The 72,089-nt window shown below is 43.9% G+C and overlaps 1 pseudogene; it reads right to left on the reverse strand.

Moving 5' to 3' along the window:
• Positions 1-2,503: 2,503 nt before the first annotated feature.
• Positions 2,504-40,529, reverse strand: LOC125118015 (tripartite motif-containing protein 60-like; annotated as a pseudogene).
• Positions 40,530-72,089: the final 31,560 nt, after the last annotated feature.

Below are 72,089 nucleotides of genomic sequence, written 5' to 3' on the forward strand. Positions count from 1 at the left end.
TGTTTAAAGAACATCAGCATCTATTTCAAAAGTTAGCTGCAGAAGGTGAATTATATAGCTTTCTGTGAAGCATGGCTTTTCAATTAGATCCAAGAATGATTTCTCTAAATTAATTTCATTCATTTTCAATTCCGTGTTTTCCCGTCCATGGACAAAGAGCAAAGTGATAGCTGTTAATGGGTTGGCTTCATTAGCAGAAAAAGATCTTTGCAAACAGTTAAATGACGCCAGTTTTATATCAGGGACATTAGATGTGTCAGATAGAAAATTGGTTAATTTCCGTAAGGACTTAATTTTTTTCATCAAATTTATGCACTCAAAGTATAACTTGTGGAAGGTCATTTTGTTAAAGGTAACACATCTGCTTTTATCATGCTCATTTATAAATTCAGCTTAAAACTCCAATATTGAAGAAAAAATTATTTTGTTATGATGATAATACAAATACAGATTTAGATGGAATATAATTATCTTGGCAAAAACAATGTTCTTGTTAAATTAAGAAGCCTATGGAGCAGAAATGCACTTGGAATTGGTCGCAGAGCATATGTAATTCATCATTACATCTACACTGTGATGCTCTACCAACTGAAATAGAAAATATAGTTGTCAACATTTATAAATGTACTTATCTATACATATACACATTGGGAATAATTCGTTTGTAACCTTTTGTGACCAATCCATTGCAGAATATGAAAAAAAAGTGTAGGAGTTCCTGTTGTGGCGCAGTGGTTAACGAATCCGACTAGGAACCATGAGGTTGCGGGTTCGGTCCCTGCCCTTGCTAGGTGGGTTAAGGATCCGGCATTGCCGTCAGCTGTGGTGTAGGTTGCAGACGCGGCTCGGATCCCGCGTTGCTGTGGCTCTGGTGTAGGCCAGTGGCTACAGCTCCGATTGGACCCCTAGCCTGGGAACCTCCATATGCCGTGGGAGCGGCCCAAGAAATAGCAAAAAAAGACAAAAAAAAAAAAGAAAAAAAAGTGTAGAGTCATGACTCAGATTTTTTTTAAATGTTTGAGCCTGCATAGAAGTACTTTGTTAATTAACTCAAGTGTCCTACAGAGCACTGACTATTCTTGTAAACAAGTCCTTTAAATTTAGCTTGCATTTTGTTCAAAATCATTTGGAAATCTTTAATCAAAGTACTCAAGAAACGGAGTACCAAAAATTCAGCTTTTGAAGCTCTTAGCAAATTGCAATTATGAAAACAAAGCTTGTGTATAGAAAGAAATTGAAAATTGTCATTTAACAGATTATAGGATGAGAGGCCAAACTGCTGTGTACAAGGTTTAATTTTGACATTCTACAACAACACTCTGTAACACCTTGATCTGACGCTTCTCTTATTTATTTATTTATTTACTTACTTATTTTGTCTTTTTGCTTTTTCTGGGGCCGAACCCTCGGCATATGGAGGTTCCCAGGCTAGGGGTCCAATCGGAGCTAAAGCCACCAGCCTACGCCAGAGCCACAGCCACGTGGGATCCGAGCCGTGTCTACAACCTACACCACAGCTCAGTGCAACGCCAGATCCTTCACCCACTGAGCGAGGCCAGGGACCGAACCCGCAACCCCATGGTTCCTAGTCGGATTCGTTAACCACTGAGCCGCGATGGGAACTCCCGACGCATCTCTTATTTTCAACTAGAGCTTATAATCTGTACAGCAATAGAATAAACTTGAGAAGGCCCTGACTTTGCAGTGTTTAAATTTGGTGAACCTTTTAAAAGAATCATAAATACAGAGACCTTATTTAATGAGTTTTATCTCGCGAAAATATTTGGTGAAGGATCCTAAATGGAAGCAAAAAGATGTTGCCCTTCAAAATGTTTATACATTTTCTAATAAAAGAATTAGAACTGAAAATCCTCTCTAATTAACAGAATTGGTTCTGCACTTGCAGATACCTTAACACTGTATGAAGAATATTTTCTCAAATAAAAATACAGTCTTCAGAAAAGAATAAATTGAAGTTATTCCAAGATTTCAAATGTATTGGCTCTAAACTACAACTTTGAAGAATATCATAGGCAATTTTAGTAAGTTCTGCTGACAAAATGCATTTTCAGAAAAACATTTCAGTAACATAGAGACATCACTAATAAACTGACTAAAGTGCACGAGTATGTTCCAAGAATAATTATAGATTTTTTAATTGTGGAAAATTATTTTGAAAAGTCTTTTTTTTTTAGGGCTGTACCCACGGCATATGGAGGTTCCCAGGCTAGGGGTCAAATTGGAGCTATAGCCGCTGGGGTATACTAAGGGGTTGCACTAAGTAATATAATTCTCAGATATTTTCTCTAAGAAATTCAAAGCCCTTGACAACTGATGCTGGTACCATCTTTGCAATTGGCATTATGACCATTTTGACATCGTTTCTGAAAATGAGGAAGAAAGCTCTACTCTTGCTTTCCGCCGTAGAAAATGTTCAGAATCCAGAATTACCGAGACAAGATTTACTGACTAAAAGCTAAAGTAGAATCATTCCCCAGGTACTTCATCTTTCATAATCTGTTACTGAAGAGATTTTAAGAGATTCAGAGTCTGTTCCAGTATAGAAATAGGGCCAAATGGCTTCTATAAAAGAGTCATTAAAAGTACAAAGAAGAAATCTATCATTCATATCATAAAGAGAAATCGCACTCAACTCAGTCCAGAGCGATGCTAATTTTCCTGGGTCTTACTACTGGCAGAAGCTGGCTCTCTTAGGAGGCAAGTGACGTAATTACTCTCACTATATCGCCCAGGTGCCCAGAATCCACCCTGAACGACTGGCTGATTCCACCAGTTCCTGGAAGGCTATCTTGACATGCCCCCCATTTCCATTTAGGTTTTTTTTTTTGTCTTTTCTAGGGCCACTTCCCGTGGCATATGGAGGTTCCCAGGATAGGGGTCCAATCGGAGCCGTAGCCACTGGCCTACACCAGAGCCACAGCAATGCCAGATCCGAGCCACATCTGTGACCTACACCACAGTTCATGGCAACCCCGGATCCTTAACCCACTGAGCAAGGCCAGGGATCGAACCTGCAACCTCATGGTTCCTAGTCGGATTCGTTAACCACTGTGCTGCGACAGGAACTCCCATTTCCATTTAGTTTTGTTTCCCACTTCTTCCCAGTCATGTCTACCAGAATTAAATCTCATAGAACCCAGGATAGCAGGGCATAGATAAAATCTCCTTGCATTAAAACAAAGGATTTGTATTTTTCTTTCCATATTGGACATTTTCTCTATCCTCAGAGACTACAAGCTGAGGAAGTGCTGTTTCAAGATCTAGAATCAGGAGTTCCCGTCATGGCGCAGCGGAAAAGAATTTGACTAGGAACCATGAGGTTGCAGTTTCCATCCCCGGCTTTGCTCAGTGGGTTAAGGATCCAGCGTTGCTGTGAGCTGTGGTGTAGGTCACAGATGTGGCTTGGATCCCACGTTGCTGTGGCTGTGGTGTAGGCCGGCAGCTGTAGCTCCAATTAGCCCCCTAGCCTGGGAACCTCCATATGCTGTGGGAACAGCCTTAGAAAAGGCAAAAAGACAAAAAAAAAAATTAGAATCACATCTACTTATAATGGCTTGATAATTGTGCCCAAGCCAGAATATTGGGGAGAAAACTGAATTTGTAATCCTTTAATTAAAATGAAGAGTTCAGGGTATTTTAGGTTTTGATACCTGTAGCGGGATACTCTTTAAAAATAAACACATGCGGTGTTTTATTGTTGTTGTTGTTCTGTTTTGTTATTTATTTATTTTTTTGGCAGCACCCACAGCATGCAGAAGTTCCCGGGCCAGGGATGGAACCCTTGCCACAGCTGTAACCAGAGCCACAGCAGTGACAATGCAGGTCCTTAACTTACTGAGCCACCAGGGAACTCCAGGATACTCTTAATACATGTTAGTAATTCCAGTTCTGACTTGCAAAGACTTGCCCTCTATCTTCCTTAGTAGATGTTTTAATGTGGAAACATGATCTAAAAATGGTCTGGGGTTTTCAGTTAGAGTGGTTAAAATGTCCTTCCCTTCATTTGGATCTGCCTAGCCTCTTGCTCATTCTGTAGAAATAATTTAAATTACTCAAATTCAGAATTTATTTCTTCTCTCCTACACTCCACATCCTTTCTCAGTTCCCCTGATTTGCTGGTTTGCAGAGTTACCACTTCGTAAATTCATTCTACATTACTCTTCGAGGGCTCGATGCCACAAGGGAATGAAGTTCTGTATACAGTACAACAAAGGTGAACCTTGAAACATTATGCTAAGAGAAGCAAGCCAGATCCCAAATGATAAATATTGCATGGTTCCAATTATATGAAATACTTAGAAGAGGCAAATTCATGGAGACAGAAAGTAGATAAAAGTTACCTGGGGTGGGAATTCCCACCGTGGCTCAGTGGTTAACAAGGAACCATGAGGTTGTGGGTTCGATCCCTGGCCTCACTCATTGGGTTAAGGATCCAGCATTGCAGTGAGCTGTGGTATAGGTCGCAGATGTGGCTCTGATATGGTGTTGCTGTGGCTGTGGCGTGGGCCACGGCTACAGCTCTGATTGGACCCCTAGCCTGGGAGCCTCCATAGGCCATGGGTATGGCCCTAAAAAGACAAAAAAATTAAAAAATAAAAGTTACCAAGAGGTGGTTCTCATCATGGCACATCGGAAGTGAATCTGACTAGGAACCATGAGGTTTCGGGTTTGATCCCCGGCCTTGCTCCGTGGGTCAAGGATCCAGTGTTGCTGTGGCTGTGGTGTAAGCAGGCAGCTGTAGCTCCGATTCCACCCCTAGCCTGGGAACCTCTATATGCTGCAGGTGCAGCCCCAAAAAGACAAAAAAAAAAACAAATAAAATAAAATAAAATATGGAGTTCCCATCGTGGCGCAGTGGTTAACGAATCCGACTAGGAACCATGAGGTTGCGGGTTCGGTCCCTGCCCTTGCTCAGTGGGTTAACGATCCGGCGTTGCCGTGAGCTGTGGTGTAGGTCGCAGACGTGGCTCGGATCCTGCATTGCTGTGCCTCTGGCATAGGCTGGTGGCTACAGCTCCAATTCGACCCCTAGCCTGGGAACCTCCATATGCCGAGGGAGCAGCCCAAAGAAATAGCAAAAAATAAAAATAAAAAAAATAAAATTACCGGGAGTAGAAGAAACAGACTCACAGACATAGAGAACAGACTTGTTGCCACGTGGGAGGTGGGGAGGGAGTGGGATGGACTGGGAGTTTAGGGCTAATAGATGCAAACTATTCCATGTAGAATGGATAAACAATGGGGTCCTACTGTACAGCACAGGGAACTCATCCAGTCTCTTGGGATAGACCAGGGCGGAAGATAATATAAGAAAGAGAATGTATATATATGTATGCTTGGGTCACTTTACTGGCACAGCAGAAATTGGCACAACATTGTAAATCAACTATTCTTTAATTAAAAAAAAAAAAAAAAAAAAGGGAACAAGGTTACCAGGAGCTGAGGGGAAGATGGAGTGAGGAACTATTGTTAAATGGCTGTAAAGTTTCTGTTTGGAGTAATGAAAAAGTCATGGAAACAGGTAGTGTTGATGGTCGCATGACACTGTGTGAGGCGAATGTGATAACACTACACTACGGAAACTTGATGGTGGCATGACATTGTGAATGTAATTAATGCCACTAAATTGTATATTTAAAGATGGTTATGAGTTCCCGTCGTGGTGCAGTGGAAACGATTCCGACTAGGAACCATGGGGTTGCAGGTTCAATCCCTGGCCTCACTCAGTGGGTTAAGGATCCGGCATTGCCGTGAGTTGTGTAGGTTGCCAGTGGCTACAGCTCCGATTGGATCCCTAGCCTGGAAATCTCCATATGCCGAGGGAGCGGCCCTAGAAAAGGCAAAAAGACAAAAAGACAAAAAAAAAAAAGAATGCTCTTCAAAGCAAGGAACAAGTAGCAACATGAACTGTACTTATATTTAAGGTTTTCTTCCCAGGCGTTTTATTTTTCTAGAGTCATTTGCCTTTGGCATCCCTTAATGATATCTTGGGTGGATTCCAAGGCTTTCTTCTTCCTTAGGGTTACAGTTCAATCTAGTTCATGCTATGCAGGCTGAAGTGTTCAGGAATAGTGCATACTGATGTGTGCTGCTTACTTTGAAATATATCCAAAAAATAAGATAAATTGATAAATGACAGAGAGATAAATAGAAGGATAGATAAGATAAAGCAAACATAGCAACAAGGTGGTGAGTACATAGCTGTTTAATGGATTATTCTTTCAATTTTTCTATTTAAAAATATTCATAATAAAAAGTCGGAGGAGTTCCTGCTGTGGCTCAGTGGCTAAAGAACCCAACAAGTATCCATGAGGATATGGGTTCGATCTCTGGCCTCATTCAGTGGGTTAAGGATCAGGCATTGCCACAAGCTGTGGCATAGGTCGTACATGCAGCTTGGATCCTGCCTTGCTGTGGCTGTGGTGTAGGCTGGTAACTGCAGCTCTGATTCAACCCCTAGCCCGGGGAACTTACATATGCCACAGGTGCTGCCCTAAAAAGGAAAATAAAAAGCTGGAAAAAGGTAAAAGGCCCCTTCCCTTCCCTTCCCTTTTTTTTTAAAGCATGAACTTCAAACTCAGTTTAAGTCCCATCTCTTTCCTTCTCCCCGTGGGCAGATGACCCAGGGAATTGTGACTACATGAGCTTCTGAGATGTGGGGAGCAAATGATCCCAGAACTTCCTGCCTGGAAGATTTCAAAATAGGCCTGGTAACCTCCCTTTTCTTGAAATCAAGCTATGGTTAAGTATCCAAATATGGAATTCATAGTGAAAGGGGACAGTGTTGGCTCAAAGTGAAGCAAATGGAGCTGTAGACCTGACCATGCTGAGCCTTCTGGAATGCTGTGCTTCTTATTTAAAATGGGGTATTTAGAGAGCTCCCTGGTGGCTCGGTCCGTTAAGGATCTGGCATTGTCACTGCTGTGGCTGGACTGCTAATGTGCTGTGTGTTCGACCCCTGGCCTGGAATTTCTGCATGCCATGGTTACAGCCAAAAAAAGAAAGAAAAAAAATGGGGTATTTAGTGCTGAAGGGGGTAAACCTACCTACATCCATACCAACACCAGAAACACTCCATCAAAAACCCAACCTCAAATAAAAACACAATCCAGTAAAAAAAAAAAGATAGCCTTAAATTTCCAGGGACAAAGAAAATGTGGCACATATATACAATGGAATATTACTCAGCCATAAAAAGAATGGAATAATGCCATTTGAAGCAACATGGGTGGACCTAGAGATTACTTTACTAAGTGAAGTTTGTGATAGACAACCCTCATATGATATCACGTATATGTGGAACCTAAGAAAAGGATACAAATGAACTTATTTGCAGAGCAGAAACAGACTCACAGACTTTGAAAACAAACTTATGGTTACCAAAGGGGACAGGTGGTCCAGAGGGATGGATTGGGGTTTTGGGACTGGCATCTGCACACTGAGGCATATGGAATGATTGGCCAATGGGGACCTGCTGTAGAGCACAGGGAAATCTACGCAATATTCTGTGATCCTCTATATGGGAAAAGAATCTGAAAGAGAACGAATGTGTGTATATGTGTAACCGAATCATTTTGTTGTACAGCAGAAATTATCGCAAACCTATAAATCAGCTATACTTCAGTAAAACTTTAAAAAATGAAAAAAATTTTTCCAGGAACATAACCCTTGGGCTAGTTTCTCTTCTGACAAACATGATTTTCTTCTTTTTTATTACATATGAAAAACAGGGAGTTCCTGTCATGGCGCAGTGGTTAACAAACCCGACTAGGGACCATGAGGTTGTGGGTTTGATCCCTGGCCTCGCTCAGTGGGTGAAGGATCCAGCGTTGCCGTGAGCTGTGGTGTAGGTCACAGCCGTGGCTTGGATCCCGCATTCCTGTGACTGTGGTGTAGGCCAGCGGCTACAGCTCCGATTAGACCCCTAGCTTGGGGACCTCCATACGCCACGGGAAGTGGCCCTAGAAAAGCCAAAAAAAAAAAAAAAAAGAACGAAAGAAAGAAAGACAGAGTTCTACAAATCAAAATGTGTACTGATTGACTAACCCATTTCAGCTTACTTTCTAAGACTGGGCTTTTCAATGTGAAGGACCAGCTCACAGCAACACCGGATCCCCAACCCACTGAGGGAGGCCAAGGATCAAACCTGCATCCTCATGGATACTAGTTGGGCAAGTCTTCCCTGTCTGGAGTTTCTTGACTTTTGTCTAGAGTCAATCCGCCCCTCTGCCCCTTTGTACAAACCTACCTTATAGCCTCTGCCTATAAACTGGGGTGTACTGTGCCCCCTCTCCTCGGGTTGACCTTCCCCAAACTCTGGCACTCTGTGGCCCCTCCTCCCCCCATACCCAGCATCCTCAACCTTGCCTTTCCTTTCTGGCACTGTCCCTTAAAGGACCAACCAGCTGGTCAAAGTCTTCATGGTGTGGCGCTAGTGACGGGGCTTTTGCTCTGCTGCATTGTCACTTCACAGGGGCCTTCTGTGCAGGGCGGTGCTGACAGCGATGGCCACGGTTGTTCCTGCAGACCCTAGCCGTCTGTAAAACAGTCGATAAAATGTAGCGAATATGTCCCCATGAAGGTTCACTTTGTGTCAAGTGGGCTAGACTATGGTGCCTCCTTGTTTGGTCAAACGCTGGTCTGGATGCTGCTGCAAAGATGTTTTGTAGATGAGATTCACATTTCCAATCAGTTTGACCTTAAGTAAAAAGAAGTTCCAGGAGTTCCTGTCATGGCTCAGTGGTTAACGAATCTAACTAGGAACCATGAGGTTGCGGGTTCGGTCCCTGGCCTTGCTCAGTGGGTTAACGATCCGGCATTGCCGTGAGCTGTGGTGTAGGTCACAGACACAGCTCGGATCCCACGTGGCTGTGGCTGTGGTGTAGGCCGGCGGCTACAGCTCTGATTCAACCCCTAGCCTGGGACCCTCCATATGCCATGGGAGTGGCCCAAGAAATGGCCAAAAAAAAAAAAAATTAAAAAAAAAAAAGAAGTTCCACTTGAGAACGTAGGTGGGCCTCATATAATCAGTTGACGGTCCTAAGAGGCACACCGAGGTTTCTTAGAGAAGAAGGGACTCTGCCTTGGGACTGTAGCAAGGACATCCTGCTAACGTTTCCAGCTGGCTGCCCTGCCCTACAAATTTCCGACCTGCCAGCTTCCACGAATACGTGAGCCAATTCCTTAAAATAAACACTTCCTTCTCTTTCTATCCTTTTCCCTGTCTCTCCCCGCTCTTGTCTATCATTGCTTCATATGTTTGGCTGGTTGGCATCTGTATCCTTTCCTACATCTGAGGAGCCCAGCTTTGAGAGGCTCCTGAGAGTGGCAGAGGTCGACTCCAGCACAGACACACAGACATAGAAGACAGCAGGTTTTTGAACTCCATGCTGGCAGCCACCATGCGAGCCCAAGACTCAGGTGCTGGAACATCACCTCTGAAGTCAGTAGCCAATGACAGCCGAGACCGTTTATTTTTTATTTATTTTGTCTTTTCTTGCCTTTTCTAGGGCCGCTCCCGCAGCATGTGGAGGTTCCCAGGCTTGGGGTCTAATTGGACCTACAGCTGCTGGCCTACACACACACACACACACACACACAAAAGAATCAGCTGTGTAGGGTTTGTTATACTAGCAGGTTTTCCAAAACACCATCCAGTAAGTCCACAGTGGAGGCCAGAGCTATGCACTTCTAACTTCAGGATTTTGGGTTTTTGGGTTTTTTTTTGTCTTTTTGCCATTTCTCGGGCCGCTCCCACCGCATATGGAGGTTCCCAGGCTAGGGGTCGAATTGGAACTGTAGCTGCCAGCCTACACCAGAGTCACAGCAACGCCGGATCCTTCACCCATGGAGTGAGGCCAGGGATCGAACCCGCAACCTCATGGTTCCTAGTCGGATTCGTTAACCACTGCGCCACGATGGGAACTCCCAGGATATTTTTAATATCAGTGGTTCATGGAAACAATTTGAGAAACATTGGCTTGGAGCAGTGGTTCGCACCCTAGGCTGCACATTATAATGCCCCAAAGAACATTAAAATGTACTGATACCTTGGTTCCATTCTCTAAGATTCTGACTTGTTGGGTGAGCCACATCCACCAGAACTCCCAAGATAGAAAGTTACTCGCCTAGAAGAATCTGTTGACTAAGATGGGTTACCTGAAGTTGGCAGATTAGACTTGGTTCTTGGTTCTCCAACTAGTCATGCTTGAGGTAACTTGAGAGGCTTAGACAGTCTGAAGTAATTTGCCTGCATGGATGTCACTGCACAAAGAAGCATCAGGGGGAGTTCCCGTTGTGGCGCAGTGGAAACGAATCCAACTAGGAACCATGGGGTTTCGGGTTCGAGCCCTGGGCTCAATCGGTGGGTTAAGGATCTGGGGTTGCTTGAGCTGTGGTATAGATTGCAGACGCGGCTCCGATTCCGTGTTGCTGTGGCTGTGGTGTAGGCCGGCAGCTGTAGCTCTGATTAGATCCCTAGCCTGTGAATCTCCATATGCCACAGGTGAGGCCCTAAAAAGACAAAAGACAAAAAAAAAAAGAAAGAAAAAAAAAGAAACATTGGGGAGAGAGAGAGGCATTCTTTGCCTTGACAAATTTTTAGTAATGGAAATATTTTTGGTTTCTTGGAAAACCATCTGAATCACAGAGTCTTTAGACGTCTGTTAGTTTCATTTAATCATTTAAAATCTTTCAATGTGTGTTTGCTAAGCACAGAAAACTTCCTTCAAGGAGCCTATAACTTGAAATAAATCAGCATGTAATTAAAAGAACTTGTGAGTCTATATTATAAATCATGAATGAAAAGATAAAAGGCAAATCGAGGGAGGGGGCAAGGATATATCTATCTCCATGTAAATCTTGAATTCGTTTTCGACTCACAATTAGAGCTGTGTATCTGTGGTCTTCTAGAAAGACTGCATGAAAAATTGGTCCTCCCTTAAATTGATCTTTTCTTGCTTGTATTCCAACCATAAATGCTTCTAGAGTAGGGGCTGAATTTACCTTTTCCTTTGTATCTCTCTATTACTCAATAGGAAGCTGAATGTCTAAGTGGAAGAAAAGGAGGGGCCAACCTTTATCTCCTTATGAAAAGACGAAAGAAATGCTGGTATTGAATTGGGCCAGATATGCTATTGCCGCTCAGGGGTATAAAGGGTGAGAATTTTCTACTTCAATTATAGCTTCTTGATTCACTCTCTCTCTCTCTCTCTTTTTTTTTTTTTTTTGCTTTTTAGGGCCGCACCCGCAGCATATGGAGGTTCCCAGGCTAGGGGTCTAATTGGAGCCATAGCTGCAGGCCTACACCACAGCCACAGCAACACAGGATCCGAGCCGCATCTGCGACCTATACCACAGCTCATGGCAACGCCAGATCCTTAACCCACTGAGCAAGGCCAGGGATCGAACCCGCAACCTCATGGTTCCCATCTGGATTCATTTCTGCTGCGCCACAATGGGAACTTCTTGATTCTCACTTTCTGTCTGGTTTCTTTAACACCAGCTCTTCTCCAAACAAACTAACACATGAATAATCACCTAGCTGCATGACTAAATTATACTGCAAATTTTGGCTGCCCCCTCGGGGAAAGGAAGTTGAGAGAAAGGCAGAATGTGAGACAGATAGATGATTCATTCATCATTTTGGGTGGAGAAGGCAGATAATTAAAGGTTTAACTTTGTTTTTGTTTTTTTTTTTTTTTTTTTTTTTTTTTTGGCCAGGCCCAAAACATGTGGAAGTTCCTGGTCCAGGGATCAAACCCACGCCATAGCAGCGACCTGAGCCACTGTTAGACCATGCTAGATTTTAACCCACTGCACCACAAGGGAACACCAAGGTTTAACTTTTTAATGCATGGACTTGGGTATTTGAATCATTTGAGAAATGGAAATCTTTCTAGAATGTGCCATGACTGTCTCTGCTTTCTTGGGCCAATGATCCTTGTTTTGTAACTTCTTACCTGTGAAACACCATTCATGCATTCATTTTTTTTCACTCATCCAACAAATATTAATTCAACATCTACTCTGTGCTCAGCCCTGGGGCTGTACATGTGCAGAAAGCGGGGACCCTGATTCCTAGGAACCTGCACGTACAGAGCAGTAGATGCAGCTGTAGATGAACACGATGTTGGTTGAGGCGAAGTGGGAGCTGACTCCAGTATAGCTCACAATGGCTCTTGTGTGAGTAAGTCAATGAAGTCAGTTTTCATTTTGGCCGTTTGCCTCGTCGCATAAAGACTGAGTGAACTACATAGAACTACCATTTGATCCAGCAATCCCACTCCTGGGCATCTATCCAGAGAAAACCACGACTCGCAAAGACACATGTACTCCAGTGTTCATTGTAGCACTATTTACAGTAGCCAAGACATGGAAACAACCTAAATGTCCATCGACAGAGGAGTGGATCCAGAAGAGGTGGTACACAATGGAATATTACTCAGCCATTAAAAAGAACGAAATACCAGCATTTTTTGCAACATGGATGGACCTAGAAACTATCATGCTAAGTGAAGTCAGCCATACAATGAGACACCAACATCCAATGCTTTCACTGACATGTGGAATCTGAAAAAAGGACAGACGGAACTTCTTTGCAGAACAGACACTGACTCACAGACATTGAAAAACTTATGGTCTCTGGAGGAGACAGTTTGGGGGGTGGGAGGATGTGCCTGGGCTGTGGGGTGGAAATCCTGTGAAATCAGATTGTTATGATCATTATACAACTACAGAGGTGATAAATTCATTTGAGTAATAAAAAAACTAAAAAAAAAAAAATAAAGACTGAGTGAACTATGTCCGGTTGTAACACCACCTAGGCAGTATGATGTGATAGTTTGCCTGCAAATGAACTACTCCACAAATGGAAGCCAGTTTCCCTAAGGCGTTCTTTACTTTTCTTATTGTGGTAAAGTGTAGAAGGGACTGGATGGGAGCAGGGTCTCAGCCGAGTCACCTTTCTCAGAGTCTGCAAATCCTTGTGTCTGTAAATCCAGGGATGTACAAATTAGCTCCTATTTCCAAATGTCACTATTTAACATGCCTCTAACCTGTACCATAACATCCGGAAAGCAGAGGAGTGATGGCTGGATATAGACTTGAACAAACCCTGCAAGACTGACTGCCCTTAACGCAATCCACAGGAGACTGAGACACACATGAGAATGCCAATATGTACATTTTTTTTTTTGTCTTTTTAGGGCTGCCCCTGCAGCATATGGAAGTTCCCAGGCTAGGGATCAAATTGGAGCTGCAGCTGCCAGCCTATGCCACAGCCACAGCAACGCCAGACACCAGTGAAATCTGCGACTTATACCATAGCTCGTGGCAACACCAGAACCTTTAACCCACTGAGCAAGGCCAGGGATCGAACCTGCATCCTCATGGTTCCTAGTCGGATTCTTAACCTACTGAGCCCCAACAGGAACTCCCCCAATATATGATTTTTTTTTTCCCGATCTTTTTAGGGCTGCACCCACGGCATATGGAGGTTCCCAGGCTAGGGGTGGGGGTCAAATCAGAGCTGTAGCCACCAGCCTACACCACAGCTGCAGCAACGTCAGATCCCAGCCATGTCTGTGACCCACACCACAGCTCCCGGCAACGCCAGTTCCTTAACCCACTGAGCAAGGCTACGGTTCGAACCTGCATCTTCATGGATGCTAGTCAGGTTTGTTTCCACTGAGCCATGACGGGAACGTCCAATATATGATTTATAACAAGAATCTTGGGGATTGTTTTTTTCACTGGCAAAGCAGTTCTGTCTGGGTGGGAAGCTCCAGCTGAAGACCTTGCGTGAAAAGAAGGCTGTTCATGGGCAAAGAAACAGAGAGGCAGAGAGATGAGATGGCTAGATGATCTTAGTAACGGCTAGCATTGGATGTGATAGCTAGCAAACTAGACCTGCTGCAGGGTCTAGTTGGCTGTGTTCATGGGCCAGGGCACCCTTTTCCCTTCCACAGTGCTGAATGGACATGGCTAGCTTTGACCCTGGCTCTCCTTTTTGGTTCTGTTTCCATGATGCCTACCTCTTTCTGTGGCTAGCACGTTTCCTTTAGCTATTGTGTTGGTGGAACCCATTACAACCAAGATTCTTTTTCTGCTTTTCTGTTCTATTTTTTTTTTTAAGTATGATGTGTTAATTTTGTTAGTCAAAAATCTCAGTGTTCTGGTAGCATCTTCCTGTAGAGTTGCCCTGAGTGTCCCATGTTTTGTCAGCTCAGCCAGACGGGTTGTCATCTGATAACAAGACAGCTTGGCTACTTCACTTAAGCCTACTATTCTGAAAGGATCCACTCCTGGCAAATATTGTTCCAGAGCTTCTCAGAGCAACAGGGCTGAAACTAGTTTCCTGCTGAGACCACCTCCTACTCCCCCACTTCCCACTCTTATTCTGCTTCTCTTAACAGCATTCTGCCAACAGATCACTTACAAGAGAACTCCGGTTTCAAGCTCTGCTTCTCTAAATGGGAACTTTAAGATATTTAAGTAAATTCATTTACATACAGATGGGGACTAGTTAACATATCTTCAAATTGCATGCTTATTCCTTTAGAATTCTTTGAGTTATGACCGGCTGTTAATAGTTCTCTTCCCCATGACTTCAGAGTGGAGGGCTCCAGTGTCTCTGATTTTTTTCTGTATTGATTTTTGTTTTGTCTTTTCGTCTTTTTAGGGCCATACCTGCGGCATATGGAGGTTCCCAGGCTAGGGGCCCAATCGGAGCTGTAGCCGCCAGCCTACACCACAGACACAGCAACTCAGGATCCGAGCCCCGTCTGCGACCTGCACCACAGCTCACGGCAGTGCGGGATCCTCAACCCAGTGAGCAAGGCCAGGGATCGAACCCACATCCTCATGGATACTAGTCGGTTCGTTAACCGCTGAGCCACGATGGGAACTCCTACATTGATTTTTTTTTAAATTATAGTTGATTTACAGTGTTCTGTCAAATTTTGCTGTACAGCCCAATAGCTCTAATTTTAAGGCTGGAAGTTTGAGGCGGCCGATTTTTCCCAACCCGGGAAGTCATAGTGTTGCGGAAACTGCAAAAACCGTGGCAGTGGAAGGAGACAAACAGCACTAGGAGATATGGAAAAGCAAGGTTTATTCAGCACCGGTGCGGGCTCAGAGGAGTCACCTCCAGAGTCTGAGCACCAGGTCTTTGTTCTCAGTAACTTTTATACACTACAAAGTCTGGATTTTCCCATGTAAGCATCCCGGACCTCCCCCCCCATCCCCAAGCAGACAGTGTTCCTCCCTAAGAAACTGAGCAAGCAAGGTTACAGAAGCGGAACTGATAAGCAATGCTGGGTACCTGATTAGCAGGGCTGCTGGCTTGGAGAGAGGGCACACCGTTGTTACATTATTACAAGAAGGGTGGTGTAGTGACGAGCATAGCTGGAAAGGCTTGCAGCTGCCTTCTTACCCTGGGGGGGGGGGGTTGGTTTGTTCTTTAGTTAAAACTCCATTTCAATAGACCTTCTTTTTTTCCTCTTTGGGTTGTCTGCCTCTATCTACCCCCTGCTATGTCTCCTCTTTGTGGCTATTGTCACATGCTTTCTCGGAGCTTCTCCCACCTTAACGTAACATCATTTTCTCCTTTTCCCGTTGCTCAGCCTCTAAAGCCAGTCATTGCTGAGGACGAGTGGAGGGACGTGGTCGGAATTATTGCGGGGAAAGATTTCAGTTCCAGCGCACCAGAATTCTTACTCAGATGTAATGTGACCTACTAGCCCTGTGTCCAAGTGGTTGCCAAGGAATAGTGGCTCATCTATGCCAGAGCCTTATAAAACACTCTGCGTATCTCTTAGGGCATGAGCAGATGGAGCGGTTACGCTGACATAGCGGCAACCCTAGCTTGTGTTATGAAGAGTTTCCAATTCTTATTATTTTTTGCTGTGGGACCTCGAGGCCACATCCTCAGGAGACTATGTCAGGTCCTTAACCCACTGAGCCACAATGGCAACTCCTGGCACAAGAAATCTTTTAAATGGTCGGCCCTTGGCCTACGGAGATGTGTTTGGTGAATTAGTCACTGCTCTATGAGACTGGCTTAGGCTCTAGGTGTCGTGTATCCACAGCTGGAGTAGAAATAGGAGGCCAGATTTTCCAGGTTCAGCCCCGCCCCCATCCCAGCTCTGGGACTCTTGGTTTGTCCCAGTCCCATTGTCATAAGCTTCAAGTCCCTTTAAAGGAGATTAAATCCCAAAGCCTCTGGCCATGTCTCATTGTAATGTCCCTTCCCCCACCTGACCAGCCTGCTAGAGAAGGAATGTCACCCTTTCCTCACCAGACCACCATATAACCTATTCCCCATGCAAATAAGGTATCCTGCCCAAGATCGACCAGAGCATCAAACTGGGTCTACACTCAGGTCGCATCGTGGGCTATAAAGGCTATTGCAGAGTGCGTCAGGCCCTCCTTTTTTTTTTTTTTTCTTTTGTCTTTTTAGGGCTGCACCCTCGGCATATGGAAGCTCCTAGGTTAGGGGTTGAATCAGAGCTGTAGCCACCAGCCTGTGCCACAGCCACGGCAACGCCAGATCTGAGCCGTGTCTGCGACCTACACCACAGCTCGTGGCAACACCAGATCCTTAACCCACTGAGCGAGGCCAAGGATGGAACCTGCGTCCTCATGGATACTAGTCAGGTTCGCTAACCCTGAGCCATGAGGGAAACACCGCCCCTCTTTAGTTTAGGTGTCAAAGACCTCAGGTGCATTTCTGAAAAGCATTGCCTGGTCAGATGCCCTTGGGATAATTGGCACTGGCTGGTAAGAAAACACACAAGGGTGCCCCCTAGGTAGGCAGTGAGCTTTTGGGGGACCCTATATGAAAGTCCTGGCTCTGAGTGTCCTAGTGTTTCAATGGTGTTTAGATAAACAGAAATGGTGCGTTTTCCCTCGCTGTCAGAATTCATTTAAGAAAACTTCTGGGTGGAAAGGGTTGGTTGAGGACAGAGTTTTCTACCTCCCCCGCCCCTCGTTTTTTAAAAGATTTTGAAAATATACTTTGCTTTTTTTAAAATTTTATTTTATTTTTTGTCCACTCCATAGCATATGGAGTTCCGGGGGCCAGGGATCAGATCCAAGCTGGGAATCGAACGTGCGTCCTGGCACCGCAGAGCTGCCGCCGATCCTGTTGCACCACAGCCGGAACTCCTCTAAACCCCTTCCTTGTGTTTGCTGAGCAAAATCTCAGGGACCGCAACAGTTCTTGTCAGCTGCACTCAGGCTTGCAAGGGGTACTTGTCAGTAACCACTGGATTTCCATTCTTCCCCCCCACACCCCCAAATCCCCAAATCTTGATGATAGCCCTTCTTTCTAACAGGCGTGAGAGGCTATCTCGGTGTGTTTTAACTTGCATTTCCCTGATGATGAGTAATGCCTATGAGAAATAAAATATTGCCTGCCATATTGTAGGAGAAAATGTCCCAATAAAATGTAGAAAGGAGAGACCCCAGCCATGATGACTAAGCAAAGTCTAGCCAACTGCCCCAACCAGTCCTCCCCCATGCATCTGCTTCCGCATCTACTACCTTGCCTGACGTCACTCCAGTCCAACTAGTCAAGCTTGGACCCGGAAGACGTAGCCCATAAAAGCCTCGTGAAACCCTTCTTCTGGGCTCAGACTCTGGAGAGCGATCTCCTCTGAGCCCGCAGGCGTAATAAAACTGAGTTCTCCAACTCTCCGAGTGCTCGCTTGGTTTCTCGCCGGGTAAAAGAGCTGATCCGCTGCAGCCGCAAAGCTGCCGGAGCTGGTATGCTATAGCCACGGGGCTGTCGCCAGAGCTGATACGCTGCATACGCTGCAGCGCAGGGCTGCTGGTTATCTGCCATAACAATATCAGCAAACAAAGGATGCCAGTGCCATACTGAGAATGGCTGCCACCTCAAAGCAGGGGAGACCCAAGGGAACTCAGGAAGGAAACAAAGAATTCCTGCGGTCTAGTAGCGATCAGACTGCAGCCACTCCCTACAGGGAGCCCTCAGGACGTGGAAAAACACTGGATACTGGCCCCAGGTAACCCAGGTGCATATCAAAAGCATGATTTCAGTGAGCCTAGACCCTTGCCTCTTCCCATACTCAGAAAAGCGCTACATTCCTTAACTGGAAATGCCTAGTTTTCTGTTATGAATGAACAGTCATCTTTTGTTGCTACGACCTGCCTTTTGTAGCAAAACTCCTCTATATCCTAGTTCCCCTCTCCCACCCCTGCCTCCCCAGAGTGGATTCTCAGAGCCTCCCATACCCCCAAAGAAAACTTCACTCCCAACCCTCGCTTTGTGCATTTTTTTTTTTTTAAGTCAAACTTGAGCTTCTTTTCATGAACCCGTTGGCCATTTGGAAGCCTTCTTTGGGAAGATGTCTGTTTAGTCCCTCTGCCCATTTTTTTTTAACTGTTTTTATTTTTTATTTTTTTGTCTTTTTGCTATTTCTTTGGGCCGCACACGCGGCATATGGAGGTTCCCAGGCTAGGGGTTGAATCGGAGCTGTAGCCACCGGCCTACGCCAGAGCCACAGCAACGTGGGATCCGAGCCGCGTCTGTGACCTACACCACAGCTCACGGCAACGCCGGATCGCTAACCCACTGAGCAAGGGCAGGGACTGAACCCGCAACCTCATGGTTCCTAGTCGGATTCGTTAACCACTGCGCCACGACGGGAACTCCCCTCTGCCCATTTTAAAAATGGATTGTTTCGGGTTTTTGTTGTTGTTACTGAGTTGTAGGAATTCTTTTTTTTTTTTTTTGTCTTTTTAGGGCCACACCCGTGGCATATGGAGGCTCCCAGGCTAGGGGTCGAATTGGAGCTGTAGCCACCAGTCTACACCACAGCTGCAATGACGCCAGATCCGAGCCACGTCTTCAAACTACACCACAGCTCAGGGCAACGCCAGATCCTTAACCCACTGAGCAAGGCCAGGGATCAAACCTGCATCCTCAGGGATACTAGTCAGGTTCGTTTCCACTGAGCCACGACGGGAGCTCCAAGAATTCTTTATATACTTGGACTATTAACCCATTATCCCGTATAGCGTTTTGCAAATATTTTCTCTCATTCTGTAGTTTTCCTTTTCATTTTGTTGATTATTTCTTTGCTTGTACAGAAGCCTTTTAGGTTGATTTTTTGCTTTTTTCACTGTTTTTGGTGACATACCCACCCCCCAAAAAAAAATTTTTGCTAAGACCAATGTCAGGGAGCTTCTTTCTTAAGTTTCCTTCTAGGAGTTTTATGGTATCAGGTGTTTAAGTCTTTATAATCTGTTTCAAGATAATTTTGGTGAGTGGTGTGAAAAGAGGGCCCAATTTCATTTTTCACCTGTGGTTATAGTTTTCTGATACCATTTACTGGGGAGAATATTCTTTCCCCATTCTTGGCTCTCTTGTCAAATATTAGTTGACCTGATATGTGGGGGGTTATTTCTGGGCTCTCTATTTTGTTCCATTGATAGCTATGTCTGTTTTCATACCTATAACATATTGTTTTGATTATTACAGCAATGTAATGTACTTTGAAATCAGAAGTATGATACCTCCAGCTTTGCTCCTCTTTCTTTTGGCTATTTAGGGTCTTTTGTGGTTCCATACACATTTTTGTGTTGTTTTTCTGTTTTTGTGGAAAATGGCATTGGATTTTTTTTTTTGTCTTTTTAGGGCCACACCTGTGGCATATGGAGGTTCCCAGGCTAGGGGTTGAATCGGAGCTGGAGCTGCCAGCCTACACCACAGCCACAGCAATGCTGGATCTGAGCTGCATCTGTCATCTACACCACAACTCATGGCAACACCGGATCTTTAACACACTGAGTGAGGCCAGGGATCGAACTCATGTCCTCATGGATACTAGTCAGGTTCGTTAACCACTAAGCCATGATGGGAACTCCAGAATTTTTTTTAAAAAAATGATTTTTTTGGCCACTCCCACACCATGTGGAAGTTCTGGAGCCAGGAATCAAATCCGTACCATAGCAGCAAACTAAGCAGAGACAATGCTAGGTCCTTAGCCAGCTGAGCCACCAGGGAACTCAGCCACTGGAATTTTTATAGAGATTGCATTAATTCTATAGATGGCTTCGAGCAATATGGGCATTTTAACAGTATTAATTCTTCTGATCTATGAACATGGAATAACTTTCATCAATGTCATTGTTTTCATGGTACCAATCTTTTACTTGCTTGGTTAAATTTATTCCTAAGTATTTCATTGTTTCTGAGGTTGTTGTGACTGGGATAGTTCTCTATTTCTTTTGCAAATGCTTCATTGTTGGTGTATAGAAAAGCAACACATTTCTGTATGTTGACTTTAAGTCCTGCAAATTTATTGAATCTGTTGATTAGTTCCATCAGTTTTTTTGGTTGAGTTTTTAGGATCTTTCTATACATAAGATCATATCATCTGCATGTTATGATAAATTTACTTCTATTCTAATTCGGGTGCCTTTTCATCTTGCCTAATTACTTTAGCGAGGACTTCCAGTATTATTTGAATAAGAGCGGTGGGAATGGGCACCTACCATTGTCTGTTTCCTTCCTGACCTCAGAGGAGAAGCTTTTACTCATTCATCATTGAGTGTAATGTTAGCTGTGGGTTTGTCATAGACGACTTTTATCATGTTGAGGTATGTTCCTTCTCTACCCAATGTGCTGAGGTTATTTTTCCTATTGTTGAAACTTTCCATTCCGGGTTTGTTCTCCCATTAAGCAAACTAAAGTTGCATCGATTTGACAGAGGCAGAATTGGAGGCATTTGAAAGTTGTTGGAACTCCATTCGCCAAAGCTATTAGAGGCTCCCTGGGTGGGAAGGGGTCATCTTTTGAGGTCTTGGGCTGGGTGAGACATTTCAATCTTCAGGTTGCCTGCAGTTGCTTCACATTCACATAGGAAAGCTTAAGTCAGGGTAATTTCCCTGATTGCCTTTTTTCCTATGGAGTCATACACATTTGATAGGGATGGAGTAGGCACAGGTAGTTGTCCATGTGCCAATAAGGGACCATAGATAGAGAGGGAGACCTCGGGGCCTTTGGGAGCGCACTGTAAGTTACGAACTGCTGGAGAGGGCTGTCAGAACGAGGCGGGCTTCCTTGACTGGTGGAGGTTCGAGAACTGCCTCCGGTCATTGGGTGGGGAATGGGGTGAGGTCTGCCCTGAGATTCAGACCAAGGGCAAGAGTTTGAAGACCACCCTTCTGCTGATTTGAATAAGCACCTTGGCAGTCCTAGTTTGACCTTATAGGGTCAAATACTCTCTTACCAGCTACCAAAGAAGAGCTACTACTTGAAGAAAGAAGATGAGGTGGTCTTTCCCACCCCCACTCCCCTTGGGTGATCAAACTGTAGCCCACCGGATCCTGGGGGCAGAGCCTCCTTGCTGCCCGCTTGCACCTCTGACAAGGGTCCTATCTTAATAAATCTATTTCTCACACATCACTTGGTTTCTCCCTGAATGCGTGGAGGCATAAAGAACCTGAACCTCAGTAAGTTCAGACACCAGGTGAGGGATTCTAAGTGAAAACTGAGGGTTTAAATCCCAATCTGGGTTTTGGCTGGGTTCGAGTCCAGGCCCGTGGGTTCGAGTCCCAATCTGGGTTCTGGCTGGGTTCAGGCCATTACTGCCGTCAGTTTCACATTCATCCATGGGTAGGACTACCGACCCATCCTGCCAACTGAGCACCCACATCAGGGTGCTGGGTGTGGAGCTGAGCTCCAGTCCGAATGCCAAAAGCAGCAGCCAGCACCCTTTGCATTAAATTCAAAGCTGGAGCCTCATTTCCAGAAACAGAGTAGCAGTCTGGCCTTCCCATCTACCAACCGTAGCACACAATTTGTAGTTAACATTTTCATTTCTCAGCAACGCTGCCTGAGGGCTTCTGGGACTCTCCTAAAATCTCTGAGAGCAGCTTGCTCAGGTCCGGCAACTTTATTTAATGTTAGCACATAGCTGAACTGCAAGAAGTTAGCATATTGGAGCAAGAGAGTGTTTCTTTGGAGGGTTTATTCATATGTTTTCATTTCAGACAGGGGGGCTCCTTAGGTGCCACTATGCATGCACACATGCACACACACACACACACACACACACACACACACACACACACACACACACACACACACACACACACACACACACACACAGAAAGAGAGAGAGAGATTTTTAAGGAATTCACTTATTGATTATGGAGATTTGGTGAGTTCGAAATTAGTTGAGTAGGCCAGCAGGCTGGAGAACTGGGAAGAGTCAGCGTTCAAGTTCAAAAGGTGTCATTCCTTCTTGCTCAGAGAGGGTCAGTGTTTGCTCTCTTCAGGCCTTCCGCCGTTTGAATAAGGTCCACCCACATTACTGAAGGCAGTCTGCCTTCCTCAAAGTTCACCAACTTAAATATTCACGTCATCCCCAAATCACCTTCACAGGTGATATTGGTCCAATGTTTGACCAAATATCTGGGCACTATTGTCCAGTCACAGTGACATGAAACCAGCCATCACATGGGGATAATTCCACTTCGTGTTGGGACTGCATGAAGACTGAATTAGATAAGGTATGTAACGTCAAAAGAAGTTGACTTTTCCACACATGGGGGGCTGCAATGACTGCTCTTATTATGTTCCTGATTGAGCGGCTAGTAGCCGAAACAACAGGATAAAAATTGGTGTACTTTCTGGAGGGAAAGTTGGCCATATGTACTAAAACCTTTCAAAGATTTGTTCTTCAAAGCGTGCTCCCATAATTAGAGCTCTATCCAAAGGATATAATTGCAAAAGATCTAAATTTCCAATAATGTGAGATGTAATAAATAAATCAGGATGTAGGTCACATGACGGAGTGTTAAGTGACCGTTTACCCTGATGTTGGAGAAGACTTTTTAATGGAAAATTGTGATATAATGAGAAGTTTAAAAAAAGGACTAAAACAAATGTATAGACTTTGAGCCTATGATTGATTGTATTACAAACATATGCATAAAGACTAAAAGGTCGCCTTCTTCAAAATGGAAGGCATATTTATTTCTGGATGGTGAGGCTAAGGATGATATTTTATGTTATTAGTCTTTGTAGCTCTCAATTTTCTAATTTTTCAAAAAAATGTATATGTCTCAAAGGTTATTTTTAAGCAGTTTGTAATGGGTTTGCTATGGTAGACGTGAGACTCTGAATACTAACGTATTAGCAAAACTGTCAAAGAATATTTGGGATGGAGGAGCTCCCATGGTGGCTCAGCGGAAAGGAAACTGACTAGTATCCATGAGGACGCAGGTTCGATCCCTGGCCTCACTCAGTGGGTTAAGGATCCCGTGTTGCTTTGAAAGGCCAGCAACTGCAGGTCCAACTTGGCTTCTAGCCTGGGAATGTCTATCTGCCACGGGTGCGTGCCTAAAAAGAAAAAATAATAATGCAAGAGGAGGCAGGCCATACCAGGTCAAAAGAAGTTGAATCCTTCATGTGTGGTCTCACCTGGAAAGAAAGCCAGCTTCAGCAGGAGCTCTCACTGGAAGATAGACTCATCTTTTCTTGATCTTTTGAAAAGCCTTTGTAAGCAGGGTCACCCTGGAGGGCTGTAGAGGTGACCAATAGAGCCAGGACTAGGGTGAGGCAAGCAAGGCACCCAGGGTGCAAGACAGAAGGTGGCACACACCCTTAGGTGCTGACCCTGTGCTTGCCCTCTGAAGATGCTCCAGCACATGCCTGAGTAAGTCTTGCCTTACATTCTGTCCCCCCGCTGCCTCGTTTGGTTCACTTTAGTCTCTGTCCTGGTATCGACAAGTCATTCCTAACTGATGGCTCCCACAGAAATGTTCTTAGCCGAGTTGCAGCTGGGAGTGAAGCAAATGTGTCAAGCTTAACAGGTGCATAAGCCCTATGGGAGGTGGGTTTTTCTTTCCCTATTGCCTGCCCATCTAAGCTGTGCTCCTACTAGTATAAAATTAACCATCCTTTGTTTTTATAATTGGCACAGATATTTGTTGGGAACTTGTGGTGTTGGAAGGAACTGATAGAAGAAAATACTTTGCAGTAATACCAGTTGGCTTTTTGTTATGGCTTTATTAAATTATCTCTAGAGTAACTCATTTATCTTACAGGGCCAGGAAATAGATCCAGACACTAACATAAAGACACCTTTAAAGACAGAGCCTCTAATCAAGGCTGGGGAAGTTAGCTACAACCTCAGTGATGACTACAAATTTCTCTGAGCAGGTAGAAGAAATCAGAAACAGTACCCCTTGAACTCATAAAAGCTCAACCATACCAAAAGCACAACCATGGAATCCTGGCATAGTAACTGTGAAAAAGCTCAATCTAATATTCTTTTAAGTTTGAAGAATCTAGAATGTTTCAACTGAGCGCAACTGCCTAAATCCATTGTGCAACTGTAATTTGTATTTGGTCATACCCACGGCATGCGGAAGTTCCCTGGGTAGAGATAGAACCCATGCCATAGCAGCGACCTGAGCCACAGCAGTGACAATGTTGGATCCTTAACAGCTACGCCACCAGGGAACTCCCAATTATAATTTTAGATGGGAATTATAAGGCTAACGTTTTAGACAATTTCTTCAAACACTTCAAGCACATAACTGCCAAATAAATGCAGATTCCTTCATGCCTCCCCCCCACCCCCCATCAAAACACATCACTCTTCTAGAATTGTGTTTTAATTCTAAATCTTCCTGGGCTTAAAAGAAGCCTGCCCCTGGGGTAGGCAGAATTCTAAGATGGTCTCTCAATGATCCAAACCCTATTCTCTCCTCTCCTTGAGTGTGGGTGGAAACTTGGGAATATAATAAGATATCATCCTGTAATTAGCTTACTAATCAGGTGACTTTGAGCTAATCAAAACAGATTTCTTGGGGGGGGGGCTGCCTTAACCAATGAGCAGAAGCTTCAGAGGAATGTGCTCCTGCTGACTTTGAAGATGTAGATGAGCTCTGGCCAGCAGACAGCCAAAAAGCCAAACCAAACCCTGGAACCTCAGTCCTGGAACCACAGACAATTCAATTATGCCACAACCAGTGAACTTGGAAGAGGACCTTGAGCTTTAGATGAGAACCAGCACCCTAGATTTCAGCCTGGTGAGATGCTGAGCCTGATCTCCTGATCTACGAAAACTGTTGAATGAAAGACTAATATTCCCTCCGTAGTGGATTGAATTGCGCTGCCCCCAGCAATATGCTGAAGATACTGAAGCCTTAACTCCGGGGTACCTATGCATGTAACCTTATTTGGAAATAAGTTCTTTGCAGATGTAATCAAGTTAAGAGGAGGCCATATGGAATTAAGGTGGTGCCTGAATCAGATGACTGGTTTCTTTACATGGAGAGAGAGATTTGGAGATAGACATACACGCACAGGGAAGGTGGCCAAATGAAGATTAGACAGAAAAGTGGAGTAATGTAGCTAAAAGCCTTAGGATGGCAAGGATTGCTGGCTACCATCACAAGCTGGAAGAAGCAGCGAAGCATTCTTCCTTAGAGCTTTCAGAGGGAGCACGACCCTGCCGTCTTGATTTTAGACGTCTAGGCTTCAGAATTGCGAAGATATAAATTGCTGTTGTTATAAGCCACCGGTTTATGGTAGCTTGTTATGAGAGCCCTAGAAAACTAATAGACCCCCTAAAGAAACACTTATGCCAGCTTTGGCAGAGAGTGGTCAGATGCTCGTCAGACTCATTTCTTCTAGCCCGTGGCTAGACCACATTTCCCAGCTGTCCATCCTCTGGAAGGGCCACGTGCTCAGTTCTTGCTGATGAAGTGTGAGCATAGGTGTTGGGACACTTTAGGTCATTGAATTAAAAGCTGGTTTTCTGGAGTTCCCATCATCGTTCAGCCGTAACGAACCCGACTAAGATATATGAGGATGTGGGTTCGATCCCTGGCCTCGCTCAGTGGGTTAAGGATCCGGCATTGCCCTGAGCTGTGGTGCAGGTCGCAGACACGTCTTGGATCCCGCGTTGCTGTGGCTGTGATGTAGGCTGGTGGCTACAGCTCCGATTAGACCCCTAGCCTGGGAACCTCCATATGCCACGCGTGTGGCCTTAGAAAAGACAGAAAGACAAAACAACAACAACAACAACAACAAATTTCAGTTTTCAGCTTGCATATGGGCAAAAAAAGAAGTTCACGCACTGAGCAGAGTTATCACAGAGTTACCAGAGTTATACTGAGTTATTACAGCATAGCCTATTGGCTGAAGCAGTCTTTGATTTTTCAACGATTCCTTGGGAATTGATGCAAGTGCACTGTTGTGACATGCATTGTTTCTTCTGAGGTCTTTTAAAATGTCTTCTTGGGGGTGACACGGATCATCGGAATGGCCACGTAGAGGCGTGTATCTCTTGCACATGCTTGCAAAATGTGACAGCAGCGAGTACAGAGAGATGTTTGAGATAGGTCTTGGAAACGCCACCTGTTGCCTGATCATTTATAATCGTGCAAATGATGAGGAAGTCGCAAGTGATGTTTTTCCTGGAATAAACATCAATTTTTGCCGCATCGCCATTGTCTCCTCACACGAGCTCAGTGAATGGGAAAACTGGGCCGGCAAGGAGCGCATTTCTTAACACTTTCAGGGCTTGAGGCTAGAGCATCAGTGATGACCTGAGCAGTGCAATGCCTTCCCCTTTTCTTTCCACCTCTCGCTTGCTCCTGAACCGCGCTTATAGCTCAAGTGACTAAGTTTCATTGACACCTGCACCCCCATCCCCAACCATCCATTCTCACAGTCTGCTCTCAGGAGGATAGACTCAGGGATGGACTTGCATGCGCCCTGGAAATGGCTTGGGTCCCTCTGAGCAGAGAATCTCAGGGTCCTGAGACCCGGAGCTTGTCCCAGAAGATGAGTTGTGGGCTTTGAGTGGATACATCCTCTTAGCTCTAGGGATTATTTGCCTCGTGTGAAGGGCACAGCTAGATGAAATCTACAGCAAGATCTTCTAAACTTTAAAGTATAAACTGTGGGTCTCCCTATAGGTGAGGGGCCCAGGTAAGGCACCCTGTTTACCCAGGTCTCAGGTTTGGTACTGGTTAGGTTATGCAGTTCAAAGATGGAGCAGACCTAATTGTCAGCAGGGATGTATCATGATTGAGGGAAGTACCTGGGGACTTTTATAGCACTTTGTCTTATGTAATGACATCTAATTTTTACCAGTGGCCACAATCAGTTAATGTGGGACCCTAAGACACTACGATCCCATCTCTCTGCTCTCATCTCGGCCACACCCTTGCCCTAAAATCCCCTTACGATTTTCAATTATTAAGCAGCCTTCAAGAGTTAGCGTGTCTTGTTCCCGCTGTGGTGCAGTGGGATCTGTGGTATCTCTGGAGCACTGGGATGCAGGTTCGACCTCCAGCCCAGCACAGCGGGTTAAGGATCCACAGTGTTGCCACCCCTGTGGCATAGGTCGCAACTGCAGCTTGGACCTCATCCCTGGCCTGGGAGCGGGGCAGCCAAAAAAGAAAAAAAAAAAAGTTGGAGTGTCTCAAAATTCTTTGGGATTTTGAAATGCTTTACAGGAAAAAAAAAAAAAAGAGTTTAGTGTAAGTTAATTAAGTTCAGAGATTGCCCCTCATGCTACCTCCCCTAGCCCGTTGACTTAAAAATGCAGCTTGGCATATTCAAGGCTCTGAGAATTCCCGCAGTCGACAACTCTGTATATTTAACTCTTTGGTTCCCATATGTACTTGAAGTTAGACACTGCACTCCTTTGATTCCAAAGAGGTGCTTAGGGGTCGTCTCTGACTTAGAGGAAAAGTAAGGCACTTATCTATTTAATTGATGCTTATTTATTAGTCCCCAAATTGGATCAGAGATACAAAGGGAAACAAATAAGACTCTGTCTTGGGCGAGCTGTTAATCCTTTCACCAGTGACTTCAAATGTTGATTCAGTTTATTTTTATTTATTTATTTTGGATGCTGACCGCTGGGGGGGGGTGTGTAACCAGTTAGCATGCCAGAGTCTCGTTTGTTATCGGAATTAACCAGACAAATCGCTCCACCAACCAAGAACAGCCATGCACCACCACCCACGGACTCGAGAAAGAGCTATCCATCTGTCAATCCAGTCCGTGTCCAGGCCGGGTCAGGTTTCCCTTGTTGAGTCAAATTGATTCAATTTAAATTGGGAAAAAGCTCCGTTTGGTGAAGGAATCGTAGTTCGGTTATAACTTGAGGTCAGTTGCTTTCCATTTGGAAAGGATGGGCAACAGGCCTCTGCTGTTCAGCGCAGGGAACTACGTGTGACTGGGTCACTTTGCTGTACAATGGAAATTGAAGAACCATTGTAAATCAACTCTAATTTTTAAAAAGGCTGAAAAAAATGCATGACGGTGAGAGTGTACCTGCTGCTGATTCCATTCTTCAATGGGCTCTGTGTGCGAAAAGGGTCTTGGCATTAGAAAATCAGATGTCCTTTTATCTTGGATCTTATGTGGGCTTTGGGGCTGGCAGGGACCAGCACTACTTCCTAGGATTTGTTGGGGGCTCTAGTGGCCCATCAGGGCCTCCTAGGTTACTCCAACTGATGTGATAGGTCCCAACCTCCCACAGTGCCTTGGGGCTGCTGGGGCCTATCTCTACTTCCAAGAATACTTTGTAGGCTGTCAGATGATCAAATGATCTTCCGGAAGCCTGCGCAATCCAAGAATCAATCAATAAAGCATTCAAATTGTTGCTACTTAGAAGCATTGCTTTTGTTTAGTGGGGTGCAGGCTCTTTGGGGAGCTGCTTCCTCTGCATTTCAGAACTTAGCTTTATCTCACTACTTGCCTGCCGTGATCAGGAATGTGTGATGCAACCTGACATGAAATGAGAACTGCTTGTCTCCTTAGGGGTGTTTTTAGATACAGCCTTTGATGAAAGCAGGGAAAGGCCTGGGTGGTTTCTCAGCATCTCTTTCATTACCGTGATTGCTATTGGTCCCCCATCTGTATTTCTTCTATACTCATCGTTACATGCTGAAGGCTGCTTCCTGTGGACACCTGTGATTCTGCCAGAGGGCCTTTTTATCCCCTTTGGTTGGGGGAGCATGCTCAGATCTCACACACAGTAAGCATAAACTGCCTGAGAGTTAATGCTTCCGGAAGCAGTCTTCAACCAATGGCAATAGAGAGTTAGTGAATAAATACCCCAGATTTCCCATCCTTAGTTGGGATAACTCTGAGGTATATTCTTCACTGTCTCCCATGGTTCCCCACTGGAGCTGACCTCCTGTTGCCACAATGGTAACTAGCTTAAAAACGCATTCTTTTTTTTTTTGTCTTTTACTCAGTTTTTTTTTTTTTTTTTTTTTTTTGTCTATTTCCTATTTCTTGGGCCGCTCCCGCGGCATATGGAGGTTCCCAGGCTAGGGGTCGAATCGGAGCTGTAGCCGCCAGCCTACGCCAGAGCCACAGCAACTCGGGATCCGAGCCGCGTCTGCAACCTACACCACAGCTCACGGCAACGCCGGATGGTTAACCCACTGAGCAAGGGCAGGGGCCGAACCCGCAACCTCATGGTTCCTAGTCGGATTCGTTAACCACTGCGCCACGATGGGAACTCCTTTTTTTTTTGTCTTTTTAGGGCCGCACCCGTGGCATATGGAGGTTCCCAGGCTAGGGGTCCAATTGGAGCTGTAGCTGCTGGCCTACACCACAGCCACAGCAATGCCAGATCTGAGCTGCGTCTGTGACCTACACCACAGCTCACGGCAACGCCAGATCCTTAAACTGCTGAGCGAGGCCAGTGATCAAACCCTCGGCCTCATGGTTCCTAGTCGGATTCGTTTGCACTGCGCCATGACAGGAACTCCCCAAAACGCATTCTTTATTGGTTGCATTCACTTCCATTTTCATTTCCCCACTTCCCCACTGGTGTTTCCTGACGTTGCCTCCCTGATAAAAATGCCTATACTGGAGTTCCCGTTGTGGCTCGGTGGAAACAAATCTGACGAGCATCCATGAGGACGAGGGTTTGATCCCTGGCCTCGCTCATTGGGTTAAGGATCTGTGCTGTAAGTTGAAGACGTGGCTCGGATCTGGCGTTGCTGTGGCTCTGGTGTAGGCCGGCAGCTACAGCTTCGATTCAACCCCTAGCCTGGGAACCTCTATATGCCGAGGGTGCCACCCTCAAAAGACAAAAAAAAAAAAAAAAAAAAGCCTATACTTAAATAACTGTGTAAAGTCTCCTTATTGGAAAAACCCCAAACAAGCTGGTGATTCTAATATATTTAGTTTTGAAATTTGCTAATGGATACTAGAGACACTTTCTTGACTTGGGACTATCATGTGGCGCCCATTGTTTGAAAATTGTTATAGTTCATCTTTAATTTGTCACTTTAAAATTGGAGAAAAATATATGTGGACTCTACTAGTGATAGACATTATAAATCACGAAAGAGAAACATGTATTGATATCAGGAGTTGAAAAATAAAAAGCCTTTTCTGTCAATCTCCTTTTGACCCAAATCTGGCTGAATTCACTGGTACATTATTTTCCTTGTAAGCAGAAAAAATTTTTAATTATGTGCATGTCCCCTATATGTTATTTAGAAATGAAAAAGCTGGCGTTCCCATTGTGGCTCAGTGAGTTAAGGAGTCGACATTCTCTTGAGGATGTGGGTTCGATCCCTGGCCTTGCTTAGTGGGTTAAGGATCTGGTGTTGCCGCAAGCTGCAGCTTAGGTTGAAGATGCCGTTTGGATCCAATTTTGCTGTGGCTGTGGCCTAAGATGAAGCTATAGCTCTGATTTGACCTTTAGCCTGGGAACTTCCTTATGCCACAGGTGCAGCCCTAAAAAGAAAAAAAAAAAGAAGAAGAAGAAATGACACAGCTGAAAGTGGCCCTAACGAAAGGGAGAGGGATCATGTGGCTCAGTGCAGTAAGTAGCTTCTAAGATAGTCCCCAAGTGCTCTCATCTTTTTGTATTCACGCCTTTTTGTTATCCCCGTCCCTTGGGTAACTCGCTTCAGTGGACTCCCTCAACTTAGAGGAGATGTCACTCTACGATTAGGTTATAAGAGATTACAGATGCCATCTTGCTATTCAGATTCTTCCCCTTGCTTGCTTTGATGAGGCAAGCTGTCTTGTTGAGGAGACCCACGTGGCAAGGATCTGAGGATGACCTCTGGCAAATAGGCAACAAAGAACTGGTACCCACAGTTCAACAACCCAGAAGGAGCTGAACTCTCTCTACAGTCATGTAGCGACCTTGGAAGTGGATCCTTCCCTAGTTGAGTTTTGAGATGAGACTCTAGTCATGGCTGGCATTTTTTTTTTCTTTTTCTTTTTTGCCCCAGCATGTATCAGCTTGATGGGGGAAGCTCAGTTCCCAGGCCGGGGACTGAACCCAGGCTGTAGCAGTGAGAGCACCGAATCCTAACCACTAGACCACCAGGGAACTCCCCTGGCTGACATCTTGATTGCAGCCTCATGGGGCACTCGGATTCCTAATCCACAGAAACTATGAGATAATAAATGTTTGTTGTTTTCAGTTACAAATATATGCAGTAATTTGGTACACAGCAATAGATAACTGATACACTCAGCCTGTATAAATGTGTGCAATAGTTACGCATTTGCACTCATTCACGCTATATTAGGGTAAATATTTGGGATGTAGAAGGAAAATTCAGCCTCTAACAGGGTCTATGTCACCCTGAATACTGAAGCAAATGGACCATGGTAGCTTGAGCTCCTCCTGTTCTCAATAGAAAAGGAAGATATCTTTGAAAGTCTCTCTGGATCAAGATTCTTTGTATAAAAATGGCCATTCATAGATTAGCTTCTGAGGATATTTTCTGCCAACGATCTGAAGTCATCCCTAAGTCTCTTAGTAAGATGCAAGTCTCTTAGCAACGGAAGATGATCCCGAATGAGAAAGTGCCAGGAGCCAACTCCCCTGCAAGCATCTGAGCCAACAACGATGGGATGTTCAACTTTATTTAAAAAAATATTTCATATGAATTCATCTGGAGAAGATGGAGCAACATGTCTAAATCTATTAACTGTTTGAACAAGTTCGGTTGTCTCAAGGCTATCTCGTCTATGTCTAGGATAAATATATTTTAAAAACCCACATGGTAAAATGTGAAAAAGAGGTCTCCTGGAATCGACATGTCTGCTGCCGGAGAAGTCACATTTCTTGTACAACGATGCAGCATAATGGATGGCGGTGGAGTGAGGCCAGCTGGTTTTAAATATCAAGCTGACAGCGGAATGTGGCATTTGGAAGACAGTCACAGCACAACGTACAAGGAGACATACACATCTCTTGGTTGACAACTTAACAAAAAGCAGCATGGTCTCCCAAGGCTTAGCTCAGCCTCAGAAATAGCTGCCTCTTACATAGCTCCGTGTTACACTCAGCATATTCCCTCTGCTATGGACGGATTCCATGGGATCATCTCAGAGATAAAATTAACCAGATCTAGGTCGTAACTAGATCTTTTTGCCCTTTTATTCTTTAGCCTAGACATTTCTGAGGAGGGGTATGGAAGATGATCCACAGGGGTATGGGTGGAAGATATTAGCATCTTTCCTTCAAAAAATAAGAAATTATGGAGTTCCCCTTGTGGCGCAGTGGTTCTCGAATCCGACTAGGAACCATGAGGTCACGGGTTCGATCCCTGGCCTCGCTCAGCGGGTTAAGGCTCTGGTGTTGCCGTGAGCTGTGATGTAGGTCGCCGATGCAGCTCGGATCTGGCGTGGCTGTGGCTGTGGCGTAGGCTGGTGGCTACAGCTCTGATTAGACCCCTAGCCTGGGAACCTCCATATGCTGTGGGAGCGGCCCTAGAAAAGGCAGCAAAATAAAAAATAAAAATAAATGAAGAAAAATAAAGAAAAAATAAGAAATTATGGAGTTCCCGTTGTGGGGCAGTGGAAATGAATCTGACTGGGAATCATGAGGATGCAGGTTCGCTCCCTGGCCTCACTCAGTGGGTTAAGGTTCTGTGCTGTAAGTTGAAAACGTGGCTCAGATCTGGCGTGGCTGTGGCTGTGGTGTAGGCCGGCAGCTGCAGCTCTGATTGGGCCTCTAGCCTCGGAACCTCCATAGGCCACAAGCGCAGCCTTAAAAAAAAAAAAAAAATCCACAATTCATGGAAAGAGGTCAAAATATCAATCTTAGCAGGAGTTTGGGAGAAGATGATTCCAACCCTCATGGATGACTCTGAGAAGTTCAAGACTTCAGTGGAGGAAGGAACTGCAGAGGTGGTGAAAATAGCAAGAGAACTAGAATTAGAAGTGAAGCCTGAAGGAGTGACTGAATTGCTGTAATGTCAGGATAAAAATGTAACGAATGAGGAGTTACTTCTCCTGGATGAGCAAAGAAAGTTGTTTCTTGAAGTGGAATCTACTTCTGGTGAAGATGCTGCGAAGATGGTTTATATGACAGCAAAGGATTTAGACGATGACATTCACTTATTTGGCAAAGCATCAACAGGTTTTGAAAGGACTGACTCTAATTTTGGAAGACATTCTACTGCGGGCAAAGTGCTATCAAACATCATGGGGTGCTACAGAGAAATCCTTTGTAAATGGGAGTTAATCGATGCAGCCCTCTTCATTGTCATCTTATTTAAAGAAATTGCCACAGCCACCACAACCCTCAGCAGTCACTGCCCTGATCAGTTAGCAGCCGTCGACATCCAGGCAAGACCTTCGTCCATCAACAAAACGACTACAACTTGCTGAAGGCTCAGGTGACATTGCTCAGAGTAGCATTTTTTTAGCTGAAGCATTTTTAAGAAAACGAAGGTATATACATTTGTTTGTTTGTTTGTTTGCTTGTCTTTTTAGGCTATGAAGTTCCCAGGCTAGGGGTCGAATCGGAGCTATAGCCGCCGGCCTACACCACAGCCACAGCAATGCGGGATCCAAGCTGTGTCTGCGACCTCCACCACAGCTCACGGCAACGCTGGATCCTTAACCCACCGAGCGAGGCCAGGGATCGAACTCACGTCCTCATGGATACTTGTTGGGTTCGTTACCACTGTGCCATGATGGGATCTCCTTTTATTTCTTTTTTTATTTTTATTTTTTGTATATACATTTTTAAAGATACAATGCTACTGAACTATAGTATAGTGTAAACTATGCTATAGACTATAGTATAGTGTAAACATCACTTTTACATGCACTGGGAAAGCAAAAATCTTCTGTGACTTGCTTTACTGTGATATTTACTTTCTTGCCGTGGCCTGGGGCCAAGCCTGCAGCCGCTCTGAAGTACGCCTGTATATTCCTGGGATCGACAATATCAATATCACTTGGGAACTTGTTAGAAATGTAAATTCTCAGGATTTACACCAGATCTGAATGAGAAATGAGGGGTGGAGCCCAGCAAGCTGTCCTTTAAATAAGGCCTCCTGGGGGAGTTCCTGCTGTGGTGCAGTGGGTTAAGAATTTGACTGCAGAGGCTCGGATTGCCACGGAGGTGTGGGTTCAATCCTTGGCCTGGTGCAGTGGTTAAGGATCCAGAGGAGTTCCTGCTGTGGCATAGTGGAAACGAACCAGACTGGTATACATGAGGATGCGGGTTTGATCCCTGGCCTTGTTCAGTGGGTTAAGGATCCAGCATTGCCGTGAGTTGTGGTGTAGGCTGGCAACTCTAGCTCTGATTGGATCCATGGCCTGGGAACTTCCATATGCCATGGGTGCAGCCATAAAAAAAATAATAATAGGAGTTTCCATCATGGCTCAGTGGTTAATGAATCTGACTAGCATCCACAAGGACGCAGGTTTGATCCCTGGCCTTGCTCAGTGGGTTAAGGATCAGGCTTTGCTGTGGCTATGGCATAGGCCAGTGGCTACAACTCCGATTGGATCCCTAGCCTGGGAACCTCCAAATGCCGTGAGAGTGCCCCCCCCCCCCCCGCCAAAAAAAATCTCACACACACACGCACAAAAGACAAATGCATAGTGGAGAGAGATGAAATGCAGAAATAGAAAATAAAACCAGATATGGCCAGCTCCGAAAACAAGAAAATGGAACAGAAATGCAAAGTGATGGTATTAGACTTGCTGAGTTCCAGGTAGAGATGCAGAAAAAGGCATCCAGGGTTTTGGTGACAGGATTTTGGTGAAGAGGTATAAAGATCTTCATGGATGATATGTTGGTAGTAGTTCAGTTTTGTCTACAAATCGCCTTCTTTTGACTTTGACCTTAAAAAATAGGTTAGCTCGATTCAGTTATTTTCTCTCAGCTTCCCATTGTCCTCCTTATCTTTTGGATAAGAAATAAGAAGTCAGTCTATCTTTTTTTTTTTTTTTTTTTTTTTTTTAGCTGCACTTGTGGCATGCAGAAGTTCCCGGGCCAGGGCGGAAATTGTACCACAGCAGTGACCTAAGTCACTGCAAGGACAATGCCAGATCCTTAACCCACTGTGCCGCAAGGGAACTCCAATGTCGATCTATCTATAATCTGCTAATTTTGTGCCAGGTAGCTTTTAAGATAACCTCTTGGTCTTTGGTAAACTGCAGTTCACTATGATTTGTCTGGGTGTGTTTGGGGGATTTATTTTATTATCTTTCTTTCATGCTGTGTGTTCTCTTTTGGAACTTCTATTAGAGATATGGGGAACATTCTTATTCTATTCTCTAGGTCTCTTAATTGTGCTTTTACGTTTTTTATTTCCTTTTCAGTTATACTCCGTTTCAGTAATTTTTCACATCATTTTTCTAGCCCAGCATTACTGTATTCAGCTGCATACAGTGTGTCATTCAACATGTCCATTGAGTTGGTAATTTCAAAAGCTATATTTTTTTATTTCTTAATATGTTATTCCACGGTCTTTGAATCTTCCTGTTTATTTTATCGATAACGGTATTTCCCTCCATGATTTTTAATTTCTTATCTGATTTTTTAGCCAATTTCATACGCTTAAGCAGTGCCTATATAATTCAATTACAAGAAGTTCAAAGGAATAGTATTCTTTATATTTTTTTAATGCTGATTCTTATTCGTGGTTTCTTGAATTGGTTGTACTTTTTTTTTTTTTATTGTGAGCTCATGCTTGGTGGAAGAGGTAAAAATATTTTTGTGTGCAGAAATCCTGCGTGGCCCCTTTTGAGAATGGGTCCCTTCACAGAGATCTTACATTTTCTCTTCTAGGTTTCTTTCTTTTTTTTTTGTCTTCTTAGGGCTGTGCCCGCGGCATATGGAGGTTCCCAGGCTAGGGGTCCAATCAGAGCTGCAGCTGCTGGCCTACCCCACAGCCACAGCCACGCCAGATCCCAGCCGCATCTGCGACCTACACCACAGCTCACGGCAACGTCGGATCCTTAACCCACTGATCGAGGCTGGGGATTGAACCTCCGTCCTCATGAATAGTAGTAGGGTTCGTTACTGCTGAGCCACAACGGGAACTCCTTTTTTTCAGTTTCTTGAAGTGTAATCAAACTGAGGCTACTTTTCCACTTTTCTACTGGTTTCTCAGGAGTTTCTTGAATCATTCAGTGTCTTAATCAGGATAAGAAAGACTATCTTCTTTATTTTTTGAGTCGCTGTTTGCCATTCTCTTTTAAAAATTAACTTCGGAGTTCCCGTCGTGGCGCAGTGGTTAATGAATCCGACTAGGAACCATGAGGTTGAGGGTTCGATCCCTGGCCTTGCTCAGTGGGTTAAGGATCTGGCGTTGCCGTGAGCTGTGGTGTGGGTCGCAGACGTGGCTCAGATCCTGCGTTGCTGTGGCTCTGGCGTAGGCCGGTGGCTACAGCTCTGATTCGACCCTAGCCTGGGAACCTCCATATGCCATGGGTACAGCCCTAAAAAGACAAAAGATTAAAAAAAAAAAAAGAAAAGAAAAAAAGAAAATCTATTAAAATGATATACCACACTAATAAAGAACACAGTCATATAATCACGTCACTCGAGCGGAAGAAGTATTTGATAATATTCAAATGTATCGATCTGAAACCTCGGGCAAGCGTGTATTTAATTGTGACATTTTTGACATACTCCCATAAAGTCAGGATCTCAATAAACATTAATAAGTGCTTCAGTGCCGCATTACACTGAGGGTGCTAACCCATGCAAAAAGTCCAGAAAAATAAAATGTATCCAAAAATTGGATTAGGAGGAGACAAGCTGTGTCTTTATTTGCAGATTGTGTGAGTCCACATAGAAAATTCGAGAAAATTCAAGCGAACCTATAGATAAATTATTAAAACACATAAGAAATTTGCTGGATAAAGTATCACATAAACCCAACTGAAGTCCTCAGGGTGCCTTCAAATTGTATTTTATACCACATAATACTGAGTGACAAAAGCAAATTTCAGAAAGATTCATGTGGTTTTGTCTCACATAAAGTTTAAAACCCGAAAAATAGTACTATGTTCTAGGGATACAAGTATAATAAACTAAAGCTTGTGTGATAATGACAATTCTAAATTCATGATACTGATCATCTCTGGGGAGAAAATGAGATTAGGGGTAGAAACACATGGAACTTCACCTAGGTCTATTTAATAATCTGTTACAAATACTATAACCAATTAAGATTTCTAAAGGGGGGGTGATGAATGCATGGATGTATATTGTTGTTACAGTTTTTATTGTTACAGTTTTCTATTTTTTACATTTTTAATTATTATTTATTTATTTTTTGCTTTTTAGGACCACACCGGAGGCAGATGGAAGTTCCCAGGCTAGGGGTCCAATCGGAGCTACAGCTGCCGGCCTACGCCAGAGCCACAGCCACGACAGATCCGAGCTGCGTCTGCGACCTACACCCCAGCTCACGGCAACGCCAGATCCCTAACCCTCTGAGCGAGGCCAGGGATCGAACCCGCAACCTCATGGTTCCTAGTTGGATTTGTCTCCGCTGCGCCACGACGGGAACTCCTCCACGAGTTTTTTTTTTTTTTTTTTTGGTCTTTTTGCTATTTCTTGGGCCGATCCCTCGGCATATGGAGGTTCCCAGGCTAGGGGTCGAATCGGAGCTGCAGCCACCAGCCTACGCCAGAGCCACAGCAACGCGGGATCCGAGCCGCGTCTGCAACCTACACCACAGCTCACGGCAACGCCGGATCGTCAACCCACTGAGCAAGGGCAGGGACCGAACCTGCAACCTCATGGTTCCCAGTCGGATTCGTTAACCACTGCGCCACGACGGGAACTCCTCCACGAGCTTTTTTTTGTAATTCCTTTTCTCTTCCCTCTGCTTCTCTCTTTTCCCTTATTAACAAATCAGGCACGTTTACACACATCCATGACATTAGTTTAGATCCGTGCATAAGATAAGGACCTTGAGGGATTGACCTTGTAATGGAAAGACAGGCATACAAACATGTAACTTTAATACATACCCTCTGTGGTAGTCACTCATCTTATTCACCAGCTATTTCCTGCTTTCTTCCTTTTGGGAACACAGTAGGATGCTACTAGCTTGCTCTCTGTACCTGGTTGGGGCCATGTGTTGAAGACTACTGGATGAGTTGTGAGTAAATTTAACTACTGGATGAGTTGTGAGTGAAATTTAAATTTTTAAATTTTAAATTATTTACTTATTTATTTTTTGCTTTTTACGTTAAAGGGATATATGCCACTTGTAACTTGGGCATTTAATTACTGGTATCAAACCCTCTAGAGCCAAACTACATTAGAGTGGCTAACTGCAGCCTGTAGGGCAAATCCCACAGGTAGCCTGTCTTATAAATAAAGTTTTATTGGAACACGCGAGCCTCATTTATTTACATATTGTCTACGGATCCTTTTAGGCTCTGATGACAGAGTAGTTGTGACAAAGACTCTGTGGTCCTTGAAATCTGAAATTATATTACGATACAGGAGTTCCCTTTGTGGCTCAACGGTTAAGGAACCCGACTAGGATCCACGAGGATGCGGATTCAATCCCTGGCCTCGCTCAGTGGGTGAAGGATCCAGCGTTGCCGTGAGCTGTGGGGTAGGTCGCAGGTGCGGCTCGGATCCTGCATGGCTCTGGCTGAGCCGTAGGCTGGCAGCTGTAGATTCAATTCAACCCTTAGCCTGGGAACTTCCATATGCCGCATGTGCGGCCCTAAAAAGCAAATAAATAAAATAATTAATTAATTAAAAAAATAAAGTCAAGGAAGAGAGCTTTTGTGTCATTTGGCGCTGAAGAGGCCTCCACCACCAGATTCAGGGGTGGAGAAAGGTTTTATGCCCTTTTTATCTCCTAATATGAAGCAGGACTCCAAAATTCCCCTCAGAGTTCCTGTGAGATGACAGAGAAATGTTCAATGCATTTTTTTTTTTTCTTGCTGGAGCCAAATCTCCCATTGCCAAAAATCTTTCTTTCCAGACCAGCAAAATGTTTGCAAATTTCTCCTTTTTCAGTGATGTCTAGGAGAACTATGCCACAGAGCTGGGGAACTCTCACTAGTGGTTTGAGATCAGGAATTCAGGGTTCTGTTTCTGCAGCCCCACATCAGTAGAGGCCTGGACTGAATCCAAACCATGTTCCAACTCTGGTTGCTCATTCTGGAAAGCTCTGTTGTCATTTGGGGGTCTTTGTCCCCCTGCCCTCCCCCCCCCCAAAGCCTCTGGCTTTCTGTCTCCACAGTCAGTGGACTCCCTTGGGTGGTAAACTAAAGTTGGAGAATTTGAGGATGGTCAAGATTGACAGTTGGTGGTTTGTTTCAATTTAGAAGCAAACTGTATAGGGGATCGAGTCTCTAAATCAATGAAGTAGAGAAGCTGCTCTCGTTAGGAGTGAGCAAGGACTTGGAAGCCCCTTCTTATGGTCAACTGTGTGTTGGTCTAAAGTGAGTAACCCATATAGGTTTATGTTTGGAGTTCCAGTTTCACCAACTGGACTGTGACAGGGTCCTTTCAAACTCTCCATTTGGTCACCCCCCACCCCACCTTTTTAACCTGCTGAAATGTATTCTCCCAGGCAGCTCTCTCCCACATTCCATTGATGTGGGACACCCATTGAGGTTGGCTACCTCATTCTTGGTGGGTGCCCCAAGAAATGTACAGCAATCCTTAGCATACCTATGTCCACACTCACACTACCCCCGCCGGTCCCTTTGATATTGTGCAGATTGGAATAGGCCCTGATTCTATGGAACCACCTAAGGCTGGAAGTAAAGGTTCCCTCCCGTGAGCTTCCAAGTTCCCCAATGGAACCCCACCTTTAACTACCACCAAGGCCATCATGTGCCCACAGCGATGCAAGTCAACTCTCTGTGAGCAAACCTTCCTCTAGTTGGTCCATTTATTTCTTCCTTTCTTGTAGTTTACTGTGGACTGCACGAGCAAAGCCCTTTCGTAGTATGTCACAGGATTTGCTCTTTACCTTCGAGAAATGTTCCCACGGTTCATTCTACGTGCACGTGCAATGGTCACCATCTTGCATCTCCTTTCACTTAAGCTTTTTAACTTTGAGATAGTTGGAGATGTACATGCAGGTGTAAGAATTAATACCGAGAGAACTTACGTCCCCTTTACCCAGTTGCTCCCAATGGTAGCATCTTGCAGCGCTGTAGTACAATAGCGAGGCCAGAAGAGTGACATAGAAGCCGTCCAGGCATGGAACATCTTCATCACCGCAGGGGCCCATCCTGTTGTCCTTTGATGGCTACATCCACCACCTTACGTCCATTCACTTGACCCCTGGCCACCACAAATTTGTTCTCTCTCTTTCAAATTTTGTCTTTTCAAAATGTTATGTAACTAGAATCATACAGTATATACCCATTGGGGATTGGCTTTGTTTTCACCTAGCATAATTCTCTAAATATTCCTCAGAGTTGTGACACTTATCAATAGTCTGTTTCTTCTTATTCCTGAGTAGTCTTCAATGATATGAAGTATCCCCACTTGTTTAACGATTTACCTGTTGAAAAACATTTGGGTTATTCTCCAGTTTGGGGTTATTATATTTGTATAAGGTTTTTATGTGAATTTAAGCTTTGGTGTTATGAATGCAATTACTGGTTCATATGATAATTTCATGTTTAGTTTATTTTAGAAGCTGCCAAACCATTTTCTAGAACAGCTGTACCATGCTGTGTTCTTACCAACAATGCATGAGTGATCCAATTTTTCTACATCCTTGTCAGCATTTTGGTTTCATCAATATTTTTTAATTTAGCTCTTTGGATAGGTGTGTAGTGATATCTCATTGTGGTTTTAATTTGTATTTCTCTAATAGCTAATGATATCGAATATCTTTTTATGTGTTTATTTTCCATCTAGACATCCTCTTTGGGGAAATGCCTGTTTATGTCTTTTGCTCATTTTCTAATTGGGATTGATTGTTTCTCTACTGCTGCATTTTGACAATTCTTTATTCTATATATAAGTTCTTTTGTCAGATGTGGTTTGAAAATATTTGAATAAATTCTATGGATCTGTCCTCAAGTTCACAGATTCCATCTTCTGTCATCTCCACTGTACTATTGAGTCCACCTACTAGGTTTTTATTTCTCATATTACAATTTTTACCTCTTAATTTACATTTAGTTTTTATAGCTTCTGTTTCTTTGCTGAGATATGTAAAATTTATTTTTCGCCTATTTCAATATAATTTGTAATTGTTTGTTGAATCTTTCTCAGATAATTCCAATGTCTGATTTACCTCAGTGTTGATGGCAATTAAATGTCTTCTTTCCTTTAGGTTGTGATTTTTCTGATTCCTGATGTGGAGTGATTTTCAATTATATATCAGTTATTTTGGCTATTGCTCTAGGATACTGTGGGTTCCATCAATTTTTAATTCTAGCATGCTTTGTTTAGATTTAGCATGTAGATCCGTTTTGGGGATTGTGGTTCCAATAGTACTATAATATGCAGAGCCATCCTTTGTGGTCCTATTTTTATCCACCAGGTTTATCCCATGCCCCTGGGATTCCCATTGATCCTTGCTAGTGTTGTTTGTTGGAGCTGAAAAAGTTTGCTCAGGCTTGACTGTCTAAATCTTATGGGTGGGAAAAGGGAGTCTCCCTGCTTCAGGACTGAATGAGGTTTCCCGGTGACTTTTTTGCAGGCTCTTCTTGTCTGTGGGGGATGAAGAGTGCCTCCCTAGCTGGGTGCTTGCAGTGAGGGTTCCTCTGAGTGTCTGAAAGTGGGGGCACAGGGAGCCTTAGGCCTGCAGGGACACATGAGCTTCCTGAGCTGGGCGTCTTTTGCAGCAGTCTTCCCCCCTGCCTATGGAAGATGGAGAGCACATCCCAGGTTACCCATTTATTGTGGCATGGCCCATTTGTGAATGGCCCACTCCTCCCACCAATCTACACACAGACAGACAGACAGACACACACACACACACCCACACACCCACAGATGACTTCTGAATGGAGGAGGGGAGCCTCAGGTCCGATGGGGAAGGAAAATGCTTCCCCAGTTGGCACTTGTGCCATGGCCTCCTTTGCCAGTGCCCCACGGAGCAAGGTCGTGTTTCTAGGTGGGGGAGGTGAGTCTCAAACAGGGCAAGGCGAGAGAGTGCTTACTCTAGTAATTTATTATCACTAGGGCTTCCCATTGATCCCCCTTGCTGGTTCTGCCAGCTCCACATCACGTTGTCGATGGGACTCCTGTTCCATCTGGGGAAGGAGTGGGCTTACCTGGGCAGCCCTGTCTCTTAACAGGTTGATGGTTGGGAAAGGCCAGATCCAAGCGGCCTTCTCAACCTTCTTCTGTTGGGTGGTGGTTCGAAAGATGCCCTGCCCCTGTTGTGCTCCTCCAGCCACGTGTTCCACCTCCCACCTTTCAAAGTTTTTCTTTGATTGCCTCTCGAGTTATTTTTAGGGTTCTGAGTTGTTTTCAGCAGGGACCAGAGAGAGTTGAATCCACCCCATCTTGTCTGGACATCGCGTCTTTCTTTTTTATATATAATCTCTATTTTAGCATTCCTAGTAATCTTACACGTCTTTTTACTATCACTTTTTCCTTTATCACTGCTTTGCCCCTTAGCAGAGATTGGAGGGTTCATCGCATTTGTAGAGCATCTTCGAACCAAGTAGGAGATCAGCAAAAACGCATTCATCTAACAAACACTGTGAGAACGGACACTAACATCTTGGCAGGTAAGCACTAAAAACATAATATTCATGCCTTTGCTGTAGAGCAGGACTTTCTTTGTCCTTATGGAAGCGGGTAAGTAAAGAGGACTTAAATGTTGGAAATTACAGGGATCATTTACTGAGTTCTTACTGTCCCTAGGCCGTATGCTAAGGTCTTTAGTATATTACCGCACTAAATCTTGACAGTAACCATAGATGCCAGTGCAGTGGGTTGAAGAGCGTCCTGCCAAATTGATAGCCCACATCCTAACCCCCTCTACTGCCGAATATGACCTTATTTGGAAAAAGGATCTTTGGAGAGGCCATTCAATTAAGGATCACAAGATGAAATCATCCTGGATTAGGGCGGGCCCTGAATTCAGTGACAGGTCTCCTTATAGGAGGAAGGAGAGGGAGGTTTTTGAGACACAGGAAAGATGGTCGCGAGCAAACGGAAGCAGAGGTTGGAACCTTATGGTGTCAAACCAAGGACTGTCAAGGGTTGCTCGCAGCTAACCTGAAGCTGGGAGAGAAAAATGGAATGGATTCTCCCCCCAGACCCTCCAGAAGGAACCAACGCTGCCGACATTTTGATTTTGAACTTCTGGCTTCCAGAACTGGGAGAGAATACCTTTGGGTCATTTTAAGCCACCGAGTGTGCGGTCATCTGTTATGACAGCCTCAAGAAACTAACCCTGGCAGTGTTATTATATATCTCCATTTTATAGATGAAGAAACAGGGTTGAAAATGTTAAATGACTCGCATATGTTCACACAGCTAGTAAGTGGTGGGGCTGGGAATTAAGCCCAAGACTATCCCGTACAAAACTTGTATTTTCAAGCTGAACCTTCGAACATGGCGTGGCTAACAGGTTATCAACAGTGCCAAGGCCTCCGCACTTCTCACTCCCCTAATCCTTTCTTCAGAGGCCTTTCCCTATGCTAAGAGATTTCCATTGCTGTTCTGGCTTCATGGGCTAGCAGAGATTATGGATTAGAGCTGGCATCTCATGGTGGGGTATGACCAACTCTCAGTTCTTCCCTCTCAAGGCAAATTTACACTGGTTCCAGAGCAGAGGGTACTGCTTCATCTAAAGAAAAAGCCTCCAATAGGGATTTTTTTCTGGCCGTGAGCAGCCAATCAGAGGTAGAGATGGTTTTAGGCTGAGCGGGATGCCTGTTCTTGTCACCCATGCTGATACCTCTGTTCCCGTGCATGTAAAGCCATTCCAGCTACTGTTTGGAGGATCAGACTGTATAGCAAAAGATCCCTGTCTGCTGAAACTCAGTCTGGGGGCCCTGGAAGTGAGCAAGAGCTGTCATCTAAGTCACCCCTTGCCAAGAAACCGTGTATCAGGTGCTGGGGAGAAAAGCAGCAATTGTTACTTCTCGGTGGTTCTTCGAAAAGTGTTTCTTAGTTAACGGGATGTCATTAAACATTATGCACAGTTGGCTGGATATTAAAATTATAGATGAAAACACTAAAAAAAAGTGTGCAGGTAAAAATAAACCAATGTGTGAGAACAGAGTGCCTAAGCAGCAGACGGCACTCTGGGGCTGGGCGACCTGATGGCATGTCTGCCACCAAATTTGGTGTCACTGAGTTGTTTCAGTGGCATGTACATATTAAGCACCTACTGTGTGCTTGGCATTGTTCTGGCTGCTTCTCTGCTTAGTGTCAGCAACATGGGATAAATTCTTACCAATCCTCTGAATAGAGCTAAGATGAAATGGAACATTTTTTTTTTTTTTTTTTTGCCAGGGCGGGCGGGGCGGGGGGGGGGGCTTCTTCTGGCAGGAGTGAAGAAAAATGGGAGCAGATAATTCTACACTAGAGCCAAGTTAAGTCTGAGAGTGAATTCCATTTGAACCTTGACCTCTCCAAATGGAACATTTTCCACATTCATTCAGCTGACAACCTTGAACAAATGGCTCGGTGGTTAGAAGTCAGAGAATTAGCAATCAGTTCTTTTTGGAAAGACCAGCCAGAGAACTGTTTCTAGAATATTACCTCATCACTTAAATGTTGCTGGAAAAAAATGTTCTAGTGCTTATCAGTTAAATTGCTTGGATAAACATGGGCATGTGAAACCTTATCAATGTAATCACATCTCAGAAAATGGGAACTTGTGCTTCAGCGTCCTTCTCCCTGAGAACTTGAAGGAACCAAATGTTTCCTGGACAATGAAACCCTTCGTGTGGACCCCCGCCTCGGGTAAAGCTTAGTGTGGGAGCAGAAACCAGTGCTGTGATGGAAAAGCTCTACAGCTTGTCTTACGATCTAGTTCGCGATGGAGAAGGTCCCTGATGCAAAAGTAGACCCAGTAGAGAGGCAATCTCTGAACTCCAAACCGCCACGTGCTGGTTGTAAAATGTGGCATGATGGGCATTGGGCTGGCGATGGGCTCTAGAAAATAGTGTGGAAACAGCATACCTCGTGTCCGAGGTAGGACTATTCTTGATGAGCAAGAGCTATTCTGAAAGGGTCAGCTGTGTGATAAAATGATGGCGATGAAGCAGCCTTAACCATTATGGGGTCACCAGCATCTGACACCTGTAGACAGCAAGGACCTCCCAGGTCTGAAGGAATAGCAGAAACAAAAGAGAGAAAAGGACATTGGAAATTCATATATATATAGCTTTTTAGGGCTGCACCCACGGCATATGGAGGTTCCAGGCTAGGAGTTGAATCAGAGCTGTAGCTGCTGGCCTACACCACAGCTCACGGCAATGCCGGATCCCCAACCTCCTGAGTGAAGCCAGGGATCAAACCCGCACCCTCGTGGATACTAGTTGGATTCATTTCTGCTGCTCCACAACGGGAACTCCAATTCCAATAATTTTGATTGCCCCACTGACTGGTAGAAATTTATGTAACATTGTGACATGAATCTAGGAAACGCCTTTAGTGAGTCAAAGGACCCATCAAACAGGAATGATTTTTTTTTTCGCCCTGAGGGCTGGGTGGCAGTGATGTGTCCGTGGAGATGAAATAGTAAATGTACTTCAATTTGAAAAAACAAAACCCCCCAAAAAACCCTATTATTTTTACTAGAATATGCCCTATCGGAGATTAGAAATTTTTTCTTCTCCAGTAGAAAACGCAAACTTGTCATGCCTGCAGCGCTAGATCCTCGTGGAGGAGGTATTTGAGGGGTTTCCTTCTAAACAAGCCAGGGGAAGGCAAGCCCAGGAGAAAGATATGGAAAGAAAGAAAGGCTGTCTTTTAACTTGGCCAAGCCAGCTTCTACTCCTGATAACCTAACCTGGAGTTCTGGGAGGTTGTAGGAATTCTTGCATGGGGAGCTAGGGGGCGCTCTATCTCCTTCTCTGCAGTTCTTGGTCAGAGTGCCTCCAGCCTTGTTCATAAGCAGGTCGTTCCCTGGCCAGGTCCGGAAGTCGTCAGGAGGATGCTCTGCTGTTCTTCAGTCCTTGACAGGCCAAAGTCGGGGGGCCCCTGCCTTCAATGTCTATCAAAACCCTGGGTCTCTGTGGCTTTCTAATTACCATCACCCTGGCCTGACTCTGACTCTTGTTTTTGTTCGTTTTGTTTTGTTTTGTTTTTGTCTTTTTAGGGCTGCACCTGGAGCAGATGGAGGGTCCCAGGCTTGGGGTCCAGTCGGAGCTGTAGCCACTGGCCTACACCACAGCCACAGCAACGCGGGATCCGAGCCGCATCTGTGACCTACACCACAGCTCACGGCAATGCTGGATCCTCAACCCACGGAGCGAGGCCAGGAGTCGAATGCCTGTCCTCATGGATCCTAGTCGGGTTCCTCAACAACTGAGCCACAACAGGAACTCCTTGTATGTCAGTTTCAATAGCCCCCAGTCCTATCATTTATCCATCTATCCGTCTGTCTATCTGTCATTAATCTATCATTGATCTGTCACCACCTATCTATCCTCTAGCTGTCCACATCAGGGTTTCTCAGCCTTGGCACTACTGAATTTTGACCCAGATAATTCCTTGTTATGGCAGACTTTCCTGTGGTTTGTAGCCTGTCTAGTAGCAGCATACTTGATCTCTACCGACTAGATGCCAGTAGCCTGTGTCCCCCTTCTCAGTTGTGACGATCAAACATGTCCCCAGACCTTGCCAAAGGTCCTCTGGTGGGGAACAAAATCTACCCTATTGAAGAATGGCTCATCTGTATCTCTCTATATAAAGCAGTTAAGAGTACACACCGCCTCTGGAGTCAGACTGCCTGGATCTGAATCTGGAGTCTACCTGGATCACGAGTTAATGAGTCCTTGGGCCTCTCTAAGCCTCAGTTTCATTATCTATAAAAAGGGGATAATAGTAGTACCTACCTCACAGGGTTTCTGTGTGGTACTATTTTTTGGGCCACACCCATGGCATGTGGAAGTTCCTGGGCCAGGGATCAAACCCGTGCCACGACAGCCACCAGAGCCGCTACAGTGACAATGCCAGGTCCTTAACCCACTGAGCCACACGGGAACTCCTATGTAGTACTGCTAAATGAGTTAATATGTCTGTAAAGGACTTAGAGCAGTCCCTCACATATATTGAGTATAGAAGTATTAGAGATCAAAGTCATTATCTCTTAATATCTCACCGTAATGTTAACATGTGAGCAAGATTCTATGATTTCAAATAAATAAGTGTCAGAGTAGGAAGACCCTGAGCTCCCCTCTTAACAGCTATTTACAGAGAAACTATTTATGAGAACCTGAAGATAGGCAGAAAAGGTTTTCCATGCCTTTGTTCTCACGTTATAGAAGAAACATGCCTATAGTCTGTAGCTCAGAGTTATAGGTCGGAAGTGATAGCAAAACTATGCGTAGTAAACAAACAAGAGAAATGAAGTAATAAACTATAGAAGTTACAAAAATGTTTCTCTGCCCTTGTGTTTATGTTCTTCCGGGTCAAGTCAAACAAATATATTTTCTTCCTCTAGGGAACTACACATATAAAGTTGACTTCCCTTTATAGACAGTGTATAATTTTTTTTTTTTTGGCTTTTTAGGGCCTCACTCAAGGCATAGAGCGGTTCCCAGGCTAGGGGTCCAATCGGCAGGAACTCCGACAGTGTATACTTTAGAACAAACACATGGATGCTGGTTAGACATGACGTGGTTACTTAAAAAGACAAGAGAAGTTATACTCCCCAAAAGAGCTAAATATTTTTAAAACTGTACTTTTACAAGAGCACTAGAAATCTAAATATAGTTGCAACATAGCCTGCAGACACCAAGCGAATGTATACAAGGCACAGTTTGAAAAATCTAACTCTAGCTTTCCATTGTGAGCCTCAAAGCCAAGGCAGCGTGCATGCCAGAGGACAGAAAGCTCAGAGACTCTGGATTCTGACCTTGAAACACAAAGCAGGGCCCACCCTCCTCCCACACCTGAAGGCAATGGGCAGCAAAGCCACCCGAATCCCCTTCCATGTGGCACATGGTTGCCTAATTGTTAATCTCTCTTAGGACCCAATGACACACGATGGAGGGGAACCCATGTTGTTTCCTTAGGATTCTCAGAAAATGAAAGATTTTATGTCTGAGGACTCGGTGGGCACAGATATAACCGATGCTCATTTTGTTTATTTTCATTTTAAATTGTCTTTCTCTTTTCTTTTCTAACAGCTGCACTGGCGGCATATGGAAGTTCCCAGGGGTCGAATGGGAGCTGCAGCTGCCGGCCACGCCACAGCCACAGCCACAGCCACGCAGGATCCGAGCCGCATCTGTGACCTACACTGCAGCTTGCAGCAACCAGATCCTTAACCGACTGAGCTCATTTATTTTTATATTTAAAGGCTTTCTAAGCCAAAAGCCTTTAAGCACGCTGACCTGCCCGGAGAACCCCAACCGATGCCCAGCCTCGCCTGCAAAATCCTGCACCAATGATCCCAAGTATTTCAAGATCATAATTCTGGGGTGGCCACCGCTTGAGGTTATAGATATCTTTGCAGCCAATGAAATATGGGAAGGAGGGATTTTCTTTTAAAACTTGAACATATAAATTCAACTGAACTTCAACCAGAGGGGTGCTCGGAAAGCACTCATCTCCTCTGGAAACAATTCTACAAACGTCAAGCCCTTCGCGGTATCCGACAGATATAAAAACAATCTCAAAAAAGGAAGTGCTGATGTGCATGACTCAGAGAGTAAAAGATTTAGTCAGAGGATATTCGGACAGGCGGTTTTCTCAACGACAGCACATGACAGCACACTGTGAGTGTGCATCGCTTGGAACAGGCACCCATTTAATTAGTATCACCCTTTCCTCACATTCCCAGCACTCACTCTGTCAAGCACGGAACATACAAGAATGAGCACAGTGCCATCTCGGCCCTTTGTTTTGTTTTGGCTTTTTAGGGCCGCGCCTACGGCATATGGAGGTTCCCAGGCTAGGGGTCGAATCGGAGCTATAGCCTCCGGCCTACACCACAGCCACAGCCACGCGGGATCCGAGCCACGTCTGCAACCTACACCACAGCTCAGGGCAACGCCAGATCCTTAACCACTGGGCGAGGCCAGGGATCAAACCTGCATCTTCATGGGTCCTAGTTGGGTTTGTTGTCACTGAGCCCCAATGGGAACTTCCCGTCTCAGCTTTCTTGGAGGTTATATGTATTGCGGGGGCAGGCAGGTAAACAGGCACCACTAATTCCTACAAGTGGGATGAATGCAGTTCGGTATGGGACCGCATAGGTCCCTGACACATCTCGAGTAGTCACCTGAAAGAGTCAGTGAGGGGAAGGAAGTGATAGGGGGTAGGGAGGTGGGGATGCAGTAGGTGATGGTGAAAAGTGGAAATCATGCCAGGCAGAGACAGCAGCAAAGGGCATTTGAGAAAGATCCCCGGGCTCTAAAGCAGCTTAACTAAGAAATGATACTTGTGGAGTTCCCGTCATGGTGCAGTGGTTAACGAATCTGACTAGGAACCATGAGGTTGTGGGTTCGATCCCTGGCCTCGCTCAGTGGGTAAAGGATCTGGCATTGCCGTGAGCTGTGGTGTAGGTTGCAGATGTATCTCGGATCCTGCGTTGCTGTGGCTGTGGCGTAGGTCAGCGGCTACGGCTCTGATTGGACCCCTAGCCTGGGAACCTCCATATGCCACGGGAGCGGCCCTAGAAAAGACAAAAAAAACCCCCAAAACAACAAACAAACAAAAAGCAAAAAAAAAAACCCCGAACCAAACAAACCAAAAACAAAACACACCAACCAAACAAACAAAACACAGATTTCTGATTCAGTCTGAGTTTGGGCTCTAGAGTTTGTGTTTCACACGAGTTCCCAGTGACTCTGACGCTGCTGGGCTGAGACTACACTGAGGACCCCTTAGCTGATACCATATGCTTGATCATTTACACCTTCATAGGAAGAGCCGTGCAGGTTTCGTAGATGTGGAGGGGTGGCAGTGAAGAGTCTGGTAGAGCTTCTTCCTTGGGTGAAGACTGAATGAACTGGAGGATGACCTAGAGGAGCAAAGGCTTTCTTCATTCTCTGATGAACACTGTCTTTTTTTCCCACAATTCTGGCCCAGGCCCAAACCCCTGCTTATCCCCAGGGCCAAGTCAGGCTGAAAACTCCCATGAGAGGTAGATAAACCACTGGTGCTCTGCAGCAATATGCTCCATCTTCCCAGAAGTAAAAAAAAAAAAAAAAAAAAAAAATCTTTAAGATCATTATTTGGAAGGTAGGAGTGACTACATAGAGTTTCACAAGAAAGGAAGAGGGGTCGATTTCTTCTAAGGGATAGTGGATACCCAACAAGTATACTCCTGAGTGGAGCAATTCTTTTTTTTTTGGTCTTTTGGCCATTTCTTGGGCCGCTCCTGCGGCATATGGAGGTTCCCAGGCTAGAGGTCGAATCAGAACTGTAGCCGCCGGCCCACGCCAGAGCCACAACAACGCGGGATCCGAGCCGCGTCTGCAACCTACACCTACAGCTCACGGCAACGCTGGAGCCTTAACCCACTGAGCAAGGGCAGGGATCCAACCCCCAACCTCATGGCTCCTAGTCAGATTCATTAACCACTGAGCCATGACGGGAACTCCTGCGATTCTTGGGATCACATATTGGGATGATGGCTCCAGCAGCCACCTTTTGAGGAGCTCTGTGCTTCAACTGGAAACCAGAGGCCAGAACTACACAGAGACCCTAGGGAACAAGAGATGGGGAGGCCATGATGAAGAGGAAGCTTTAACTGATAGTTGGGTTGACCAGAAGCCCCAACTACTACCAGCTGCTGAATCATCATTTCCCTTTATCTCAGCAAGGCAGGCAAGGGCAGTGGTGCTATTTTTGTGGCTGAAACTGGTTGATAGTACTTTTAGTCTTCTTTTTTCACTTCACCCTCAGACCCAGATAATCTGTAGGTAACATCTTTCCTCTTCTCAATCATCCTTTCTTGACAAGTTTCATCTTTCTATATAGTTATTATCTCTGAAAATTAGGTTTTCAGCTACATTTATCATGTTTCCTTCAGAGTGCATTTAATCTACTTATTCCTTGGAGGCTACGAAGCCAGCAGAAGACACGGTCATGACACGCCAATCGATTTTCCTGATGGCCCTTACCTCTTCTCCGAAATCTCTCCCAGCTCCTGCTGTAATGGGTAATTGGCCATGGGAGGCTGTTCCCTAGTTACCAGGGATTGTGCCAAAGGTTGGTACATGATTCAAGCTGGAAAAATAAGGTTTCTTTTCCTGAGGATTTGTGTTTAGAACATGGGGGTTGAATTCAGTCTTTGTTGTGTGCTCAAGGAGGGGAAGCAGTGTAAAGTCATGGCTGGGGCAAAGAAAACTAGCTTCTGTGTAAGTGTAGCAGAGACAGTATGTCCAGACACGGAGAAAGATTTAGCCCGATGCAAAGAAAGCAGCTCTTTCAGCTGCTGTAGTGTTTTCAGCTCTTAGCTCCAGTCCTGTCTAGAGCTTTCTGGCCGAAGACTTGGAGATGATCTTGAATCCCTACAATATTTTCATCCTTTTCAAGTTAGCTTGAAAAGGATTTATTCCTTGCAATCATGTCATCTCTGCCATGGGATTAGTGCTAGGCTCTGCATACAAGGATCTTGAGCCCCCGGTGTATAACAGGTTATGGGGAAAAGTCTCACTACTGTATCTAGAGTTACTTGAGGCCAATGGTGAGTATCGGTTATGAAATAACTAAATCGAAGCACCAACACACAAACGAGACCAGATCTTTGCCTGGTATGCACCATAATGTTTTCAATGGCTTGGAGGTTTGGTGCCTTAGAAAATTAGCAACTATGGGGGAAAATAAAGCATCTGCAGCATTTCCACCAGCTTCCATGAAACTTCCAAATCTGAAGTCCCTGGAGGGAATGCACAGTACCTCTAAACTTACTTATTCATTGGATGTCTTTGAAAATCCTGAAGTTCTTTCTACACCAGGGAGAACTCCTCAGGGAATTCTGCAGGGCCCGAGTTTTACATTACCTCCCTGTAATGAAAGCAAAATTCTGGAAAAGCGGAAAATCAGTCAAGCAGATGAGATACACTTCCTGAAAGGTCATCACTACGAGAAATGAGGAGGCCAGAGAGATGGCCTATTGCTGATATCCTCCTAGACACATGGTAGCCAGGTTGGGTTCCCTGAATAACTGCTCTTTCAGGGTCAGGAAAAATTGTGATATTTGTAGGTCTACTCACAGAAGAAAATTCATTTTTTTTTTCTTTTGTCTTTTCAGGGCCGCACCCGCGGCATATGGAGGTTCCCAGGCTAGGGGTCGAATCGGACCTACAGCTGCCAGCCTCCACCACAGGCACAGCCATGCCAGATCTGAGCCGCATCTGCAACCTACACCACAGCTCACGGCAACACCAGATCCTTCACCCACGGAGCGAGGCCAGGGATCAAACCTGCAACCTCGTGGTTCCTAGTCAGATTCACTTCTGCTGTGCCAAGATGGGAACTCCAAGAAGATTCATATTATAATATTTTGTGAGGATCTTGGTGGCATGAGATGCTTCTCTCGGCTCTCCCCATCAATCTACAATCAGTAGAATATCCACAACTCAGCAAAGCCTTCTCTAATCAACACACCAGGACACTGGAGAGCTCCACGCATCTGTCCATCTGAAAGTGAGTGGCCTGCAACACATGAAGGAGGCAGAACTGGGGGAACAGCAGAGGTGGTACCTGTGATCCTGGTCCCTGGCTTGTGACTGCTGAGAATTTGGTAGCAGCACGGGAGGCAGTGCACATGACTCTGGCCTCCCAGCTGCAGGGGTACACACGACCACAGGGTAGCAGCAAAGGCAAATCCTGTGACTCCATCCCTCCAGGTGTGGAGGCTATGACTCCATCCCCCTTGACCACAAGAGTGACAATCATGAACCCAACAAACCTAGAGGTGGCAGAAGCACCTGTGACCCTCACTCTCTCCCATCTTCTCCCTCCCCCCATGGCAGTGACCATACCTGTGACCTAGGCAACCCTGAATGTGGTGCAGGCACCCATCATCCTGGTGCCTCAAGTGGCAACATCAGCATCAGCAGCAACACTGGAAGTAGCAAAGCACCGATGACCCCAGAAGCACAAATAAGCAAGAAGGGAGACACCGGTAGACACTTCTAGCAGATGTGGAGGGTGGAAAGAGCTGATTTTCAAATATAGCCAATGGCTCAGGTAAGAGAAACCAAATCCCATGAGGGTGTCTGGTCCTGAACTTTTGTTTCTTGAGAGGTTTTTGGTTGTTGTTTCAACCTCCTTAGTAATCCATCTATTCAGATTTTCTATTTCTTCATAATTCAGTTCTGGAAGGTTGTATGAATCTAAGAATTTATCCATTTCTTCCAGTTTGCCCATTTTTTTTAACATACAGCTGTTCATAGTATTCTCTTATAATCTTTTGTCTCTCTGTAGTCATTGTAATTTATCCTCTTTTGTTTCTGATTTTATTTATCTAAGCCCTCTCTTTTTTTCTTAGTGAATCTAGCTAAAGATTTGTCAATTGTGTTTATCTTTTCAAAGAACCAGCACTTGGTTTTATTGATCTTTTCTATTTGTTTGTCTTTATTTCATTTATTTTCACTCTGAAAAAACACTATAAGACACAGATAAAGTATATTGAAGATGATGTAAAAAAAAAAATGGAAATACAGGAGTTCCCGTCATGGCACAGAAGAAATGAATCCAACTAGGAACCATGAGGTTGTGGGTTCGATCCCTGGCATCACTCAGTGGGTTATAGATCCGGCATTGCTGTGAGCTGCAGTGTAGGTTGCAGATGCAGCTCAGATCCCGCATTGCTGTGGCTGTGGTGTAGGTCAGCAGCTACAGCTCTGATTGGACCCCTAGCCTGGAACCTCCATATGCCATGGGTGCAGCCCTAAAAAGACAAAAGACAAAAGACAAAAAAAAGGAAATATATACTGTATTCATGGATTGAAAAAATTAATATTGTTAAAATGACCATCTCACCCAAGGCAATCTACAGATTCAATGCAATCCCTATCAAAATACCAAGGCCATTTTTCACAGAACTAGAACAAATAATTTTCAAGTTTGTATAGAAACACAAAAGATCTTGAACAGCCACAATCTTGAAACAGAAGATAGTTGAAGAAACCAGGCTCCCTGACTTTAGACCACACTACAAATCTACAGTAATCAAAACAGTATGATACTGACATAAAAATAGGCATGTAGATCCATGGAACAGAATAGAGAGCCCAGAAATAAACCCACACACTTATGGTCAATTAATCTATGACAAAGGAGGCAAGCATATACAATGGAAACAAGATAGTCCCTTCAATAAAGTGGTGCTGGGGAAACTGAAAAGCTACATGTACATGAATGAAATTAGAACTTTTTTCATACTATATGCAAAAATAAACTCAAAATGGATTAAAGACCTAAATGTAAGACTAGAAACCATAAAACTTCTAGAAGAAAATAGAACACTCTGTCATAAATCATAGCAATATTTTTTGGATCTGTCCCCTAAAGCAAAGGAAATAAAAGCAAAAACAAACAAATGGGACTAAATTAAACTTAAAAGCTTTTGCACAGAAAAGGAAACCATCAACAAAATGAAAAGATGGCCTATTGAATGGGGTAAAATATTTGCTAATGATATGACCGATAAGGAATTGATGTCTAAAATACGTAAGCAAGTCATACAACTCGATATCAAAACAAAAAACAAACCACCTGATTAAAAAATGGGCAGAAGACCTGAATAGACATTTTCCCAAAGAAGACATACAGATGGGCAACAGGCCCATGAAAAGATGCTCAACATTGTTCATCGGTCACAGAAACGCAAATTAAAACCACAATGAGATTTCACCTCACACCTGTCGGAATGGCTATTATCAAATAGGAAATGTTGGTGAGAAAGCAGAGAAAAGGGAACCCTTGTGTACTGTTGGTGGGAATGTAAATTTGTGCAGCCATTGTGGAAAACAGTATGGCGGTTTCTCAAAAAACTAAAAAGAGAACTACCATCTGACCCAGCAATTTCACTATTGGGTATCTATCCAGAAAAAAATGAAAAAACACTAATTCAGAAAGATCATGCACCCCAATGATCATAGCAGCATTATCTGCAATTGTCAAGAGGTAGAAGCAATCTAAAAGTCCATCAACAGGGAGTTCCCGTCGTGGCGCAGTGGTTAAGGAATCCGACTAGGAACCATGAGGTTGCGGGTTCGGTCCCTGCCCTTGCTCAGTGGGTTAACGATCCAGCGTTGCCGTGAGCTGTGGTGTAGTTCGCAGACGCGGCTCAGATCCCGCGTTGCTGTGGCTCTGGTGTAGGCCGGTGGCTGCAGCTCCGATTCAACCCCTAGCCTGGGAACCTCCATATGCCGCGGGAGCGGCCCAAGAAATAGCAACAACAACAACAACAAGACAAAAGACAAAAAAAAAATAATAATAATAATAATAAAAGTCCATCAACAAATGAATGGGTAAAGAGGTGATACACACACACACACACACACACACACACACACACACACGCAATGGAATACTACTTGGCTATAAAAAAGAATGAAAATTTGCCATTTGTAACAACATGGAGGGTATTCTGTTAAGCAAAATAAGTCAGAGAGAGAAAGACAAATATTGCATGATATCACTTGTATGTGGAATCTAAAGCAAAACTAATAGTGAATATGGCAAAACAAATGGACCCACAGATGTAGAGAACAAACTAGTGGTTACCACTGGGGAGCAGGGAGGGGAGAGAGGCAAGATGGGGTAGGAAATTAAGAGGTACAAACTACTTTGTATAAAATAAATAAGGATATATTGTACAACATCAGGAATATGGTCAGTATTTTATTACTATAAGTAGAGTATAACCTTTAAAAATTGCGAGTCACTAGGTTGTACACCTGTAACATATAATATTGCACATCAACTATATCTCAATATTTAAAAAAGGCTTGATATGTAGAAAGCATGCCATAAATATTTGCTGATTGACTGAGTAAACTGATAAATGAGAGCGAGTATTCTGGCTGTGGGTTCAACACTGACATATACTATGGGTAATGGAGAATAAAAGAATCCTAGATTATTAGTGTTATGAGATAGAAAGATAGGAAGAAGGATGTGCAATAAAGTGTAAGAAGTGACCCAAAAATGAGAAAGAGAAGGAGTGTATTCAGTGGTTAGAGGGGAACCTTGGTTTTAACATGCATTTCCCAGAGTGGACTCATTGGAACTGTCTAAGGCATTGGCAGATCCATCTGACTTTGCCTAGTAAAAAATGAAGAATTTAATAAATAGCTATGTATGAGGTACTGAGTTAGTAAGAAGAGTTTCATTCAATGACAATGTCTTGTTAGGCGTCTATTGCTGTACCGGTAACGTCGTATGTCTCCAGGCCAACAGCTGACTGCTATTTAATGCAGGATTAGCCATTACAGCAATTTTATTCATGATGCTTTTGAGTGCAGAATTAGAAATATTGAATTGATTCTTTTCTGAGAAAAGAATTCCCATTAAAGACATATTCAGAGTTTCAGCACCGCATCCTCAGAATTGCTCAGACAATGCCATCTTGGTTTGATTGGATCAATCAGCCAGTTAATCAGAAAATAGCTCTTGTGTGGCCAGGTGCTTTGTGAAATAAACATGAAATAGCCCTGAAAGTGTGCTACTCCACCCTCTGTTCAAAAATCATAAAATTTGGAAAGCCTTTCTACTAACTAATTATTTAAATTTAGTAAACATTATGCAGCATTCTGAATGAAAAATTTAAGATACTAGTGTATGATTTTCAACTAAGAATAAATGTATGTGTAATAAGATATCCATGAAATGGATCCTGATTAACTATAACAACAAATTAAATGTAGGTTCAAGAGGCAAACGAGAAGAAAAAGCCCAGAACCAAGGGATTTGCTTAAGAGAATAAGTAAAATTTACAAGAAACTGATTTCCTATAGGAAGCCCAGATTAGACCAGAACGTGCTTTGTGATATTTAGAATTAAGACGATAAAGGGAGTTTCTCTTGTGGCTCATTGGAAATGAATCCGACTGCTATCTCTGAGGATGCGGATCTGATCCCTGGCTTTGCTCAGTGGGTTAAGGATCCGGCATTGCCATGAGCTGTGGTGTAGGTCACAGACGCGGCTCGGATCCTGCGTTGCTGTGGCTGTGGTGTCGGCTGGCAGCTACAGCTCCGATTGGACCCCTAGCCTGGGAACCTCCATGTGCTGCAGGTAAGCCCCCCACCCCAGAAGACAATAAAGATATACCAAGATGTGAGTCTCAGGAAATCAGGGTTCTTACTCATTCGCTCTGAAGTAAAGAGAAACCACCATATTTTATCATCACATGCCTCTGTCCTTCCTGCCTTCCTGCCTGCCCTTCTTCCTTTCATCTTTCTTTTTTCTAATGGCTACACCCACCGCGTATGGAAGTTCCAGGGCCAGGGTTGAATCCAAGCTGCAACTATGACCTACACCCCAGCTGTGGCCATGCCAGATCTTTTAACCCACTGTGCTTGTTTGGGGATCAAACCCACACCTCTGCAGCGACCTGAGCTGCCACAGTTGGATTCTTAACCCACTGTACCACAGTGGGAACTCCTTTTCTTTTTTCAAGTATTTTGAATGATCAACGCTTACCTGTAAAAGCTCGGTGATTTGCCTGCTTCCTCGTTTTATGCCTTCCACTCTCATCTCCAGGGTCCCTGAAAGCTTTTCTCCTGTCGCCCCACTCTAACTCCATTTCCCACCTTCTAGAACCAATCGTGTATCTAGAGAAAATTGAAGAAGCCTAGTGCGTGAGCTGTGCCTTCCCTGTGTGCCTGGATTTGATACCTGGCCTCTTGCTTAATTGCTGTATCTTTTGCTCAAGATCCAGAGCTGAGGTCCCCGGTTTGGATCTTGCACTGAGACCTTGCTTGACTCCCCTTGTCCTGGGAAACTAATTCCCTTCCCGGCTTTCTGTGATCCCTTTGAATCCTGGTCCCTCAATCTTATCTTATTGTTGGATCCTGGATATCCAATGCCTCTTGCCTGCCTTGTCCTCCCAGGTAACGACCGAGTCTCATGATGCTCTCCATACTCAGCCAAACTTCTTCCTATGGCCTCCCACTGTGTATTTCTAGCGACCTTAAACAAAAATATGTGTAGTTATGTGAGGAAGAGGAGTCCGTGCTCAATTTTTGGAGGCAATTATTTGAGATGTTATTCTCAGCTAAAGTGAGGCATTAGGATCTCCTGGGGGAGCTTTTGGAAATGCAGATTACTTGGCTGCAACCCATATTTAAGTTTTGGGTTTTTTTTTGTCTTTGTGTCTTTTCTAGGGCTGCACCCGCGGCATATGGAGGTTCCCAGGCTAGGGGTCCAATCAGAGCTACAGCTGCCGGCCTACACCAGAGCCACAGCCACGAGGGATCCAAGCCGCGTCTGTGACCTGCACCACAGCTCACGGCAATGCCGGATCCTTAACCCACCGCGCGAGGCCAGGGATCGAACCTGCAACCTCATGATTCCTAGTTGGATTCATTAACCACTGCACCACAATGGACACTCCCATATTTAAGTTTAAATTATTTATAGACCATTCTGACGCTACCCATAGATAGACTAACAGGAGTCTGTACACAGCATCAAGGAGCTTCTTTCTGTTTGCTCAGATCGGATGCTGCTGGATTCATGAACTGTTCCATAAAGCCAATAAGATCTTTAAAATTTACTCAGTTGAATTTTTTCAAACAATGTTGATTTAACTGGGATGCTTTAAATTTAAAAAGTTACGGAAAGCATAGAGAATTGGCTTTCCTTTCAAAATTCTCTGTGATTCATGATTCATGGCCAAAACTGGCTTAGTCAGACATAGGTGGTGTCCCTGGATCTGTGCCTTTCTCTCCCTAGACTAGAGCAGGGTTCTCAAACTTCTGCGTGAGAATGACCTGGAACAGTTGCTTAAATGCAGAGGCTAGCAAAACGGAAGTTAGGTGGTCTATATGCCTTAGTAGCTGTTCCAGGTGTTTCTGAGCAGACAGAAGATAGTTTTAGAAATGATGCTTTGAACCTCCATACCGTTCTCCAGAGTGGTTGTACCAGCTTACCTTCCCACCAACAGTGCAGGAGGGTGCCCTTTTCTCCACACCCCCTCCAGCCTTTGTTATTTGGGGACTTACTCCTGATGGCCATTCTGACGGGTGTGAAGTGGTACCTCATGGTAGTTTTGATTTGCATTTCTCTCACAATTAGGGATTTGCACAGGGAAATCACTTGCGATGGAACATGATGGAGGATAATGTGAGAAAAAGAACATATATATATATATATATATATATACACACACACATATATATACACACACACACATATATATCTGGGTCATTTGCTGTACAGCAGAAATTAACAGAACACTGTAAATCCACTATAATAAAAGAATTTAAAAATGAAAAAATAAAAAAGCAAGAAGCTTTCGGCTCAAAAAAAAAAATGATGCATTGTGCTAGACAAACACATCCCATATCTGGTTGGTATTACCTGTGCGGCTGGGGGGAGTGGGGATGCAACTTGTCTCCTGGGGTGTTGTCTTGCACACCATGAGCTAATTCAGTAAGAGAATAATTGCCTACCTCAATCACAGACTTTGAGTTTGGGTTTGAAAATCCATGGTTTCTTGGAGCGGGCATGAAATTCTCCCTTTGGGACATCTTCTTTGTCGGGCACCTGCTGTCAGTATTGAAGTGACCTGAAGGAACTGAAGCATGGAGACATTTGACGGTCCTGGCTGAGGCAGGAGTAGCCAGTGTATGACAGCAGATATTGTTGTTTCTTCAAGAGGAAGGAGGGGGAGTTGCCGTCGTGGCACAGCAGAAACGAATCCGACTAGGAACCGTGAGGTGGCGGGTTCGATCCCTGGCCTCCCTCGGTGGGTTAAGGATTTGGCGTTGCGGTGAGCTGTGGTGTATGTCGCAGATGTGGCTTGGATCTGGCATGGCTGTGGCTCTGGCGTAGGCAGGCAGCTGTAGCTCCAATTCGACCCCTAGCCTGGGAACCTCCATATGCTGCAGGTGTGGCCTTAAAAAAGCAAAAAGACAAAAAAAAAAAAAAAACCCAGAAAAAAAAAGCCAAAAAAACCCCCACAGAAACGAAAAAAAAGAGGAAGGAGGGCGGAGGGGATGTTTGTTGCTACCAAGCAACTGACTGCTGAGCAAGGCTGGCATTGGTGTTAGAAGGGCTGACACCACTTTAGACTGGGTAATTTCTCTGGGTCAAGTTCACGTTGTTGTGAAAGATGGTAGCAAACCCAACGTGTTCCCCTTTACCCACGGCTCCAGAACAAAGGCCCCCAAATGAAAAGCCCACCAAAGAAACAGGGGAGGTGACCGTGCCATTCTGGGTGAGGATTTTCTTGGCAGCTAGTTTTTTGCTGATGAAGAGGGAGGTTTTCTCTCTGGCCACTGTGGGCTGCAGCAGCTTTCCTCTGCTGACACCCACAGGCTAGTAACATTTCCGTGAAAAAGAACATGATTTTACATCTTCCCCCCTTGGGAAAAATGAGCAGACAGGAGGATTTTTAAATTTATTTTACATTGGTATTTAATTCATTAATTATTTCGGCTGCACCTGCAGCAGGCAGAAGTTCCCAGGCCAGGGATCAAACCTGCACCACAGCAATGACAGCGCTAGATCCTTAACCTGCTGAGCCACCAAGGAACTCTTAGGGAAGTTTTTGTTTTGTTTTGTTTTGTTTCCTCTTTTGTCTTTCCAGGGCCACACCCATGGCACATGGAGGTTCCCAGGCTAGGGGTCCAATCGGAGCTGTAGCCGCCGGCCTATGCCAGAGCCACAGCAACTCGGGATCCGAGCTCTGTCTGCGACCTACACCACAGCTCACAGCAACGCCAGATCCTTAACCCACTGACTCACTGAGCGAGGCCAGGGATCGAACCTGCAACCTCATGGTTCCTAGTTGGATTTGTTTCCTCTGTACCACGACGGGAACTCCCTGGGAAGTTTTGTTTTGTTTTGTTTTGTTTTTTAGTAGCCCGGTTTTTCAAGTTGGAGCTCTGTATATCGACACGGCTGAGGTTTCGTCAGTGACATGAGTCATTGTGAGTGACAGTGGGACCCTGTTTGTGAAAGCCCGGGAAGTCAATACAAAAGCAGCCCTGGGGGCTGGAGGCAGTGGGGAAGACAGGTGGAGGGAGCAGAGAGGTGTTGGGGAGAGGAGGGAAGGGGACAGGGCAGTGGAACGGGACCCGAGGACTTCTTGTTCTCACGCCGGTGTTCACAGCACTGCGAGACTATTGTCCAGCAGATTGCACGGAACATTTTTATCCACAATCTCTCTGGCTGAGTGAATTACCTATTGAAAGGCAGAACAAAACAATGTTCTCTCTTTTTCTAATGAAGATGACAGGTCACATCCCACGGAGAGATTGGAGAGCACAGTTTGAGCCTTCTGTTCATTGCGCCATCAAGGTGTAGCAGGTATGCTTTTTCCAAAGGCCCCCACACAATCTGTGAACACGCCACATGGTGGAGATCAGAGTCTCGATTTCTCCCTCAATTATAAATGATAATAGCTAAAGTTTTCTTTGGTGAATAATTCTTCCCAGACATGCCAAGAGCCGGTGTGTGGCATTGCAGTGAAATGGTTTCCCCCCCAGACGATCTTCTGCGGTGGCAGCAACGGCGGGCATAGCGTGGGAAAGACGCTCGCGACCACCGTCACTTTCATGGCAACAGTCACACAATGTCATTCAGTGGACCGTCTGTGTTTTTTCTCTTAAAGATGAGGGCTAAAGGCACCGTTTCTAGGGTTGGCACAGCAGAATGCGCTGCCGCGAGAATGCATGGCTGTTCTGGAAACCCAGGTGTTCTTTACATCATCAAGAAAAAAGCAGGAAGTAGATTTTTGACGTTTTCTCATGGGTACCATTCCTGTCTCTAAGATGTCTTCATTAGGATATGGTCAAGGGCAACCCTTAGGAATACGAAAGAGTTGGCAAGACCACGTGCATCTGCCTAGAGCTGGGTGATTTTCAAGTTAGCGTTTCATGATCACGCTTTGGGATCGTCTCTGCCTACATCTGTTTCTCTTTGACTTCAAGTCACTGCGTGACCCAAGGGAAAGCGTGCAGGAGGGGGACTCGGGAGAACTCATTCTGCCTTCTCGAAGTCATTTAACTTCCCAAACCTGAGTTTCCCGTCTCCCAAATGAGGGGGCTTAGGCTGGATATCATCTAATGCCCCTTCCAACTTGGATAGTCTATGATTTTATGATTTTCCGGAGGAAAGGTTGGCTTATAGGAGCACGAACTGGGAAGTAACTGAGTTAGAGGGCACTACAAGCCTATGCCACTTAGAAATCATGCTCACTAAAAAAGAGATATGAATGAACTTATTTGCAGACTAGAAACAGCCTCGCAGAAAACAATCATATGGTGACCAAAGGGGACAGGTTGGGGTGGGGGGTGGACTGAGGGTTTGGGGTTGGCATATGCACACTGAGGTGAAGGGAATGACTGGCCAAAGGGGACCTGCTGGAGAGCACAGCCAACTCCACCTAACATTCTGTGATCATCTACACGGGAAAAGACTCTGAAAGAGAATAGGTGTGTGTGTACATGTATAATTGAATCGCTTTGTTGTACAGCAAAAATGATCTCAACCTTGTACATTAACCATACTTCAATAAAACTTAAATAGAAAAATAGAAATCATGCTCACAGAACACTGAGATCGTGTATGTGTGTGTGTGTGTGTGTGTGTGTGTGTGTGTGCGCAATCCTGTGGCTTTTTGTTCTTTAATGCCACTGGGTTATGTTAACTTAGTTTCCCTTTAGTTCTTTCCCTTTAAACGTCCCTTACTGATGCCTTTTAATTAATTGACTGGTCATACCTGTGACAGGCAGACATTCCCGGGCCAGGGATCGAACCCGCGCCACAATCGAACCTGCGCCACAGCAGCGATCTGAGCCACAGCAGTGACAATGCCAGCTCCTTCACCCACTGAGCCACCAGAGAACTCCGAGAAACTTTGCTTGATGACAGTAAGTCACGTGAGTTTCCCTTTTCCAAAATTTCTTTCATGCCAATTGCCTATAATATGGACCTCAGCATCTATTTTACCATTGTGGAAAAGTTACAATATTGTATTTACTACATCAAAGGTAGTCAAAAGATACAAACTTCCAGTTATAAAAAAATAAGTCATGGGATGTAATGTACAGCAAGGTGACTCTAGTTAAGTAACTCTGTATTGTATATTTGAAAGTTCCTAGGAGAGTAGATCTCCAAAGTTCTTATCACAAGAGAAAAAAACTTTGTAACTATGTATGGTGATGAATGTGAACCAGACTTATTGTAGTGATCATTCCCCGATATATATGAACACCGAATCATTATGTTGTAGACTTCATATAGTATATCATTATACCTCAATAAAATATATTTGATTTAATACTATCTTCTTGCATACACAGCTCCATTTGATTCAGTCTTTCAAAATATACTTAAGAGTATCTTACTGGTAGAGATCATGTGTGTGTGTGTGTGTGTGTGTGTGTGTGTGGTTGTCTCCATAATCACTACAGAAGAGACCCATAAAAAACTCCTAGGTTAATTCTTGTCAATTGAAGGAATACTGTGTCTAACAATGATTTCATGCAGCTATGAATGTCTGATAGGATGGATGGAGGGACTACAAAAGAAATAGTCTGAAGTTTAGCAATTTGGGACCAACTTTTCATAGGAAATAACTCTCTACTTACTTTCGCTCTCTTCTGACCACGGTTGTCAAAGGTACATCTCCTCTCTTTCTCCTTTTCCGAGAATTAACCCAAGAAACAAAACTAGCTTCACTCTGGATTAAGCCTGGAATATTGTGATTTATTTTCCTGAGAGCTAACCCAGGACCTATCCAAGAGTCTGCCTCCAACCTTCCCAAGACCCTCTCCTACATACTCATCCACATCTCACCTTATAAGGACTTTGGCAATTGAAACCCTCTTTGGATTCTTTATGAATGAATGGAGGCTTGAAGCCCCATTGAATTCTTTGTCCGGGTCTTTCCCGAGTTTTCCAGAGAGCACCGTAAAACACTAGTTTCTCAAGCTAAAAAAATTCGGTCAAATAAGATTGGAAAATACTATGTCTTTTACCCATTCTAGGGGAGTCATCAAACACAGTTGTACATTAAAAGCACTGACATTTTAGCATAAATTGGCTTAGCTTTGTTTAATTTAGAGCTTCCCAAATTTATTTGAACATGGAAAATTTTAGAGGGATGCTTTTTTTTTTCTTTTTGTCTTTTTTGGGATGCACCCATGGCATATGGAAGTTTCCAGGCTATGGAGCTATGGCAGCCGGCCTACACCACAGCCACAGCAACGCGGGATCTGAGCCGCGCCTGCGACCTACCCCATAGCTCAATGCACCACCGGATCCTTAACCCAATGAGAGAGGCCAGGGATCGACCCTGCATCCTCATGGATGCTAGTCAGGTTCATTATCACTGAGCCACAAGGGGAACTCCCTAGAATTTTATATAAGTAGGGTCATAAATGAGTATACACTCATTTTATCTGGGTTTTTTTTCACTCAACATGATTATTTTGAGACTTGTTCATGCTATAGTGGGTGTCAGTAGTTTATCCCCTTTTATTTCTAAGCAGTATTCCAGGTATCCCAGTTTGCTTATCCATTCATCTATCAGTGGACATCAGGGTTGTTTCTAGTTTGGGGTTATTACCAATAAAGATGCTATGGACATTTATGTATAGGTCTTTGTGGGGATATATGCTTTCATTCCACTTGATTAAATACCCAAAGGTTAATACTTGGATCATATGATAGGCATATGTTGAACTTTTTCTGCATCCACCACACTCTTTTCAAAAGCAGTTTTATGTTTCCACTACAGCGTATGGGGGTTCCAGTTGCTCCACATCTTCAACAGTCACCTGCTATGGTGAGTCTTTCTGATGTTATCCACTTGAATAGATGTGTATGGTGTCTTATTATGGTTCTAATTTGTATCTCCCTAATGACGATGTGGAGCATCTTTTTATGCTTATGGGCTACCTGCATGTCTTTCTGAAATGTGTGTTCAAATCTTTTGTAAATTTTTTTTTTTGGTCTTTTTGCCATTTCTAGGGCTGCTCCCGAGGCACATAGAGGTTCCCAGGCTAGGGGTCCAATCGGAGCCGTAGCCACCGGCCTACGCCAGAGCCAGAGACACGCGGGATCCGAGCCACGTCTGCGACCTACACCACAGCTCACGGCAATGCCGGATCCTTAACCCACTGAGCAAGGCCAGGGATCGAACCCGCAACCTCATGTTCCTAGTCGGATTCGTTAACCACTGAGCCACAACGGGAACTCCTGTAATTATTTAATTGGGATTTTTTAAAAAGTTATTGAGTTTTGAGAGTTGTTTACACATTCTGGATACAAATTCTTTTGTGTGTGTGTGTGTATACACATATAGCCTGCACATGATATATATAGTATGATCTGTATGATTTTTTTTCACTGTCTGCATCTTGTTTTTTCATTCTCTTTAACAGTGTCTTTATTAGAGCAGACATTTTAACTTTGAGGATGTTCCATACATCAGATGATTTTCTTTTGTGAATTCCTCTTTTGGTATCATATTCAAGATATCTTTGCCTAATCCAAGGTCGTGGAAGCTCTCTCTTAAATTTTTTTCTAGAAACTTTATAGTTTTTAGTTTCACATTTAAGTCCACAATTCATTTTCAATTAATTTTTCATGTATGAGATATAGGTTGAAGTTCTTTTTTGCATATAATATTCAATAGTTCCAGCCTTACTTGCTGAAAAGATTATCCTTTATCCACTGAATTGTTTCTGCACTTAAAAAAATTCACCATATATGTTTGGGTCTATTTCTGGTCTCTTTATTCTGTTCCTACTTGCATGTCTTTACATAAATACCACACTGTATTGATTACTGTAGCTTTAAAATAAGTCTTGAAATAAAATAGTGTAAATCCTCCAAGCTTTTTGTTTTTGTTTTTGCTTTTTAGGGCCGCACCCGCGGGATATGGAGATTCCCAGGCTAGGTGTCGAATGGGAGCTGCAGCTGCTGGCCTACACCGCAGCCACAGCAACGCCAGATCCGAGCCATGTCTGTGACCTATACCACAGCTCACGGCAATGCTGGATCCTTAACCCACTGAGTGAGGCCAGGGATCGAACCCACAACCTCATGGTTCCTAGTCAGATTCCTTTCTGCTGCACCATGATGGGAACTCCTTTTGCTCTTTTAAACTTGTTTAAAACTCATCAACTTGTCTATTTTAGGCCCTTTTCATATCCATATGAGTTTTAGAATCAAGTTGTCAATTTTTACAAAAAGCCTGCAGAAATTTGCAATGGGATTGTATTGACTCTATGGTTCAATTAAGAGAACTGATATCTTAACACTTGGCCTTCCAATCCATGAACACAATATATTGGTCTCTTTATTTTGGGCTTCTTTAATTTCTCTTATCAATATTTTATAGCTTTTCATGTGCAGGTTTTCCACATCTTTTGGTAGATTTCCCCCCAAATATTTAATATTTTTGAGACTGTTATGAATGGTACTGGTTTTTATTTCAATTTTTTTTTAATTTAAAAAATTTTTTTTGTCTTTCTGCCTTTTTTCTAGGGCCACTCCCACGGCATATGGAGGTTCCCAGGCTAGGGGTCCAATCTGAGCTGTAGCCACCAGCCTACTCCACAGCCACAGCAATGCAGGATCCGAGCCGCGTCTGCAACCTACACCACAGCCCACAGCAATGCCGGATCCTTAACCCACTGAGTAAGGCCAGGGATTGAACCTGCAACCTCATGGTTCCTAGTCGGATTCGTTAACCACTGTGCCATGATGGGAACTCCTATTTCAATTTTTGATATTTATTTCTAGTACTGTGTATCATGAACACTTCGACTTTTGTATGTTGATCTTTTATTCTACAACTTTGCTAAATTCACTTATTCTAATAGATTTTCTACATATATGATCATGTTGCATTCTTTTTCTCGCATTACCCTCCATCATGTTCCATCACAAGTAATTGGATATATTTCCCCGGGCTCTATAGCAGGATCTTATTGCTTATCTACTCCAAATGCAGCAGTTTGCTATATAAATTCTTTTATTATCCTTCTGATATCTGTAGACTCTCTAGTGATACCCTCTCTTTCATTCTGGATATTGGTAATTGTGTCTTCTCTCTCTGTGTTTTTTCCTGATCAGTTTGGCTAAAGTTCAACTTTTTTTTGTAGTTTTTCTTTTCAATCAACTTTTTTGATCTATTCAAGGGATTAATAAAGTTCTGGCTTCATTGTTTTTTTCTATTATTTTTCTGTTTTCTGTTTATCATCTACTTTATTTGCTTAATTTTGGTTTAATTTACTCCTTTTTTTTTTTAGTTGTTTAAGGTGGAAGCTAAGGTGGTTGATTTGAGACATTTCCTTTCTTCTAATATCGGTGTTTAGTGCTATAAACTTCCCCTAATTACTGTTGAATTGATGTCTCACACATTTTGATATGTTGTGTTTTCATTTTTATTCTGGTCAAAATACTTTCTACTTTCCCTTTTAATTTCTTCTTTGACCTATGGGTTAACCAGATGTGTGTTATTCAGTTTCCAAAATTTTAGGGATTTTCCAGAGATCTTTTCATTACTGATTTTAGAGGAAATTCCACTGTGGTCAGAGGACATATTTTTATGACTTGAATCCTTTAGAATTTATTACTTGTTTTATGGCCCAGACTATGGTCTATCTTAGTAAAATTTCCATGTGCACTTGAAAAGAATGTGTGTTTTGCTATTGTTGGGTAGAGTGTTCTATAAATGTAAATTAAATTAAGATGACTGAAAGTGTTGATCAAATCTATATCCTTGCTGTTTTTCTATCAACTTATTCCATCAATTATTTAGGGAGTACTTAAATCCCCAACTATGATTGTGGATTTGCCTCTTCCTTTTTGCAATAGTATTGGTCTTTCTTCATGTGTTTTGAAGCTTGCTTTTAGGTGCAAAATTTTTTTATTGGTAAAGTCTGCTCGATGAATTGATTTCTTAATCATTATGAAATGACCTTCTTTATCCCTGGTAATATGCTCTATTGGGAATCTACTTTGCCTTATATTAGTATAGCAACTATAGCTTTCTTTTGACTAGTGTTAGTGTGGTATATCTTTTTCAGTCTTTTAACTTACTTGTGTCTTTGTAGGAAAAATATAGTTGAGTATATATATCAGTTTATTCAACCTGACAAACTAGCTTTTTATTTAGTATCAGTTCATTCAACCTGACAAAGTAGTTTTTATTAAGGTATTCTTATATTTTCCATGTCACCTAATCATTAATATGGTTAGGTGTTAATCTACCGTCTTGCTAATTATTTCCTATTTGTCCCGTCTGAGTTTTGTTCCCTTCTTCCTTTTTCTTTATCTTCTTCTGGATTAATTGACTTTTTAAATTATTCCATTTTATTTTCACCGTTGGCTTCTTATTTATTAGTAGTTGCTTTAGGATTTAAAACAACTGTCTGCCTTCAAATGATGATATTCACTGCATACATATTATGAAATCTTTAAAATAATATGTTTCCATTTCTGCCCTCCTGGTCTTCGTGACACTGTTTTCATTGTTTGCAGCAAGAAATCTATTGTAATTTTTACCTTTATTTCTTTGTATGTAATTTGTCTTTTTTCTCTGGAACTTTTTAAAATTTTCTCTTTATCACTAGTTTTGAGAAAGTTTATCATCTTGTTCATCGGTACACTTTTCTTCATATTAATGATGTTGGGGCTTATTGAGATTCTTAGATCTGCAAATTTATAATCTTCATCAAATTTGTAAAATTGTTGATTATTATTTCTTCGGACATTTTTTTCCTCTACTCCAATTGCACATATATTAAGCTACTTTAACATGTTCCACATATCATTGATTCTGAGTTTATTTTTCTCCCTTATTCGTTTGTCTAGATAGTGGTATACATTACCCAGATCCTCGGTCCATTCTGGACCTATTCTAAACTGTGACCATTCTTTCTACCTAGCTCTATATTTACTTAGAATCTACAGAATCTGAATGTTCTTCGTCTTTAGCTTCCGATTTTGTTTCAGCTCTCCTGAGTCCACCTCCTGACCAGTGTTTACATCCACTCACCTCAGGCACTAATCAGATAGGGTTGATTACAATGCTCATTCTTGTAGCATGCCTGTGGCTCCTTAAAAGAACCACGATTTTAATTTTGTTGGACCAGTCATGAGAGGGGGAAGGAATGTATAGTTATTGCAGCCCAATTCAGTGAGAGCATCAGGTCTCCATACTTTTTAGAAACACTGGATGCCATTTATTTGCCTTTGGCCTTGTTAATGTAGGGCTTTTTCTTCTCATGAATGTATCCCTTGATTTAAAACTTTCACGCTATTTTCCCCCATTATATGCATGGATCTCTTGCAGTGGAGTGGGATCTTAAAATGCCTTTAAAATGGTATTTCCTATTCTTGGGCTTCATTGGCTAACTCCTTAATGAATTACAAACCTCTGTTAATGAGTTACGAAGAATAGCTTTACTGTTTTCTTCTTTAGTTCAATGCTCGCCATGGGAGAGAGGGGAGATTTACCTCAATGGTAATATGAAGTATGTACTACAAACACACCAAATTTAGCTTGTGTCATTTGGGATCCTAGAAGGTAACTGCAGTCAAGATAGATAGAATAAAATACATTAATAAAGGGACCACTTCCAGAGGTATGGGCTTGGTCAAGAAATCCAACAATGTTGAGGCATTTAGACACTTGTGCCAGTGGAAAACCATTATAACTCCTAGGTCTGAAGGGTCAATGGAAAAAACCATGTTGCTAGAGCCATGGAATGAAGCAGAGAGAGAAGCTTCCCAGCAGGAGCTAGAGTCTCAGAGGGATAGAACCATGCCAGAATGCCAGAAATGTGGCACTAATGAATGGAGAAAGCAGGGAAAGAAATACCTCAACCTCTCTCTGTCTGGCACTTTTCAACCCCCCATGAATTTTTCCATTGTAACAGCCCACCCAGGAGTCAGCTGGCAAGGAGGCTTGAATAATGCAGTCCATAGGGCCCCCTGGGATACATAGCAGGGCATCAAAAGGCAAAGAACGTACAAGATAGGGGTGAAAACCAGAGAAAACCTGACCCATAAAACTTTGCCCTTTTCTGGATCCTAGCTGCTCTAGGTTACCAACTACAGTAACTAAGACTAATAATTGAGCTAAGCGATCATTATGCTATTTTCCTTTATTACCCGTGGAGATTAAAAAAGTTTTGAAGCACCAACGACATTGTCTGGGATGATGTTTTTAAAGTCATGATGGATTTTTCAAAGGTTTATTAACTTCTAGTATAAAAGATTTTTCCGATGTCGTCTGTGAGACATGCATATCTCTATTTTGAAAGGGCCAGTGAGCTGGCATCGTATGAGTCTACACTCACTGACCACTCCAATTTTAACTTCTTTGAATGCTCAAAAATCAACAACAAGATCTCTGAGTGCTCTTGTTGGCAGGGCTGTGTTTTTAAAACACTTCCTCAGAACACCACAGTTATTTGAAGGATGTGTCATACAGTCTGCTGCTGGCTTAAGAAAACATGAGATGGAGGACATTTAGTTGCCTCTTTGAACTTATTTATTCAATTTTAGAAACAAGTGCATGACAAAGGGAGCTTTGATTCTGTAAGCTGAGAGCCAGTGTACAAGTCTCAAACGTTTGAGCCTTAAGTCTCCTCTATGACTCTGGAGTGAGTGGTTGTCTGGGCTGACACGGATTCTCCAACCAAAGCTGGCAGTATGTCTAGTACTTCAACACACTTGGACCTCAGCCCCAGTGGCGGTAACTTCTGAGCAACTTAGTCCTTGTACTACTGCAGTTCAGTTCTGCATGGATGGACTGAACCACCACAAGGTGCCAGGGGATGGACTGAACCACCACAAGGTGCCAGGCACTGTGCCTGCTACCGGGGGATCAAAGATAAACAAGACGTGCATCCAACATGAGAGGAATGGGCACAAAAGCAGATTCTTTCAATACCCTGTGGTATGTGTGATTATACAGGTAGATAGAGAGTATTTAGCTCACCTGAGTCATAGGAGATCTTCCTGGTTGATACCAGAACCCGGGTTCTTGTTCACAGCAGTCGAAGAATGAACTCTGCAAACACACGGGCAGCAAGCAAGCAAAGTCTTTATTAAAGGAAAGCAAATAGCTCCCAGGGCTGCTGGGAGTGGGGAGAAGAGCCCCCTTCCTTATTGTCCTATAGGGATTTTTATCTCTTAAAGGTGGGGAGGGGCACCAACGTGGGGTCCAGAAAGAGGTGGTTTTCTCCTATTGGCCTTGCTCAGTTACCTACATCAGTCCTTGGCCAATAGGGGTTTTAGGGTTGGAAATGTCCTGTAAGTTTTATGGTTCCTTTGTCCTTTCCTTTCCTTAGATTAAGTCACCATTCCTCTCATTCCCATCAGTGGAGGAGTGGGCTGGAGATGCGCATTCCCTATAGTAAACAAAGCCTGTGGGGAATGTGCATTTCCTATAATAAAACCAGGCCTGTGGAGGTGTTACTCCCTGGAGCCCTTAAGCCACAAATGTTAATTGATAGCAAT

The sequence above is a fragment of the Phacochoerus africanus genome, chromosome X, assembly GCF_016906955.1.
Source record: "Phacochoerus africanus isolate WHEZ1 chromosome X, ROS_Pafr_v1, whole genome shotgun sequence".
NCBI classification, from domain to species: Eukaryota; Metazoa; Chordata; class Mammalia; order Artiodactyla; family Suidae; genus Phacochoerus; species Phacochoerus africanus.